Genomic DNA, 72089 nt, shown 5'->3' with positions numbered 1-72089 from the left:
CTCACTGGCCTAACTAAATTGTCTTTATGTATTTTTTCAATCTTACACGACTCAAATATACCCATTAAATAATAACAAAATCACAAAGTTAATTATTGTGCCAATACATAACAATAATCAAAGAATCACAAGACATCTCTCACACGGATATCCCAAGCCGATGGCCAGAATTCGACATCATAGTCATCCAGCCTCAAACTCTTGCAATGCAAGGCTTCTAATGAAATGGAGACTTTCCTCTTCCACGAATGCCGTGTAAAGCCAAAAGATTTAACCTCTTGAGAAACAACAACATAGGACAACATATAGAGATGAAAAAAAATCAAGGTTCTAAAATTCACTAGGCGCTAGTCGGGTGGTAGACCAGTGCCTAGCGCCTAGGTCACCTAGGCAGGGACTAGGCACCGCTAGGCGGATTCTTCGATATCCCTTGTTTCATGTGGACTGTGGACAATGTCATATGCAAATCTAAATGTTGTCTTAAACAATTTCATAGTAATGGAGATCTAACTATGTATGCTGAAATAAATGTATATTTTCCAATACCAAAAAAATGGAAAACTAAAAGAAAACTAATAGTTTTGTGCAAAGAAAATATACTAGACTCAGTAAATATGAGTAAAAGAAACATTTCAACAATAGAACATGCAGTAAGTTATCATAATCATGTAGTAAACAGTAGAACATTAGAAAATAGTAGCAATAGTTCAATTCAAGATTACAATGCATTATGAACCAGTAACCACTAAGCAAAATATAATTGTTAAATAACATAAATCATGTCTTAACAAAATGAGTTCAAAATTAGATAACTAATAATATCTCATAGACTCAAATTTATTCTGCTTCTTCTTCTCCATAATTTTCAATAACTTGTTCTTCATCGGACACAAACTTAATATCATTATTGTGATCCTCGTCTTCTTCTTCGAATTTAAAATCATCTTCATGAAGTTCTCTCACTCTAGAGCTTCTTCAGGGTTGTAGATTTTCATCTGCTCCACTTGCTGCATCAACCATTTGTCAAGTGAGCCCGGAACCTAGTTCAACTTCATCATCTTCCCCACCATCCACAATCCAACCTTGTGCATTTGAAGCATCTTTTGCAAAAAGGACATCAACATTTCTTTCCTTTTCTCTTTTTTGTTTGTTCAACAATCTAGCATTAAATTGGACAAATACTAGATTGTTCAACCTGTTGGCATCCAACGTATTTCTTTTCTTTGTGTAAATCTAAAAAAAACAGAGAAAGTAAATATTATAGTTAGTACCTGAATATATAGACGTTAAAAATTATAGCTGGTTTAATTAAAAACTGAAAGTTTAAAACTTACTCCTTCAAATGTATTCCAATTTCTTTCACACTTAGATGAACTTGTAGTTAATGAAAGTATCCTCAATGCCACCCTTAGCAAGTTAGGTGTGTGAGCACCGTATGTACTCCAACATGCACATGGATCAAATGTATCATCATTTTTTTCACATGCTTTTGCTGCCAATGTTTTTCCAAATAACCCTGTCTTATCTCTATATTTTGAAAATTCTTTGTTAATAATTGTATCTTGTAGATCTAACTCATTGGCATGTAAAGTTTCCATGCATTCAAAAATCCCCGTCGCGACCTCTTCATAAAGACCAATAGAATTATCTTTATAGTAAAAATAATGATTCAATAAAAAAAGCAGTGGTATGCAATGATGTATCAAGTCTATCCTTCATTTTTGACTCAATAATGGCTATGATAGGCTGATAATTTGATTTCATGTTGTTCAGAGCCACCTTGATATCTTCTTTAGCTTGAAGAAGCTCCCCATATAAAAACCCCATCGATGGCTTTCTATCTCCATCTACCAATCGAAGAACTCTTACCAAAGGAGCAAATATTTTCAAACAAAGTGTCACACCATTCCAAAAACTCATGCTCATCACTGTAAGCCAATTTTCCTTTGTTTGTTTTTGACCATTTACATTTCTCCCACATATCACTTGTAAACATGACCCTTAAACTAGTTTTTTTTTCAATCAAACTTTGCAATGTGAGGAAATTTGATGCAAATTTGGTAACTCCTGGTCGGAATATGTCTCTCTTCTTCGTGAAACTTCTCATCAATGACAAAGTCTTATGGTGAGCATAGATAAAAATGGTAAAAGACTTGGATTGCTCAATAACCTTTTTATATCGTGGAAGTTTGCCAATACTTTCGAGCATGAGATTAACCGTGTGAGTTGCACATGAACTCCAAAAAATCCCAGGTCGCTTTTCTCTCATCAATTTAGCTGTAGCCATATTGTTGGTGGCATTGTCTGTTACAATCTGAACAATGTTCTGAGCTCCTACTTGTTCAACACACTTGTCAACATACTCAAAAATAAGTTCAGTTGTATGCGCTTCGTCTGAAGACTCCTTAGACTCTAAAAATGTAGTACCCTCCTTGCAATTAACACACAAATTTAAGATGCTTCTTCTTTTTCTATCACTCCATGCATCTGTCATGATTGAGCATCCATTCTTTGCCCATTCTTCTTCATGTTTCTTCAGTAATTGTTTTGTTCTTTTAACTTCGGCTTTCAATAGTGGCTCCCTAAGTTGATATTGAGTTGGAGGCTTGAATCCTGGTCCAAATTGACCCATTGCCTCCATTAGTTGCTTGAAGCTATCATTATCAACATCATTGAATGAGATTCCATTTTCATAAACCCATCTCCCAACATATTGTTGAATTTGTTGAGTTTTCTCTTTGAAAAGAGCCTCATTTATATTTTTTTGGTGAAGCACTTTACTTCCACTGGAGCCTGCATTTTCTGGAGCAATTGCCGATGTATATCTATCCATGGGGCCAAGTGGAAGAGGTTTTTTAACTCCATCCATCTCTTCAATTTCAAGACCTTCTTCTTCATCTAGGGAAATAGCCACCTCTGCTCTACAACTTTGTTTTTCCATTATTTTGTTCTTCTTTCTGTTCCTCCCTTCTAAAATAGCATGTTTGCACTTATTTTTGTCTTCTTGAGATGCTTTTCGACAACCAAATACATTTCCAGGTATATTTCCAATGTGCTCATTTATCCTATACACTCCTCCTGACATTGTTTTTCCACATAACTTACATTTAATTTTTTCGAGGTTTTTAGATCAATCAATATCCCAAACTCCCATTCGATGTCATTTGACTTTCTTCTAAGAATTCCGGATTCGGGTTGAGTGACAGATGCTGTCGAAGATGGATTACTTGCCATTAATAACACTGTTAATATGATAATATGAAGGAAAAAATTATATTTAACAAGACATAATACCATACAAATATACAATACAAAATAATGAAAATATGAAATATAATATTAAGTCATTAACAAGTCTGAGAATATTTTTTTATATATCTTAATCTAATTAATAAAATTTATTAGATATTTGTTTAAATAAATTTAATTTTAAATATATTTTTTATATTATTAAATCGGTTATATACTTATATATAAATTAATAATATTTATTAGAATTTTTAAAATTTTGATTTAATTTCCATATTTTTAAAACTGATTTATATAAATTAATAATATTTATTAGAATTTTTAAAATTTTAATATAATTTTAATAATTAATATTTATAAATCCGATTAATATACATTTATAATATATAAAATTTATAAATATGATTTATATAAATTAATAACACTTATTAAAATTTTTAAAATTTTAATATAATTTTAATATGTATAAATCCGATTAATATAAATTTATAATATATAAAATTTATAATTTATAAATAATTAAATATGATTTATTAATTTATTAATATGTATTATATGTTTTTAATTTTAAATATTTTTATATTTTTAAATCTGATAAATGATAATATTTATTATAATTTTTTAAATCTGTTAATATATAAATTAATATTTAATATTATTTATTTTAAAAAATTAAATATATTATTTATATATTTAAATATGATTATATAAATTAATAATGGTTATTAGAATTTTATATATTTAAATTTGTTTTATATAAATTAATAATATTTATTATAAAAAAGATAAATTTTACATATATTTAATTGGGATCTTAATTTTATTAGGCTATATGAACTCAACCCTATTATTAAAATTATCTATGTTAGGAACTAGGAATTATTTTAATTTATTAAATCTAAAAAAAAATTAAAAAAGGAAAAAAGAAAAACGCTAAAAACGCCGTCTCTGTTGCGACTCGCGTGACGGCCGGACGAGTCCGATGCGTCACGGCGAAGTCCGGCGTTGCTTCCAGCGGCGCTGGTAGCATCGCGCGGAAAGCTTTTGGCACAACCAGAAGCATCGCGACTCTACCGGCGTTGCTCAAAGCAACGTCGGACTTCGCCGGACGTGTACGGCGCGTCCGACGATGCTTCAGGCAGCGTCTGACACCTGCGATGCGTCCGGTGTTGTCGCGACGAAGATTTGAGAAACAAAAAAACACATAAATGAACAGAAAAAAAACTTACCGGAAGCAACGCGATGAGGGAAGACGAAGAGTCGGTGAAGAGTCGGGGCGATGAAACAAACGAACGCCTGGCAAATATCTAAAAAATGGATTTAACATGCCTTAAAAAGCTAGGCCCGCCGAGCCCGCCGAGGACCGCCTAGGGCTTCCGCCTCGCTGGTTTCCGACGCGGCATCCTACCGCACAACACCTAGGCGGCGCCTAGGCGACCGCCTAGGGTGCAATTTCGAACACTAAAAAAAACAAAACCATCTCTAAGATTTAGCCTCTCCATCAAATTTCAGCTTATAAAAAACTTCAATGAAAATCATGATAGGAATTATATCGTCGTGAAAACTGTAAATAACTCTCTTGATAATTTCCAAGAGGCATGAAAAAGCTCACTTGTTATATTCCATGAGAAATGAATTCCTTTAGCACTAAAGAAGAATACTTACTTTATTCCACTGCTTGCCGACTCAAAGAATTTTGACTTGATTTATGAAAGAAACATTATTCTATTTTGCTACCTAGATTCTACCGAAATTGTTGGAATATGGATTTTCGAATAAAAAAATGAGGTACTATCAGTCGATGAAAGTCAGAATTGACTTCAAATTCGAAATCTACGTTTCGCGTAGATAAATCTAGACTATTGATTTGCTCAAAATCGATTACGGATGAATGAAAAATTAATTGTTTAAAATGAAGTTCAAAATTAGTAGATGAGAATAATCCCACATCTAAACGAACAAGGAGAGATTGTCTCCTTATATATGTTAATATGTTATTGGAGTTAACACAAAAAGCACAAAGTGCTTTCTTCCCATGGGCGAGCAGGTGCTGCATGAGTGTTAGGGTACGTGCAAGGAGAGGATCAAATTGGCAGACAAGAGTGGAAGGCATCTGGATCGAAGATAGTGATAACTCTTTGATCCAACGGTTGAGATCAGAGGCTATATGAAAGGGTTACAACCCTTTTCAAATCTAAAGACCCAAATCAAGTGCAATCTGAATGGATGCATTCCTCTGGAATAAACAACCCAGATGAGTCCTCACCAAAGGGTACCTCACCTCTTCACTTGGTATAAGAAGAACCCCCCAAATATTAGAAAAACTCACTCATTCAATCAACCCATCCAAGCATCTAAGAGTAGCTTCATTCCTTCTGCATTCAGAGTCCAAAAAGCCTACGAGAAGGTTCGTCGGTCTCAAAATTTGTAGTGTTGCTACTCCGAGACAACGTTGTTGTATCTTGGAAACGAAGATTTCAGTTTGCATCCTTTCCAGCAACAATCCTCGACAGCTCCAACAGTCGTAAAGCGACTATGACCACATCGGAGCCAACAGATAGACAAGCGTAAAACGATATTGTGCAAATTAAGATGGCTACGATCAACGATGTTCCTGTTGGTTCAACCTTAGGTCAAGGTTGACCTGGGTGACCCGACTCGAGTTGACCTGACTCGAGGTATATTTTGATGTTTGACAAGAATAGAGAAGTTATATTTTGATCTTTGACAAGAATAGGAACATGGGATTGTGGGTGCAGCCTTTGGTCAAGGTTGACCTGGTTGACCCGACTTGTGTTGACCTGATTCGAGAAAAGTCCAAGCAGGGAGCTTGGCCTGCTTGGCACGGGAAAAGTCCAAGCAGGGAGCTTGGCACGAGGAAAAGTCCAAGTATAGAAGCTTGGCATGGGAGGTCAGAGAGGGCTCGGTAGCTCGTTCTCTGGACCGGACGTGGAAGTCGGAGAGGGCTCGGTAGCTCGTTCTCCGGACTAGGTCAGAGAGGGCTCGGTAGCTCGTTCTCTGGACCGGACGTGGAAGTCGGAGAGGGCTCGGTAGCTCGTTCTCTGGACTAGGTCAGAGAGGGCTCGGTAGCTCGTTCTCTGGACCGGACGTGGAAGTCGGAGAGGGCTCGGTAGCTCATTCTCCGGACTAGGTCAGAGAAGGCTCGGTAGCTCGTTCTCTAGATCAGGAAGGCTTTAGGTTTAAGGCTGGGAAATTGGATCGGTCTGTTGACCGATCCAGTGATACACTGGGTCATCTGATCGATCTGGTGACTGATCAGAAACTAAACAGATTGGGAGAAGGAATGGCCTGATCGATCCACAGACCGATCAGGGCTCTGGCAACCAACTCTCTGTGAGAGTTGGGATCGGTCTGGGGACCGATCAGTCTAGGGCCTGATCGGTCCACAGACCGATCAGGGATCGCAACAGAGAGTTGGGATCGGTCTAGGACCGATCAGCCTAGGGCCTGATCGGTCCCCTGACCGATCAGATCCATCCTGGACCGATCAGGGTGGAGCCTGATCGGTCTAGGTATAGCCGTTGAGACACAACGGCTAGATTTCTTCTTTCTTCTTCTTCGCAGGTTCATATAAATCAAGGGCCTCTACAGTAGAGTGGTGTTCTTCTTCTTGCTCCTTATTGTTCCTTGCGATCAGAGCTTTGCTGAGCTCTCCATTACTGAAGCTTCGTGTGAGCTTCCCTCGGTTGGACTCCAACTGATCAGTTGCTGCTGTTGTTGGCGTGAAGTTGCTGCTTCATCAACAGTCGACAAGAAGGCAAGCAAACTAGTGTTTTTATATTCATATTGTTCTTGGCTTCTTGCTGTATTTCTTGTACGCTAATCTTGCTGTTGCAAGAGAGATTGTGGCGAGGTTTCTCCACCAAGAAGGAGTTTTTATTAGCTAGTTTTCTGGGGTCTCATCCACCGACGGATTGATAGGATTCATCCACCTTACGGACACGCCGAGGAGTAGGAGTATCATCTCCGAACCTCGTTATATCGTCGCGTTTGAGGTTTGATCTTCTCCATTTTCATTTCTACTTTCTATTTCCGCTGCACTAACTCAAATTGTAGGAAGAAACGAGAATTTGGGGTCTGCTATTCACACCCCTCCTCTCTAGCCGCGTCCGAAGGTCCTAACAAGTGGTATCAGAGTGAGGTCGCTCTTCGTCGGATTAACACCCGGGGGAGCACGAGCTAGAGAATGGATCAACTTGGAGAAGACATCACGATTCCACCCTTCTACGATCGCGACGACTTCGCGTATTGGAAGGTAAGAATGAAGTATTTTCTTATGACTAACCTAGTAAATTGGAATTGTGTACAAGTAGGTTTTATTCCTCCGGTGGATAAAGAAGGAGAACCTCTCGAGAAGAAGAAGTGGACGAAGGAACAAATCCACAAATCCATAATCAACGACGAGGTAACAAAAATCTTTGAATTTTCATTACCTAATGATATCTTGTGTAAGATAGGTAGATACAACAATGCCAAGAAGTTGTTGAATAACTTGGCTAAGTTCCATGAGGAGAGAGCCAATTCAAGTTATGAAGAGGAGTCAAGTGAGCCAAGTAGCTCACATCATGGAGATATGGAATTAGAAGTTGAGGGCTACTCAACATCTAAGGAAGAAGAGGAGGAGAGTTCTTCTTCAAGATTGGAGCAAGAAGAAGAAGCCTCTACCTCCGGAAGGGATGAAGGAGAGAGCTTATATCCATCCTCAACCCTAGGTAACTCAAGCAACTTAATTTCAAGTAAATTACATTTAATATGCTTTGAGTGTAGGGAATATTGGCATTACAAAAGTAAATGTCCAAAGAGGATTAGGAAGACTCCACCGGCACCAAAAGTCAAGGAAGCCGGAGTCCCGATATGCAAGGGCAAGGAGCACGTGATGTGCTTCCAATGCAAGCAAAGGGGACATTATAGGAGTCAATGTCCAAGGGGGAGGCAACCTCACAAGGACAAAAAACCAAGCACATCTATGGGGGGAGCTAAGGCAAACCCTAAGGTATCCTTTAAGGCACATTCTTGCAATTCTAATAAGACACATGCTAGTAGTTTTATTGTAATTGTCAATAATGATAAGCATGATAACCATAGAAATCGATACATGTGCTTAGGTGCCAAACATGTTAGCCTAGATAAGGACAATATTAGAAATGCAACCCTAGAATTAACTCATCTAAGGTTAAGGAAAACCTAGATAGGAATCCCAAAACAACTAGACATATGCCTAGGAATACCTCAAAGAAAAATGACAAATTAAAGCTTGAGGTATTAAAGAAGGAAAATCAAGTCTTGAGGTCAAGACTTGACACTTTAGAAAAGGCTCTTAAGAATTTGGAGAAGTCAACTCTAGTGTCTAAGGGTCAAAAATCAAAACCCAAGGACATGAGAGGTTTGGGTGACAAACCTAAATCTCAAGTGGTCAAGCCCGCTTATCATAATGTTCCATTCGATTATGGAACAAGACCTAGGGCTAAGAAGACCATCACCAAGGTCACAAGGGGAGTCACCCCTAGAGTTGATCTTGATGAGTCCCAAATGACCAAGGCTTTAAAGCCTAGGAGGGTCATTAGGAGGGTTGCTAGGGAAGTCATCCCTAGTGAATATTTAGTGAACCCAATGAGCTCAAATAGGTATTGGGTTCCTAGGAGCGTGATTCCTTCACGCTAGATGGTTTAGGGTGTGCCAATCTTAATTGGATAGGTAGTTAACCTACTCATGGCAAAAGGTGGCATTTTAGGAATTTTCAAGGTGTAATCAAGCCTTGAAAATGAAATTAAAAATTATTCCTAAGGTGATTAGGATGTGCCAACCACATTTGAGGAGTTTTCTAGGGTCAATCTAATTGGCACATAGTGATCTAAAAATCTTTAGTATATGATTTTAGGTTTATTACACTTAGGAATATAGAATTTATGGCAAAATGATCAAAATTATCAAAAATGGCAACAAAGGCTAGAATTAGGTATTTTCTATACCTTTATATGTTATTTGTCATACATTGTTTGTCATATGCCATGTCATGACATCATATTTATTTTATTATCATTTGAAATGTCATGATAATGCTTAGGTTAGTTATATGTCATGCCTTATTTAAGTTTCATACTTTATGCCATGACATCATGACATTGGCACATAATTCCACTTATGATATTATTTTATGCCATGTCATCATCTCTTGTATTTATGATCACAAATTAAGGATAGAAACACAATTTGATATGGAGATCAAATTGTTGTTTAGAAAATGCATGAGAACTTAGCTTAAGATGACCTAAACCCATATCTCACATCAAAATTGACTTGGATGTGTTTGATACACCTTAGATGTGTGTGAGATATTAGGATTATGAGTTAGGATCAAGGTGCATAGTTCTTGTACCTAGATGAGCCTAATTCGAATTTGATGATCATAGGGAAAACTTGTGTACAAGTCATGTACATTTAGCCCTAAGATTGTGGTCCTAAATTGAATGGTTTAAGATCATTTCAAAATTGATTTGAAAAACCTTGATGAAGCTTTTCTAGTGATAGCATTCATCATTGAGCAAGTTGATACAAAGATGGATTAACCTTGAGCTATTTCAAAGTCTTTCTAACTTTGTATCAAGATTTAAAAATGGAAGTTATTTTCATAGAAAACTATTTTTCCATGATAATATATGTTATGAGGACTGTATCCTCAAAATTTTACAATTTTTAGAATTTTTTGTAATTTTTTAGGGATTTCTGAATTTCGGGAGAAAAAAATCAGAAATCTTATCAGAGAGCCGTGGACCGATCAGAGGAGATCCTGATCGGTCCAGGGATGTCTGGATCGGTCACTGGACCAATCCAGGGCAGTGTGGATCAGTCTGGTGACCGATCCAGTGGAGGCCTGATCGGTCTGGTGACCGATCAGAGCGTGCCAAAATGCTGATTTTGTCTGAAATTTCAGCTGTGGAAGTTGATATTTTAGATTTCTAAAGGGTTGAAACTCTCCAAGACATTGTTGGTGTAATGGTCAAGGAGGAGTTGACCTTTAGGGGGAGTTTTACCTATTGGTCAAGGGGGAGTTGACTTTTAGGGGGAGCTTTTACTCGTCAAGATTTCTGAGGATGAGTGATATGAGATTATCACTAAGTTGATTGTTGACTTTAGTATCAAGGGGGAAATTAAGGGTTTCAATGAAAGGTATGGGACTTTCATTAGGAAGAAGCTCTTGACCTTGATTCACTCTTTTTGATGTGTGTCAAAAAGGGGGAGAATGTCCAGAGAATGTTCAAGGAAGAACATTGGAGTTTGGGGAGAATGTTCAGAGAATGTTCAAGGAAGAACATTGGAGAACTATTGGAAAACCTAAGTTAGGTTATCGGGTTAACCTAACTTGATTATGGTTTTTGTCAAACATCAAAAAGGGAGAGATTGTTGGTGCAACCTTAGGTCAAGGTTGACCTGGGTGACCCGACTCGAGTTGACCTGACTCGAGGTATATTTTGATGTTTGACAAGAATAGAGAAGTTATATTTTGATGTTTGACAAGAATAGGAACATGAGATTGTGGGTGCAACCTTTGGTCAAGGTTGACCTGGTTGACCCGACTTGTGTTGACCTGATTCGGGAAAAGTCCAAGCAGGGAGCTTGGCACGGGAATAGTCCAAGGATGGAGACTTGGCACAGAAAGGTCCAAGGATGGAGACTTGGCACGGAGAAGTCCAAGCAGGGAGCTTGGAATGGGAAAAGTCCAAGCAGGGAGCTTGGAACGGGAAAAGTCCAAGCAGGGAGCTTGGCACGGGGAAAAGTCCAAGTATGGAAGCTTGGCATGGGAGGTCAGAGAGGGCTCGGTAGCTCGTTCTCTGGACCGGACGTGGAAGTCGGAGAGGGCTCGGTAGCTCGTTCTCCGGACTAGGTCAGAGAGGGCTCGGTAGCTCATTCTCTGGACCGGACGTGGAAGTCGGAGAGGGCTCGGTAGCTCGTTCTCTGGACTAGGTCAGAGAGGGCTCGGTAGCTCGTTCTCTGGACCAGACGTGGAAGTCGGAGAGGGCTCGGTAGCTCGTTCTCCGGACTAGGTCAGAGAGGGCTCGGTAGCTCGTTCTCTAGATCAGGAAGGCTTTAGGTTTAAGGCTGGGAAATTGGATCGGTCTGCTGACCGATCCAGTGATACACTGGGTCATTTGATCGATCTGGTGACCGATCAAAAACTAAACAGATTGGGAGAAGGAATGGCCTGATCGATCCACAGACCGATCAGGGCTCTGGCAACCAACTCTCTGTGAGAGTTGGGATCGGTCTGGGGACCGATCAGTCTAGGGCCTGATCGGTCCACAGACCGATCAGGGATCGCAACAGAGAGTTGGGATCGGTCTGGGACCGATCAGCCTAGGGCCTGATCGGTCCCTTGACCGATCAGGGTGGAGCCTGATCGGTCCAGGTATAGCCGTTGAGACACAACGGCTAGATTTCTTCTTTCTTCTTCTTCGCAGGTTCATATAAATCAAGGGCCTCTACAGTAGAGTGGTGTTCTTCTTCTTGCTCCTTATTGTTCCTTGCGATCAGAGCTTTGCTGAGCTCTCCATTACTGAAGCTTCGTTAGAGCTTCCCTCGGCTAGACTCCAACTGATCAGTTGCTGTTGTTGTTGGCGTGAAGTTGCTGCTTCATCAACAGTCGACAAGAAGGCAAGCAAACTAGTGTTTTTACATTCATATTGTTCTTGGTTTCTTGCTGTATTTCTTGTACGCTAATCTTGCTGTTGCAAGAGAGATTGTGGCGAGGTTTCTCCACCCAGAAGGAGTTTTTATTAGTCGGTTTTCCGGGGTCTCATCCACCGATGGATTGATAGTATTCGTCCACCTTACGGACACGCCGAGGAGTAGGAGTATCATCTCCGAACCTCGTTATATCGTCGCGTTTGAGGTTTGATCTTCTCCATTTTCGTTTCTACTTTCTATTTCCGCTGCGCTAACTCAAATTGTAGGAAGAAACGAGAATTTGGGGTCGGCTATTCACACCCCCCTCTCTATCCGCGTCCGAAGGTCCTAACAGTTCCAACCGTCGTTCCATATGGAGAAAAGCCGGTTCCGGCCATCGTTCCACCCGGAGAGAAGCCGGAAAAGTTCAACGGAGCTGATTTCAAAAGATGGCAGCAGAAGATGCTGTTCTATCTAACAACGTTAAACCTCGTACAATTTTAACATGAAGACCGCCAACTGCTACGGAAGGTAATTTCGATAGCAAGGTTACATGCGATGCATGGTCGCACGGAGATTTCCTTTGCCGCAACTACGTTCTCAACACATTGGACAACATGTTGTATAACGTGTATTGTTCAATAGAGACGATAAAATCTCTATGGGAGTCACTTGAAAAGAAATACAAAACCGAAAGCGCCGGGTTGAAGAAATTCATCGTTGGCCGATTTCTGGATTTCAAGATGGTGGATTCCAAGAGCGTGACGTCTCAAGTCCAAGACTTGTAACTGATACTACATGGTCTGGATGCCAAAGGCATGAAGCTGAACGAGTCGTTCAAAGTAGCCGCGATAATCGAGAAACTTCCTCCATCATGGAAGGATTTCAAAAATTACCTGAAGTACAAGAAAAAGGAGATGAGACTTGAAGACCTGATCCTGAGGCTATGAACATAGGAAGATAATCGAAAGTTATCCGACTCTAGGAACGAATCGGACAGTCGATGAGATGTCCAACCTGGCTGAGCCGAACACTAAGAAGCCAAAGCAATTCAAAATGAAGAACCAAGGCAAGAAGTTCAAAGGCACTTGCTACAACTGCGAAAAACTAGGGCACATGTCTAAAGACTGCAGACGCCCAAAGAAACCAACCAAGAGCCAGAAAGATGCTGCGAACCAGGTCGCAACTTTTGACGACATGGAACTGGATCTCACTGCGGTCGTGTTTGAAGCCAACATGGTGGTGGACAACTCGAAGTAGTGGTAGATTAATATTGGAGCGACATGTCATATCTGTTCTGATGAAGCTATGTTCTCCAAGTATACTCCGATAAGTGGAAGAAAGCTCTATATGGCCAATTCCATGACATCCCCGATCATCAGACTCGGGAAAGTAGTTCTGAAAATGACATTTAGGAAGGAGCTAACATTCATTGATGTGCTCCATGTTCTTGACATCAGGAAGAACCTAGTTTCTGGATCAACACTTGTTAAAGCCGATTTCAGACTAGTGTTCCAGTCTAACAACTTTGTACTTACGAAGAATGATGTCTTCATAGGCAAGGGGTACTTAGAACAGAGTCTGTTCAAAATCGTTGTAATGACTGCACACCGTGAATTTGATGGTAATAAAATAAAAGCTTCCAGCTATGTTGTTGAGTGTTTTAATTTATGGCACGATCGACTTGGGCATGTCAATAATAAAACTCTGAAACATCTCGTCAGGTTAAATTTATTGCCAAACGTTAATGTTGACAAAACACACAAATGTGAAATGTGCGTGGAAGCAAAAATGACGAGACTACCTTTTCATTTAGTGGAAAGGTCAACAACTCCTCTAGAGTTAATATATAGTGATCTATGTGACTTAAAATTTCTACAAACTAGAGGAGGTAAAAAGTATTTTGTTACTTTTATCGATGACTACACAAGATTTTGTTATGTCTTTCTTTTAAGAAATAAAGATGAAGCCTTAGAAACATTCAGAACCTATAAAAAAGAAGTTGAAAATCAACTTGATAAATGAATTAAAATAATTTATAGCGATAGAGGTGGAGAATATAGTGCACCGTTTGATGAGTTTTGTTCAGAATCTGGTGTTATCCATCAAACAACAGCTCCTTACTCGCCTCAATCAAATGATGTTGCCGAACGTAAAAATCGAACACTAAAGAAAATGATGAATGCCTTGTTGATAAATTCAGGCTTACCCCATAACTTGTGGGGGGAAGCTATATTATCGACAAACCATATTCTCAATGAAATCCCTCACAAGAAAAATGATAAAATACCATATAAACTATGGAAAGGCCGCGAGCCATCTTACAAATACCTGAAAGTGCGGGGGTGCTTAACAAAGGTCCAAGTACCCAAGCCAAAGTAAGTAAAGATCGGACCTAAAACGTTCGATGCAATATTTATCGAATATACCCATAACAGTAGCGGATATCGATTTTTAGTTCACAAATCAACCATTCCTGATATTCATGTGGGAACAACCATAGAATCTCGGAATGAGATATTCTTTGAAAATGTATTCCCAAATAAGAGGGAAAACATTCCAAGTAATGACAATGAGAGTTCTAACGAAAATGATATTTCTGAACTTAGTTGTCGTAAAAGGACTATTGACAATCAAAGCGAAGAGCCACATTGGAGCAAACGAGCTAGAGTTGAGAAATTGTTCGAGCCAAACTTCATGACCTTTATGTCAGAAATGGACCCAAGAACATTAAGCGAAGCTTTCTCTAGTCCCGACGCCCCAATATGGAAAGAAGCCGTTAATAGTGAAATCGAGTCAATCATGAATAATCATACTTGGGAACTAGTAGACCTTCTTTCTGATACCAAACCATTAGGTTGTAAGTGTATACTAAACGCAAGTATAGAGCTGATGGATCAATTGACAAGTATAAAGCCAGACTTGTTGCCAAAGGGTACAAGCAAAAGGAAGACCTTGACTACTTTGATATCTACTCACTGGTGACAAGGATTACATCGATACGAGTACTGATAGTCATCACAACACTGTATGACCTTGAAATACACCAAATGGATATTAAGACTACGTTCTTAAATGGTGAGTTGGAAGAAGAAATCTATATGGAGCAACCCGAGAGGTTCGTAGCTCTAGAAAAAGAGGAAAAGGTGTGTCGACTTATTAAGTCGTTGTATGGACTTAAACAAGCGCCTAAACAATGACACGAAAAATTTGACAAAATAATGTTATCAAACGAATTCAAAATAAATGAATGCGACAAATGTATTTATGTCAAAAACACACCTGAAAGTCATGTAATGGTCCGTCTATACGTAGACGACATGCTTATAATAGGCAGTAATCATGAGGTAATCATGAGTACAAAGAAAATGTTAACCAAGAATTTCGATATGAAAGATATGAGTCTAGCAGATGTTATATTGGGAATTAAAATTCTCAGGACATCCGATGAGATAGTTTTGATACAATCACATTATGTAGAGTCAATGTTGAAAAGGTTCAACGCGTATGATCTCTTTGTAGTGAAAACACCTATGGATCTAAGTCAACACTTAGCGAAAAACCATGGTGAGCCCATATCGCAATTGGAATATTCTCGGATAATAGGCAGCTTGATGTATATCACAAACTGCACACGCCCGGATATTGGCTGTACGGTTAACAAGTTGAGTCATTTTATGAGCAATCCAAATGACACCCATTGGAAAGCACTGATTTGAGTTCTTAGATATTTGAAATATACTATGAACTACGGATTATATTACGGAAAGTATCCTGCTGTCTTAGAGGGATATTGTGATGCTAATTGGATATCAGATACAAAAGATTCCAAATCCACTAGTGGGTATGTATTCATAATCGGTGGAGGAGCGGTATCTTGGAAATCTACTAAGTAGATGTGCATTGCTCGGTCAACTATGGAATCCAAGTTTATAGCACTAGATAAAGTAGCTGAAGAAGTTGAATGACTGTGGAATTTCTTGGAAGATATTCCAAGTTGGACAAAACCTATGTCTGCCGTACTTATACACTGTGATAGTCAAACGACAATTGGAAAGGCAATGAGTAGTATGTATAATGGTAAGTCACGACATATACGTCGTAGACATAATACCATTAGGCAGTTGATCTCGAACGGAGTGATTATAATCAACTATGTCAAGTCCAAAGATAATTTGGCAGATCCTCTTATGAAGGGGCTAAGTCGAGATCAAGTATACTGCTCATCGAGAGGAATGAGATTAAAAATCTACAACTAAAATGACTGTAACGGTAACCCAACCTTGTTGACCGGAGACCCCAAGATCTTGGTTCAATGGGACAACGAAGTTACAGAAGTTGTGTTACAGCACACGAGATATATTATCTCTATCCCAATCCTAGGATGAACTTGTGCTGTCCTACCACATGTAGTGAAGTTAAGCTTATACTTTTAATGACTTCTATACCTTTATAAGGTAAAGTATGGTAGGATACTCTTGATAGAAGTGTCACCTATGTGAGTGTGAAGACATGCCGCTTCAATGAAACACTCATGAATCCAAGATGGTGTCCATGGCCAAAATGGAACCAACCATGAGAACCAAAAAGTAGGTGAGATAAGTCTCTGTGTGGGTGTTATTGTCTTAGTATACACAAATAGCTGAGCAGTTCAAGACATCACGTTCACTACGCAGCCTAGTATTGTCAGGATATATACTAAAAGTCTAGATTTTTATATGAGCATTTATATTTTGAAATGAGAATCACTCTGGTCAAATGTTACATGTTAATGCAGTTGTCCATTTAATTTATATTATAGATAACATGGTGTGTGGTGCCACATAGAAGATCATATTATCAGTTCCTTATAAATTATAAATAGTAGCTCACGACTGAGATGGATAGGGACAAACCATTGGAACGGTTGTAGTGCAATTTGAAATTAGTTTGTCTTGACTACATAATTACACTATTACACTATGTGTATATTAAGCAGGACCATTTGAGGTTGTTCTTTTTATACTGACTGCATCAAAGAGCAAAACCTCTATTATTATGGATGTGCGTACTCTTAATCCTGATATAATAACAAACACATATACTTAGTATTTATCTTTTTAATTTATCAAAGGGTGAGATTTATTCAGTTAAATCAATAGGCCCGATAAGTTGGGAAATAATACCATTTATATGGTTTCTTGTTGATTATAAAAGGAAATCGTGTCTTAATAATCTAGGTTGATGATGTCCCCTTGAGGAGCTCATAAAGATTATCATGTAAACCTTGTAGGTGGACTTAGTCCGACATGACAATAAGGTTGAGTGGTACTATTCTTGGAGCTAGATGTTAATTAAGCGACTTGTCAGTAACTCATTTAATTAACGGACATGCAATATCTTAAACACAGGGAGACTAACACACTCATGATAAGAAGGAGCCCATATTGTAATATGAGATTGGTATGGTAGTTCAATAATAACTTTTTAGTGGTATGAGTTATTATTGATGAACTTGAGTTGGGTGTTCGGGTCAAACACAGGAAGCTCAAGTCCATCAGGAGGCCAAAACCAATTCCTCCTCTCGGTCCTTGTTGTAGCCTCTATAAAGCCTCGCCTTCACCCGTTTTGTTTTTCTTCCTACCCAAGAAAGGGGCCGACCACATCATTACTTGGTGCCCAAGCAAGGGGCCGACCAAGCCTTACTTCCTATCCAAGAAAGGGATCGGCTAAGCCTTGCTTGGTGCCCAAGCAAGGGGCCGGCCAAACCAAAAGAAAAAAAAAAGGAAAAAAGGGGAGATTTTTTCTCAACAGAATTAGAAATTTTTCTAAAAAGAATTGCGTTGATTCTTTCTTAGAAATTTTCTAAAAAAATTATATTAATTCTTTCCTAAGATTTTTTTTAAAAATAATTATGTTAATTCTTTTTTAGAGATTTTTCTAAAAAGAATTATGTTGATTCTTTCTTAGAAATTTTTTAAAAAGAATTATACTAATTCTTTCTTAAGAAATTTTTCTAAAAAGAATTATGTTAATTCTTTTCTAGAGATTTTTTTTAAACAAAAATCTATTACTTTTTCTTTTTTTTTTTTTATCTGGGGCAAAGGGTTATAAAAGGAGAGGAGGTTGTGCCACAAAAATCAACAATTCAATTAAGAATTGATAAGTTGTTCTCCACAACTAAAAACCCTTTCCTTTCCCTTAAGGCCGACGCCCCATCCTTTTCTTCTTCCCTTTCTTCCCTCTAGGGTCGGCGCCCTATCTTCTCTTGATGGCCGGAGTTTGGAGGAAAAGAAAATGAAGAGACGAAGCACCTTGGTGACCGATGGTTTGGAGGAGGAGAAGAAGAAGGAGGCGCCCCTTTTCTTTACATCTTTTGGTGGTAGGCGGCTTGGAAACAAAAAGGGTTCGGGTGTTTTTGTCTTGGTAGATCATCACCCACACGACGTCCAAGAAGAGGAGAGGAATACGGTAGAAGATCAATCCAAGTTTATAGCACTAGATAAAGTAGCTGAAGAAGTTGAATGACTGTGGAATTTCTTGGAAGATATTCCAAGTTGGACAAAACCTATGTCTGCCGTACTTATACACTGTGATAGTCAAACGACAATTGGAAAGGCAATGAGTAGTATGTATAATGGTAAGTCACGACATATACGTCGTAGACATAATACCATTAGGTAGTTGATCTCGAACGGAGTGATTATAATCAACTATGTCAAGTCCAAAGATAATTTGGCAGATCCTCTTATGAAGGGGCTAAGTCGAGATCAAGTATACTGCTCATCGAGAGGAATGAGATTAAAAATCTACAACTAAAATGACTGTAACGGTAACCCAACCTTGTTGACTGGAGACCCCAAGATCTTGGTTCAATGGGACAACGAAGTTACAGAAGTTGTGTTACAGCACACGAGATATATTATCTCTATCCCAATCCTAGGATGAACTTGTGCTGTCCTACCACATGTAGTGAAGTTAAGCTTATACTTTTAATGACTTCTATACCTTTATAAGGTAAAGTATAGTAGGATACTCTTGATAGAAGTGTCACCTATGTGAGTGTGAAGACATGCCGCTTCAATGAAACACTCATGAATCCAAGATGGTGTCCATGGCCAAAATGGAACCAACCATGAGAACCAAAAAGTAGGTGAGATAAGTCTCTGTGTGGGTGTTATTGTCTTAGTATACACAAATAGTTGAGCAGTTCAAGACATCACGTTCACTACGCAGCCTAGTATTGTCAGGATATATACTAAAAGTCTAGATTTTTATATGAGCATTTATATTTTGAAATGAGAATCACTCTGGTCAAATGTTACATGTTAATGCAGTTGTCCATTTAATTTATATTATAGATAACATGGTGTGTGGTGCCACATAGAAGATCATATTATCAGTTCCTTATAAATTATAAATAGTAGCTCACGAGATGGATAGGGACAAACCATTGGAACGGTTGTAGTGCAATTTGAAATTAGTTTGTCTTGACTACATAATTACACTATTACACTATGTGTATATTAAGCAGGACCATTTGAGGTTGTTCTTTTTATACTGACTGCATCAAAGAGCAAAACCTCTATTATTATGGATGTGCGTACTCTTAATCCTGATATAATAACAAACACATATACTTAGTATTTATCTTTTTAATTTATCAAAGGGTGAGATTTATTCAGTTAAATCAATAGGCCCGATAAGTTGGGAAATAATACCATTTATATGGTTTCTTGTTGATTATAAAAGGAAATCGTGTCTTAATAATCTAGGTTGATGATGTCCCCTTGAGGAGCTCATAAAGATTATCATGTAAACCTTGTAGGTGGACTTAGTCCGACATGACAATAAGGTTGAGTGGTACTATTCTTGGAGCTAGATGTTAATTAAGCGACTTGTCAGTAACTCATTTAATTAACGGACATGCAATATCTTAAACACAGGGAGACTAACACACTCATGATAAGAAGGAGCCCATATTGTAATATGAGATTGGTATGGTAGTTCAATAATAACTTTTTAGTGGTATGAGTTATTATTGATGAACTTGTGTTGGGTGTTCGGGTCAAACACAGGAAGCTTAAGTCCATCAGGAGGCCAAAACCAATTCCTCCTCTCGGTCCTTGTTGTAGCCTCTATAAAGCCTCGCCTTCACCCGTTTTGTTTTTCTTCCTACCCAAGAAAGGGGCCGACCACATCATTACTTGGTGCCCAAGCAAGGGGCCGGCCAAGCCTTACTTCCTATCCAAGAAAGGGATCGGCTAAGCCTTGCTTGGTTCCCAAGCAAGGGGCCGGCCAAACCAAAAGAAAAAAAAAAGGAAAAAAGGGGAGATTTTTTCTCAACAGAATTAGAAATTTTTCTAAAAAGAATTACGTTGATTCTTTCTTAGAAATTTTCTAAAAAGAATTATATTAATTCTTTCCTAAGATTTTTTTTAAAAATAATTATGTTAATTCTTTTTTAGAGATTTTTCTAAAAAGAATTATGTTGATTCTTTCTTAGAAATTTTTTAAAAAGAATTATACTAATTCTTTCTTAAGAAATTTTTCTAAAAAGAATTATGTTAATTCTTTTCTAGAGATTTTTTTTAAACAAAAATCTATTACTTTTTCTTTTTTTTTTTTATCTGGGGCAAAGGGTTATAAAAGGAGAGGAGGTTGTGCCACAAAAATCAACAATTCAATTAAGAATTGATAAGTTGTTCTCCACAACTAAAAACCCTTTCCTTTCCCTTAAGGCCGACGCCCCATCCTTTTCTTCTTCCCTTTCTTCCCTCTAGGGTCGGCGCCCTATCTTCTCTTGATGGCCGGAGCTTGGAGGAAAAGAAAATGAAGAGACGAAGCACCTTGGTGACCGATGGTTTGGAGGAGGAGAAGAAGAAGGAGGCGCCCCTTTTCTTTACATCTTTTGGTGGTAGGCGGCTTGGAAACAAAAAGGGTTCGGGTGTTTTTGTCTTGGTAGATCATCACCCACACGACGTCCAAGAAGAGGAGAGGAATACGGTAGAAGATCAAGAGGTCTTTGTCTACGAAGAAAGGTACAACTAGTTATTTATTCCGCAGCACAACTAGTTTTGTTTTCTTTGTATGGATCTTGAAATACCAACACAAGAGGCTAGCGATTTTGTGTTTTCATTTTTGTGCTTTGATTTTGTGTTTCGATCTTGTGCTTTGATTGAGGTCTCTGTAGTTAAACCTAAGATTACCGTGAGGAATTTAAATATTCAATTTCTTTAAAAGGCTTTGTCTAGGAAGTGGTGGATGATCCCATAACCAAGAAGGCCTAGTGCCTCGCCAATGACCTGAAAGTCAATCCTTGGAATAAATATTTAATCAACTTCTGTAATATGTTTTAACTTCTGAAGAACACAAGGGTTAAACTTGGAGTAAAAATGTTAAGTTTTTAAATCTTTTCTTTTATAGATATCCATAAAAAGGATTTAAAAGAGAGAGAGATTTTAATTTATAAAATATTCCTTTTATAACTATCCACAAAAGGGATTTTAAAAGAGAGATTTTAATTTTGTTTAAAATATTTCCTTGCTTGGAGCACAAGCTTATGGCTGGCCATGTGTAATGAACGATAAGCCTATGAGTGAAATTGTTCTAGAAGAAATGAGAGAGGACATGCCTACTTTAGTACCAACAGTGCAAGATGAAATATCACAAGAAACTGCAATACGTATCACAAATGATACACAACAACAGACAGTACCTCGTCGTAGTGGGAGGGTTGTTAGACAACCTGAAAGATTCATGTTTTTGGGAGAGTCGTCGGACTTGATCCCAGGTAAACATGAACCTGATCCTCGAACATATGACGAAGCACTCTAAGATAAAGATGCAGCATCTTGGCAAAGAGCAATGAATTTAGAAATAGAATCTATGTATTCTAACAAAGTCTGGGAGCTAGTAGAACCATCAAATAGTGTAAAAGCTATTGGATGTAAATGGATCTACAAAAGGAAAAGAAGGACAAATGGGAAGGTGGAAATCTTCAAAACAAGACTTGTAGCGAAGGGGTATCTTCAGAAAGAGGGAATCGATTATGAGGAGATCTTTTCGCCAGTAGCTATGCTTAAGTCTATCCAGATACTTTTATCTATTGCTGCTCATATGGATTATTAGGTTTGGCAAATGGATGTCAAGACAACTTTCCTTAACGGAAGTCTTGAAGAAAACATCAATATGAAGCAACCAGAAGGGTTTATTGCAAAGGGCAAAGAGCATCTAGTATGTAAGCTCAATCGGTCTATTTATGGACTGAAGCAAACTTCAAGGTCTTGGAACATCCGATTTAATGAAGTAATCCAGTTATATGGATTTATTCAGTATCCGGATGAGTCTTGTGTTGATACAGTCTGACCTGGATGTTGTTTTGCTGTTGACACTGATTTAAGTTTGTATCAGATATTTAACTCAGATTAATTACTAATCTAGGTTGACTAGGTTGACCTGATTGAGAAAGTCCTAACTGGGATGTTAGGCAGTTGGAAAGTCCTGGTGAGTGAAGCCAGGTGAAAACCCTAGTGAGTGAAGCTAGGTGCAAGTCCTGGTGAGTGAAGCCAGGCAAGGGAAAATCCAGATGGATCAAGGGTGATTGGACATCTGGTGTTGAAAAGTCCAAGAAGGAAGCTTGGCATGCGAAGTCAGAGAGGGCTCGGTAGCTCGTTCTCTAGGACCAGATGAAGTCAGAGAGAGCTAGGGAGCTCGTTTCTCCGGACTAGGTCAGAGAGGGCTCGACTGAGTCAGTCTGGATCGGTCGACGGACCGATCCGGTGAAACTGGACACCGATCGGTGCCGGGATCCGGTGAAACCTTGGACACTGATCGGTCGCCGATCGAGAATCGATCGATGGCTCGGCGATTGCGTCGATCGCACCGATCAATCGATCGATAGCCTCATCAGGTTTTCGATCGGTGCGAGACCGATCGGAAGCGTTGGGAAGAACGCTATCGATCGGTCTGGGACCGATCAGATTAGTGCTCGATCGGTCCGCAGGAAGCTGCGCGCATTTTAAACAGCGCTATCTGATCGATCCGGGACCGATCAGATTAGTTCTTGATCGGTCCGCAGACCGATCAGATGATCGAACAGCGGACCGATCCACAGTGTTGTTTGTTTTGCATGTACTTTTTCTGATTGCCGTATTTGTCTTCACCATCTGTTTTTAACCATCTGCTGTGAGTCTTTTGAGCTTGCAAGTTGCAGGTCACATTCTCATGGTTAATTTCAAATTGAGCTTCATTAAGAGAAGAAGACAAGTGCTCTTTACACTGTGATTTGCTGCAACAGATGAATTTGAGGCATCAACGTTCACTGGGTTTCGATTGCGATTGGACGCCAGTGATGACTGTGATATCATTGGTGTGAGTTCAGAGAACCAGGTAAGGAGGAAGAGGGATTGGCTGCAGCGCTGATTTGCGCAGTTTTGACCAGATCTGTGACAGCAGAGATCAGATTTGAGAAGCAGTAAAAACAGCGAGAGGGAAACAAGAACAATACAACGAAGAAAGCTTGAAAGAAAAGTCTGTGCTGTTGTGCGAAGTTCTTGAGCTCTCGGGTGAACTGCGATCTCTGTTTTCTGCTACTGATACTCGCGTGGTTGTAAGCATTTCTATTCTCCTTTGCCACCGAGTTTCTGTAAGTCTCGTGCTTTAATTTAGATCTTTCTTGAGACTCTGTTGAGAGGTTGCTCCACCGAGAAGGAGACATCTTTAGCCGGAATTTATCCGGGGTGCGATCTACCGAAGATCAAGGAGTCGTCCACCTTACGGACACGCCGAGGAGTAGGGGCAAGTTATCCCCGAACCTCGTATATCTTTGTGTCTGCTGTGTGTGTGTTTTTCTTCCTTCGTTTTAGTTTTCCACTTCCGCTGTGCTAACTAGTTTTTGTGTAGAACTCTCTGTCTAAGTTTTTTTTTAAGAGGCTATTCACCCCCCCTCTAGCCATCTAAGATCCCAACATCTTGTGTATACAAGAAGTGTGATGGAAATGTGGTGGTATTTCTTGTACTATACGTAGATGATATTTTGTTAGTTGGAAATAATATCAAAGTGTTGTTGGAAGTAAGGGTATGGTTGTCCAAGCAATTCGATATGAAGGACTTGGAAGAATGTGCACATATTCTCGGGATCAAAGTAATAAGGGATCGTAAGAAAAGAATGTTGTGCCTATCCCAAACTTCATATATCGATATAATCCTAGCTCGTTTTAACATACAAGACTCCAAGAAAGGTTTTCTACCCTTTATGCATGAAGTATTTTATCTAAAGAGATGTCTCCGAAGACATCAAAAGAGCTGTAGGAAGCCTAATGTATGTTATGTTGTGCACGAGACCGGATATCTGTTTTACCGTGGGCATGGTTAGCAAATATCAAAGTAATCCAGGACAGAGATATTGGACTGCTATAAAGCATATATTAAAGTACCTGAGAAGGACTAAAGATTATATGCTGGTATACCAAGTGGATGATCTGCTCCCCGTAGGTTACACAGATTCTGACTTCCAATCAGATAGGGACAATAGTAAGTCTACATCAGGCTATGTGTTTACTTTAGGAGGTGGAGCCATAGCATGGAGGAGTGTTAAGTAGAATTGCGTTTCAGCTCAACCATGGAAGCTGAGTATGTGGCAGCCTTCGAGGCAGCCAAAGAAGTTGTATGGCTTAGGAACTTCCTAATGGACTTAGATGTGATTCCTGGTTTGTCCAAAATCATCACAATTTATTGTGATAATAGTGGTGCAATAGCAAACTCGAAGGAACCATGAGCCCAGAAGGCGAGTAAACACACAGAGCGTAAGTACCACCTGATACGAGACATCGTAAAGCGAAGAGAAGTTGTTGTCACCAAAATTGCATCAGCAGATAACCTGGCAAATCCTTTCACTAAGGCCCTTACGGCAAAAGCTTTTGATCGACATGTTGAAGGAATGAGAATTAGATGTATGCAGCGTTTATGACAGCATAGTCTTTTAGTATAAGTGGGAGATTGTTAGAGTGTATACTAAAAGTCTAGATTTTTGTAAACATTTATTTTAGTTTAGATATTGGGTGTATGGCGACGCTGTTAGCTTGATGATGCTGCCCCATCTCCCGATTGCTACCCGTTGCCTCCCGATCTATCATCACCAACGGCCGAGCGATATCCTCTGTATTCCTTGATGCATATCCGCTATCCTCTCTTCGCGATAGATCAACCCACCTTCGCCGATCCGTTATCACAGTCACCACTTCATGAGATACCAGAGCTAGACTGCCCTTTTTTGATGTCATCGCTGCTCGGTCTCCGATCGCCAGCCTTGGCCGCTACTAACATCACGAGGGTTGAGCTACCGACATTTCTGTAGCACGCCGCCAGTGCCATCTTTCAGCCACCACTGTTTCGACAGATTCCCCGTTGAACAACCACCAGTAGGCATCGATTCTTAAAGCTTTGGTAAACCCTAGCTAAACTTGATTTCCTTGTTTATATGAAATGCATGTTTAATAGTTGATTTTGATTACGGTTGATGGCTAAATCTAATCTAATAATTGAGATGGTTTAGATTAGAGCTAATGGCGGATTGGAGGCAATCTATCCTTATCCAGGCATCAGTGTAAATTTCCATTAGTATATTTTTCCCTTTGATTCATATTGTAGTTGATCTATGTTGTTAGAGGATCCTATGGGTCATTGATTCATATCTTGGATTAAAAAGAAGAAATGTGAAGGAATAATATAGTTTTAATTGCGGTCGATCTAATGGATTGTAGATTATGATTGGAAAGATTAAAGGAAGTAGACATATCTATTTGGGATTGGGATTTAGTTTAGCTAGTTAATGTCATATGCATTTAGCTAAATTGTACATTATGTGATTTATAGGACTTCGATTAGAGATGAGCATCTCGACATGAGATTATTTAGCATGATCGACTGATAAAGGCGGATATTTCTTGCTTTATCTCTTTAGAATATTGATCTTGGTGTATGAGCTAAATGTTCAGATAGTTACTATGTTCATCTTGACTCTACTCTTACTTTTCCTGCGTTTGATACTTCCACTCAATCTTTGAGCTACTCGTTTCTGTATCTATACAGTCTCTTGTTGCTATTTATGATATTTAACAGATACCAGACACCAGATACTAGATACTGGATATACAGATACAGTATACCAGATACCAAATACTAGATAGTAGATATTGGATATATGGATATTGGATACCATGTTTACTTGCTTTGAATGTTGTATGTTTACATACCTTATTGAGCATGTTGGATTCATGTAGCATACCTGTTTTCTGTTTATATATATATGATGACTACTGCACTTTACACGTCATGACATTGCATGCATGCTGGCGACCATGTCTCCCTTGTGGTTGAGAGGGTCGTTGGCCAGGGGACGCACGCTCGACCACTCATGGGTAGTGGTAGCTGGAGTGTGCCTCTTGTCCTGTCGTATCACACTCGACCACTCATGGGTAGTGGCGGCTGGAGTTGCGAGCAGTAGAGACCCTATTGTTACGTAGCTAGATAGCTACTATGCAAATTGTCCACTCGGTCATTCGAGAGTAGTGGCGGCTGGAGTGTCGTACAATTATCATCGATATGGCATCTCGACCATACAGGGGTCGTGGTGCAGAGGGGTGGGCGAGGTGACCATCTATGCATACGCTGTTGTTATTATACTTATACTGCTGTTGCTTAATTACTTATGCTGTTGTTGCATACTTATTCTGCTGTTGCTTACTTATGCTATGACATTAGTATATCTATATGTTAGATATGCTTACTTATGTTGAGTTATATACCTGTGGTATGTGTTTAGACACGGCTTACTTATTGTTAATAAGTATATACCTCACATGTTACCCATGTAGTTATGAGTAGTATTGTAGCAGGTCTTTGCTACACCTGACCTTCTATTACTAGCTTAGGATGTGGTTTCAGGTATGGACACTTATTATGATATCACTATAGTATTTACTATTTATGCCTACGAGACTGTATACCTTTGCATCTCTAGTTCTTTATTATACTCATACACTATCTGTCTATTACCTGCTGAGTCTTAGTACTCACCACTCCGTAAACTGGTTTATTTCGCTAGGTAGCATGTAAAGGATTTATGGAGTCGCTTGGAGGTCCTGTCCATCAGTCCGACGTCACATCTGAGGATGATCTTCTGGTTTTGGTTTCCTTTGCTATTTGTGTTTTGGTTTTGTGATCTTTATTTTGTAATAATTTGATGTCAACTTAGAGTTTTATCTTGTGGTATCTTGTATTGGTTTGATAATGTTGTGTCAAGCCTAGCCGGTTCGCAGTTAGTTGTTTTGTTCATTTCATGTTCGTTACTTTGTGATTTCCACTGTGCTATGCTTCAACCGAGTGAGATGCATTATTAACTGTGTGGTTATGCTATGTTTCAGCCATGTGGGTTGCATTATTAACTACGTGGTCATTTGTATATTCCAGCCGCATGTGGCTAATGTATTTTGTATGTATGCCTCATATTGTCATCGGTACAGGGGAGATGCTGTCGAAATTTTTCGGTAGGGACTCCTTTGGGGGCATGACAACTGTTCAGGTTATCCAAGCTCAAGTAGCTCAGTCTCTATGTATGGCCCTGGCATATATGTTAGACAATCCCCGATCGGCTCTACCCCGGTCGGGTCATGCAGGCTCAGATCTCGATCATAGTCTCAAGTGATTCCCGGTCTATTCTGCACAACTCATTCTCTTCATCTTGATCAGGCGTAGTCCCTTGATAACCACTACAAGAAATTTGGAATTCAACAACACCTAATAGATAACAGTTTTTTAAAAAACTGTTGTCTTTTTTCTTTTTAACAACAATTTTACTGAAAATTGTTGTTGTTGACTATTTTTTCTTGAAAAAAGACAACAGTTTTTATAAACTGTTGTGTTATATATGTCAAAGACAACAGTTTTTTTAAAACTGTTGTCTATGAGCTTATTTTTTTTTATCTACAACAACAATTTTAATTAACTGTTGTTTATTCACTACAAAAAATTTGAGATACAATCACACCCAATAGACAATAATTTTTTAAAAAATTATTATTTTTTTTCCATTTAACAACGGTTTTATTGAAAATCATTGTTGTTGGATATTTTTGTTTTGTAAAATACAACGGATTTTAATAAACTGTTGTCTTATGTAGGTCAAAAATAATAATTTTTTAAAATCATTATTTTTGAGATTATTTTTTTGGTACAACGATGGTTGATAACTATTAATATTGTTTGTATAGTAATAGACAACAATTTTATTAAATTGTTGTGTATGTATGTGTTTTGGTGTCTAAGACGACGAAAATTATTTTATAACCCTAAATTTTTTTCCCACCTCCTCTCTCAGTCACGTGTGACTGTTTTCACCGACGCCTATCGAAGCCACAGATGCCTTTGTCGACCTCTTCTCCTCCGTCTCCTCTGCTACTCACTTTGCGACCGCACGGGGCTCTTCGCTTCCACTGCTCTTCCTTATCCCTTAGCCTTCCCAACCATCTCACATGGCCTCACTGCCGCTAGAGCCCCATCATCCGACGGAGCATGACGCCTTCCTTGTTGCAGCCGCTCCTTCCCAGAACTCTCAGGTGGGTGAGGGTAAGGTATTATCCTCTCGATCCTCCTTGCTTTTCTTCGTCCTCCTTGGTAATTCTTCACCATGTCTGTCGTTGGTTTTCCTACTTCTAGTTGTTGGTATTCTAGGTGATTCAAACAGTGTGTCTTGATGTGAATGATTTTTTTGCTCATTGATTTTATTTTTCCGATCCTCCTTGGTCCATTATTTTGTAAGGTTGAAGGCATCAATTTTTTTGTTCTCTTAAACAAACCCTAGTTTTTTGATAAATTTTTAGATAGTGTAACTTTCATTGTCCTGCTCGATCTCTTCATCTCTTATATGTAGTGTTATTTATAGTTACCCTTTTTCATTTTCATGATTTTCATCTGTTCATTAGCTTTTCCTTTAAGATCTCACAGTTTTATGCATTCTAGTGATAGCATTTTATTTCAATTGTATGCAGATCTCTCTATAGTTGGTTTTGTTGTGGAAGCCAGTCCCAGCCATGGTCATTGTTGCCAAGATATTCTTTGTAGGTTTGCTTGATACTGTATTTTTAACTCCCCATTTTACGAGTGTTAATGTATCATGGAAACATTTTCCACTTTCATAGTTGTGAACATATGTGTACCAGAGATATTCAATTTTTTGTTTTCATCATTCTTTTCCTATAACATGTTTTGGAGATTAAGTCTCATCAACACGCTTTGTCTTATGTGAACTAGAGATATTAAAAAATATATATCATTATTTTTTCAGTAACATGTTTTGGCATAGATGCACTATTTGTTTTCTGGCCTCTAGTTATTTAGTTTGCATGTGTTACTCCTATATCCAGTTTAGCCAAGGCAAGGCTTGGGTCTTAGCTTTTCGAGTCTTTTGTGTTTACATGTTTGTTGGTTTTGACCCACATCCAATTCCTAGTTTATGGGCAACCTAAAATTAGTAGCCAAACATGCAAAGTGTCAAAATGTTTCCAGCCATCTCGAGGGAAAAAAACCCATGTATGATGCTACAGTACTTTCTTATGAATGCACAATGCTTCATTATTATAGCTCCTTTTGATTTGGTCAAATTTATGGTGGCTTTTAACTATAAGAATGCCTTTTCTGATTGTCATGATTTGTAAATGCTATAGAGACTTGGCATGGAATCCTAATTATTGATTTTGTAGATGTTCATCAATGCTTTTGATAAAGCTGCCGACTTGGATGTTCTAGACCACCCAATTCCAAACTTCATCTACTACATGGTATTATATTGTTTTGTATTGATAAACTGTTTTGTCTCAGTTTTTCTGGCTTTGAACTATGTCATCAGGGATTTTTTTCTCTCAGTTACTGAGCTTCTATGTTAGTTGCTAACTCTTGCTTGATTGCAAGAATTCATGTTCCTTGAGTAACTCTTAGTATTGACCTTCATATTTATTGTTTTACAATTTTTAGTTGTTTTGTTTTTGCATACATGTTACTATCAATTATGTAAATCAAACTTCTCGTTCATAATGAATCTCAGCAAGATTCTGTTGTTGAGGAAAATGATGCAGTGTTCATAATAGTTCATTATGTCTATGGAACATGTATACTTTGAATAATTTAACTCTTTTATATAGTGTTCATAATAGTTCTAAATAGTTTGGTTGTTTTCATTATTAATTGTGTAAAAAGTTCAGATTCCTTATAGATAAATGTTTAATATTGTGTGATCAATCACTTCTTAATGCAAATTGTGTCCCTCTTTTTCACTTTTTTCTTGCAGATTTTTGAATTATGATGTTTTATTCCCGTCACAACTGCATATGCTCATGATTCACATGATTCATTCTTAAAGGTTGAATCTTGATGTGAAATCTATCTCTTATTATCACCTATGCCCTTCAAATTTGCTGAGAGTTGCAAGAGGTCTATTTTTTTCATACAATTATTCTTCTATTGAGATCTATTTTTTCTTAGAAGCTTATCTTGAGATGCATGAAATGTAATAATATTACATTTCAATTATTTGATGGTTATGTGACATTTAGGCCGTGTAATTAGAATCTAGTGTACAATTTTGATTTCTAATTTGTAATATATATCTTTATTCGAGCAGGTGTCCTCAAGAGTATTGGGAAGAATGCTAAAAAGTCGAAAAAATAGAAAGACTTTAGCAGGTCAAGGAACACTGGGAGCTACAGTGCCACCTCTTCACTAGCATCTAAGCAGAAAAATCTCATGTGTTGTAAATATTATTTTTGAATGTTAGAAAATTGTATATTAAATTTTATTTTCAAATTTAGTATTTTGAATGATTTATAATACTAGAAAATTATATATTAATTTTTTTTTATTTTTATCTAAAAAAAGACAACGATTTTTCACCGTTGTCATATGCAGTATAAAACTGTTGTTAAAAGTATACACTCAAAGAAAAGACAACGGTTTTTCACTGTTGTCTTTGAGCGTGTGCTTTTAATAACAGGGCCTTTAACAACAGTTTTAAATTGCCTACCACAACGGTAAAAAACTATTGTCTTTAACCTTTTTTCTTGTAGTGAACCCATGGCCGACGACACACGGGCCAAGGCATCCAGGATCAGTTCTTGCACCGTATTTGAGCAATCATGTCAATCTGTCTACGGGTTAACTTGGGCAGGACGGATAACGCTAAGCGACAACAACATTAGAGAATTTAACCTCCTGTCAGAGAATAACTACCGTGAGTTAGAGAATATTCTAATGTTCTGCCACATACTAAGAGTAGAACATTCCTCCTACCAATGGGAGGCCGCCAGATATCCTCCCTCACTTGACATGCCCTGACACTCGACATTCTCTGACAGTGTGCAGGCTCAAAGGGTAGGCAGACTCGTATAAAAAGAGAGGTTCTCTTCAGTGTCTAGGTACGTGCACATCCACACACATCTTCAACAGATTTTTTTCCTTCCTTCATACACTGTTTTACCAGAAAAAGGACCTGACTTGAGTGTCAGAGGGCCTACGCCAGGGACCTTTTCCTTGGTTTTTGATCTCTAACGCTCCATGTACTTGTCTGAGTATGTGTAAGACCCAAGTACCACCATTTCCATTACCACAGACCTTTGGTTCCACGTGGGAATCTAAGTTTCCAATGCACACATATAGGGTGTGTTAAAGTCACTGTTCCATCAACACTGATGCCATATTTGTCAGCCTTCATCTGACTCAGCTTCCGAATGGATATATATATATATATATATATATATATATATATATATATATATATATACCAAAAATTGTCACGCCCCCAAAGGAGTCCCTGCCAGACAAAAATCCGGCAGCATCTCCCCTGTACCGGTGACAATATGAAGCATAACTACAAACAAAATATACATCAGCCACATGCGGTTGGAATATTTATATACACAACCACGTAGTTATAATAACAGCCCACTCGGCTGGAATGAAACAATCACAACCACGCAGTTATATATAAAACAGCCCACACGGCTGTACTAAAACACAACGGAAAAAACGAAGGAAAGCCCACACAACACAAATAAATACAATGCATGCCGGCACGGCTTAAACACAAATACAACACCAAAACCATAAGATAGCCACATGGCTATACACAAATACAATGCCAAAAATAAGAAAATAATATACAAAAGAAAACAAACACGATCTTCGGATGTGACGTAGGACTCGGCAGACAGGATACTCCGAGCGACACCAACCATCTACAAGCTACCTGAAAACATAAATGTATACATGCGGTGGTGAGTATAGGTAACTCAGCGGGTAATAGACAAGATAGTGCACGGTCTATAAATAAAACATGGAGATCAAAAGTATACAGTCTCAGTAGGAAATAAAGAACATGATCATACTATCATAATCAATGCATCTGAACATACCTGACGTAATAACCCGACATAATCATAACTGACATGCAAATTGCACAAACCACTACTGACATAATGGTAAATACATACCCAATCTGAAATCGACGCAAGGTACAAATATCAGTAAACTCACTGGATCTGCAACAGATATACCCGTGACACCTGTGCAATATAAATACGACTGCATATACATGTAAAATAAATGACATGTATACAGCATGACAACCAAATGCAACAACCATATCGCAAACAAATGCAACAACGACAATCACATGTAACTAGTATTTACTAGGCATGTATGCAAATATAACCCCCAGATACACCGCGTATCATATGCAAAAGTGCATGCATGCTCCATGGTCACCCCGCCACCTCTCCAGATACCACGACCCCTGTATGGCCGAGAGGCTTGGGTCTGTGACGACTGTACTACCCTCCAGCCCACTATATAGTGGTCGAGGCGGACAGTCCGCTAATAGCTATCTAGCTACATAGCATCAGGGTCCCTGACTGCTCACAACGCCAGATCTCACAAAAACCTCGTGACCGGGTGGCACGACAGGACTAGCAGCAACTGCTCCAGCTACCACTACCCATGAGTGGCCGAGTGTGCGGTGCTATTCCCAAATCAACTGATGACTCTCTCAACCACAAGGGAGATAATGGTTATCAGATGCAATAAATGATGAACATGATATATATATATATAATCATCATCCATGCAACAACCCCAAACCTCATAAATACCTCCAACAAGAATATAATCATCATGATACCTCCACGTATCCCACCAAACATATGTACACACTACACATGTATAATCAACCAAAAATCTCCAATAATCCCACCAGACATATGTACACAAAATATAAGTACAATCAACATGTATCCTCCAGTAAAAACACAACAGACATGTGTATATACCCCAAACATACAATCAACACAACTCCTTCAAAAGTACATGACAAATACGTAAGTACACACTACATGTAAATACACGGTCAACAAGATGACTCCTATAACACATACCCACCTATGTACAATCCACATCATATACCCAATCAGCATGGTAATACCAACAACCCGACAATCCCTACAAGACATACTCTACACGTGTAATCACAACAGAGTAGATATCAAGAGTGGAGAAAAACTACATAGAGGCCAAGGAAGAAATACCTGCCTTTATTTGTCGATCGTGTCAGATAGACCAATCCCACATCGAGACACTCGCCTCGAATCAAAGTCCTGCGATCACATAATATATTTAGCTAATTACATAAGTAGCAAATAGCTAAATAAAACTCCCCAATCTAATTAGGGAAACCCTTCTAAATTCATCCCTTAATTACCAATCCACTACATAATGACACATTCTAAAACCTATATCAATATATCTATGGATCGGATCTGTGCTTACCATGAAAACCAACTTTAACAACCCCCTTCTTTCAATCCTCAGCTAAAGAAAGATCACACAGCAAATCAAGAGCCCTAAATCCGAGTTGGATGATTTCTCCATCACTCTCAACTGAAGAGGTTCACCGTCGAAGTCATTTGGCCACTGCCATCCAAACAATCACCCTAAATCATATATAAATTTATATCAACCTCAACAGCATTTAATTACTTAGATTTAAACGAAAAGATCCAATTAGATAATGTTACCTAATCGGAATGCATCACCTACTCAGCAACACACAGCAACCCCAATAGCTTCACCAAAACTGCCTTCTGATCACCAGGAAAGGACCAGCACTGAATCTTGAGCAGCAATGCAGTATCTCACAGCCCACAAGAACCTCTTGCCGACAGCTACCTAAAGAAACCCTACACCAATTCCTTCCAAAAATCAATTCCAAACCTAGCTGTAGAGAAATTGATTTGCTGAAACTCTAATGAACAGAGACATTGCTCACCTCAATCGATCCCTAATCCAAATTTAACACTTCCACAACAGAGCACAAGATCAAGAACTAACCCTCACCTTTAGGTCACATTGCTGGATTAATATTGCTTGGTCAGAAACTTCATGTCGGACCAGGGATCAGGCATCGGTTTTAGTCGTTGGCGATGACCAAGAGGAGAGGGCTACGACGATGGCAGCTAGGGCACTGATCATGAACAGAGGAGGGACAACGACAGCTGGCTAGAGGCTGAAGAGCAACGTCGCTGGTGCTCGCGGTGATCCGGTGCCGCCGTGTGGTTGGAGAAAAGGTCGACGGCTAGGGTTCTTCCTTCCCTCCAACTAGGGATTGCCCGGGCGGATGCATCGACTCGGGAGGAAGAATGACCTCTAAGCGAGCTCGATCAATGAAAGAGATGGGGTGCTACCGAGGGTCGATCGTTGCCGGGGGATGCTCCATTGGGTCGGCAATCGTCCGAGAGGAAAACGCAAGAACTCGGGAGGAAGGAAGCCGCGTGCGAAGGGGAAAAAGAATTGGATCGGGAAAAAGAAATGAAAAGCAATTAGGGATTTAAGGTTAATTTAATACTTAGAGTTAACTTAATCAAACTCTAAGTTCACTCCTCAATCAACTCCCACTTAATTTGAGTATTCCAAACAGGCTTCCACTGTATCCCGAATTCATCCCCTCAAAACGGGTCATACGGACTCCGTTTAAATCCCGAAAAATTTCTAAAAATTGCTAAAAAAGCCAATAAGATTTTTCTTCCAATAATATTTATTATTTAATTTTTTTTTGCGGTATCTTACATTCTCCCCCACTAATAAAAATTTGGTCCCCAAATTTACTGGTCAACTCAGGGATCCTCATCCAAGGGTAACATCCAAATAGTTTCCTCATCCACTACTCCGTCATAACATCATAAGCATATCTCCAACCATGACAATCCAACTCCAAGTGAATAATGATGACTCTGTGAGCTATGAGCTCACTCTGCTCCTGCTACTCCCACTCTGCAATCTAGCCAACTGTGGATAAATCAAACACCTGTAAAATCCAAAATCCACTATCAATAAATCCTCCAACACCTGTATAGAGCGCTCAAACTATCCATCAGTTTGAGATGAAAATCTATACTAAAGTGAAACTCCTAATCCAAAATCTGCTGTAACCACAGTCAAAACCATGAGATGAAATCGCTGATCTCCATCTAATATAACCCTCAGAGATATACCATAAGGTCCGATAATCTCTCCACAGTATAATCCTAATACTCAATCCAAAAAAATCCGTCCCACAAATCGATGGCTAGGGAGCAAAGTCGTCACCCAATAATGATTACCCAAACCATAATATCCTCTCCATGTTTTGGATAATCCCACAACAAAATCCGTCATAACATGCTCCCAACTCCACTCTAGTATCCAAATCATTGGAGGTAATCCTACTAACCTCTGATGTTCAGCCTCCACTTGTTGACATAATAGACATCAAGCTACAAAATCCGCGATGTCTTTCTTCATATCGTTCCACCAATAAGAGTGCTCCAATGTCTCCACACATCAGATGTCACCCGAATGTATCGTAAATCCAGATCAATGTGTTTCCTGCAGTAACTCCTCCCGGATAAGAAGTGACTCAGAAACACACATAATCTCCCACGAAGAAAGAGAATCTAATTCTCATTACCTGAGAATTCTACCTACTAGCACAAGACTACTCTGCTCATGTTACATCGGAACTGCACTAAATCCTAGGTACAATATATCTGTGTAGAGTGCAAATCCGTCTACGCTAGAAAATACCGCTTAGACAGGTGCAGCTATCTAAACTGATCTTGCAGGCATCTATCCAGGAAAATTTCCTACCCTTCCTAGACAGTCCGATCAACTGTCTAATGCTGGAGAAATCCTCAATCAATCTCCAGTAATATCCAACTAGACCAAGGAAGCTGCGAGTTTCCGGTATAGACTACGACTACTTCCAACTGATAACAACTTCTAAGTCCCATGGATCCACTAATATCTCTCTACTAAAGACAACGCGTCCAGAAATCTCGCAGAAGACAATCACAATACGTACTACTAACTTCACATATAGATGTTCCCGTCGAAATATCTCTAGAACTATACGAAGCTAGTGTACGTGATCCACCTCGGATCGGGAATAGATAACAACATCGCCAATAAAGACAATGAAAACTGATCCAACCCTAAGAATACCAAGTACATTGAGTTCATGTAAACATCTAGGCACGGTATGCCTAAATGGTAACGCCAAGGACTCATAATGTACGTACCACAGGCTTACTCCACCATAAGATCATCAACAACAAATCTGTAATCTAATCACCAACTACAAATCACTAAATCCATAAATATCACACAAGTGCTACTCCTCATGTCTCTATACATTAGGAGTGTTGATATCCTACACACCATACAGTATGTGACTGTGCACGTGCAGGACATCAATGTCATTTTTTTTATTTTTTTAAAAAATTTTGAATGAAAAAATCAACATTTCCTTATATAAATCTCAAATACATTAATATATCTCATAAACACATTATAATACTCCATAAATATTTAAATTTATTTCATTTTTAATTTTTCTTTTAACTAAATACTGTAATCTAATTGGGAAGTCTGAACTATAAAGGTAAAATCTTTAAAAAAAATTAGCTTGAATATTATAACCCAATTGAAAAGTCTGAACGTAGAAATAAAATCTTAAAAAAATATTTTAATTAATTTTTCTAATTTAAAATTAAAAACAAGAAAAGAACGAAGATGATGTTTTTTTAGATTTTAAATTTAAAAAAAATCAACATTTCCTTATATAAATTCCTAATACATTAATATATCCCCTAAACCTATTACAATATTCGATAAATACTTAAATTTGTTTCATTTTTAAGTTTTTTCTTTTAACTAAACACTATAACCCAATTTTTTTTAAAAAAGGTAGATCCGCTACATTAACGGTTCTCTAGCACCGGTCTCACGGATATAGAGGGAGGTACATGCAGGTTCACAGACGTCAGATGCATGGTTGGTTAAACCCCAGGTCGTTAGTTCCTGAGAATCGACTCCTGAATATTATGCCAGAGATATCATGTGCCCATCGTCTATGCTACATCCTGAGAGTACTATAATCCAATTTAAAAGCATGAACTTAGAGATAAAATCATAAAAAAAAAATAGTTTAAAAATTATAACTCAATTAAGAAATCTTAACTATTTAATTAAAAAATAAAAAAAATAAAACTGATTTGTTGGGCGACGTGCACAGTTACTACTGTAGCATCGCGCAGCACGTGTGTATCTATGTATATCGAGAGAGATATCGTTTCAGGGCAACCTATCCTATTTGCAATCAATACTCAAGAAGATACAATAATAAGCGAGAGAGACACAACAAATCTATGATTTCTATCGTTTTATTCTTCTTAGACGATGCCCCCGTAAAACTCATCGCATGGAACACTCTGCAAATGGTTTCAGCTTCAGAAGAAGCTGAATCCATTTCTGAGCTCGTCAATGGCTTTAAACATATACATAATGTTAATTATCACGCCGGAAATGAATGCCCATTCAAGTCAGGGGATCTAAAGCATCTGAACAAGTCTACGGCACACCGAATAGCATCGATCGAGCTGGAGATTTTCAACGCGTAGAAGAGAGCTTCAGGGCGAGATCGAGGTTGCACCTACCTTCGCCGGCCGAAGAACCAGCAGTAGCAGCAGCACTAGCAGCGTCCAAGCTGAGAAGGACGGGCTCCCGTCGTGGATTCAGGAGGTCAGCCGTCTCTCTGCTCGCCAAGAACCAGCTGTCGAAACAAGGTGCGGCGCTTCTGGTGGCCGGAAGGCCTGCCGAGCAGGGGGCAGGCTTGCACGAGTGCGATGCGATGGGGAAGGGAGCGGAGGACGAGGGGTGAAGGTGGTGGCGATCGGAGTTCCAGCCGACGCTCCTCTCCTTCTTGTGCGCATTCTGGTGGCCGCCGAGGGCCTGAGACTTGAAGAACTTCTTGTTGCAGAAGAGGCAGGGGAAGAGCCTGCGGCAGCTGCTTTCGCGGCTGCTGGCCGTGAGGGCCGAGGACAGTCCCAACGTGAGGGATAGATCCACACTTTGTGACGGCGACAGTAGCCATGAATGATCTGTTGGCTCTGAGGCAGAAGATTCCATCGCAGGCTTACCGTCTCCTGTTCCTCCTCCACCTCCTTCTTCTCTCTTCTTAAGGGAGAAGAGATTTGTGGGAAGACAACGGCAGAACGTCAATCCTGTCAATAAAAATAATGGTGGAGCCAACTGCTAACAAACACATGGAAATGGCGATTGACGTGAAAGGATTGAATTGGAGTGTTCCCCTGAGAAGTGAGTTCAAGGAAAAGTGATCATGGAGATTTTGTTTTTAAGGAAAAAAAATACCGAGCAAGAAAGCTGCCCTCTTGAGGAAGACGTTAGAATCCTCAGGCGACAGCAAAATCCAGAGCTGTTTGCAAGAGCTGCAGTGACACAAGAAAGAGAGAGGACCGCGAGACAAACTCATAGTGAACAAAGTAGCAGACTCTTCAGAAATTTAAACTAGGAATTGGAATTGGAATTGGAATTGGAATTGGACAGATTGGTTTGGTCATATAACACTTCTAACTCACAACAAAAGTAGTCTGATAGGACAAAATAGCAAAAAGGCTGTAGGAAAATCATTTTCTACTGAAAAGTGAGGTACTACTTGGACAATAATGAGGTGGGATCTTGATCTTTTTTGAGTTGCTAGATAGACATTGAAAGGCAGTCTGATCTGGAAAGATAAACTCAAACTATCCACCTTTCAGGTGAGTACCGTGCCTAAACATACTGCATCAGGGAAGAGACAAGGAACAGAGTACAGTAAATCTTGGTTCCAACTTTGGGAATGATAATCCTTGACGTCTTTGCTAGGAAAACGAACGAAAACCAGTTTGAGAAGAACTGTGTTGTCAATTCAGGAGCATTCTGCACAGAGATGAGCAGGCAGTTGCCTTTGACTAGCTTAGCTTGTTTGCACGCGCAGTGCACCAGACAACAGTGCTGGTATCTTCTTTGGCAGCAGACTTGCTAGAACAAAGAAACCTTGCTATTCATTGTTGCATTCAGGAATGGCTAGAACTTTTCCATTCACAGCATAATTGAAAAGGACTGCTAGCATCTTTGCTGAAACTGCTTGGGCTTGAACTTGTTTATGATCCTCTTTGTTTACAGTTATCAGATTTGATTGATCCAATCTCTTATTTGCGTTCTATTTTTTGGAAATTATCAGAATCATTCTGAATATGATTCTTCTCTCCATTGTTCTCAAAGGCTTAACTGGTATGCAATGAAATGCTTCTTTCTCAGTGTAATTTATATCAGTTAGAACTTGGTTCACCTTCCTTGTATAAGTTCATCTTGCTTGTTTGGCTTGCTGGTGAACCTTCTTGTCACGTCCACCAAGTTCGGTAGCTCATTGTTATATTATTATAATTAATCTCATTTTCGCCAATGACAATGCTAACTAGTCTCAAGCGAACAAAATTCTCTGGAGTGAACAATTTTGCAGGTTACATAAGCATGTAATGAACTGGAGATCATCCATCCTTTATATTATTTTTTCTTTTCCCACAGCTTAATGCTAAAAAGGACAACAAAATTTGAACATAAACGCTAAAAATGACGTTACCGGACATCTAACAAATCTTTCAAGGATTATGTTCCATATTAGTGGTGCATGATACAACAACCTGTTCAGATGTTGCCTTTTCAGGGTACAACATACGTTATTGGAAGCAGCTAGACTACTAAACTCTAGCTGTCACTAAATAAGTTCATACTAAAGAGGAAAAAATAGTTCATTGTTCATCATAGGCTAAGGAATAATGAGGGCAGTGCCACAGTATAGCTGAACATCTACCGTTTTAACAATTAACTGGAGAAGCTTTCGGCAGATGCTGTGCATCGCCACAACTAGCTGAAGGGAGTTCCTTCAGGACTGCATCCTCGTGTTTGCTATTATCTGTTGAAATATCTCCATCATGTTTCTCCTTTCCTGTAAAAGCCTCCTCAGAGTCGTGTTTGCTGTTTTTGTCATCCGCTGGCAAAGATACAATAGGTTCAGCTCTAGGTGTTGCTTCTTCTTTATTCTCTGAACTTGACTCAGTTTTATTTTCATCGCTTCTGTTGCTTTCCAGGACAGGATCTTTCTTTTCATTAAGTGATTCCCCAACTGCAACACCCTCCTCTATGGCTTTATTTGCATCATCATCAACTTTAGTTGCAACATCAGCAACTTCCTGCATCGAAACATCCTCTTTAACTTCTGTGGTGATGTCCTCTTTCACTGGAGAAGCTTCATCTCCTTCAGTAGCCTTCTCCTTGGTTTCTTTCTTTTCATTAAGTGATTCCCCAACTGCATCACCCTCCTCTATGGCTTTATTTGCATCATCATCAACTTTAGTTTCAACATCAGCAACTTCTTGCATCGAAACATCCTCTTTAGCTTCTGTGGTGATGTCCTCTTTCACTGGAGAAGCTTCATCTCCTTCAGTAGCCTTCTCCTTGGTTTCTTTCTTTGAGCTTGCTTTTCTTTCTCGCTTCTTAGGCTTTTCATCTTCTGGGACCTCCACAGCCTTGGCTTTTTCCCTGATTCTTGCTGAGCGTCTTGGGGTGTCACCTGACGATTAATTAAAATAAGCGGATGCTGATTCATGCAGGCCTTGTATGGATGAAATATGAAACTGTGTATGTGCTCTTGGCACAATGCGTGAGGGTATGAGAGTACCAGTTCTCCAGTCAAATTCAGCTGAAGATGGGCTGCTAGGGTGTGCCTTCAAGTATTGTTGTAATTGTCTCCTGCTTTTAATCTCCTCACCAGTTGGTGATATGAAGAGGATCTCATTCCTTCTTGGTGTACCATCCTCATTCAGCACAAACTATTAGCATACACAACAAACATATTACTAACGTATCCAAAATGGAATGAGCTTGGAAGTGTTGAATGATCCAGCTACATTGATGATATTGCACGCTGTAGAAATTAAGGCGAACTAAATGAAAAATATTACCCAACATTAGGATAATAAATCCATGCAGCACTATCACCCATCAAAGAAAAAAAACACTCATATTTTACAAAGCAGTGCACATGGTTTATGAGCCAAAAAAAAACCATATGATAGCAAATTCAGTGTGAATGCTATGGGAAAAGAAATCTTGACGGGTGTCAAAGGATATTCTTGAAGTGTTAGAGCTTCTAATCTCCAAAGTGCAGCAAAGCAAAGTAAGCTATTAGTAGATCCAAAGGCTATATAAATCACAAAGCACTAGCAGCCCTCTACTAGGAAGAGTTCGAACAAAAACAAGCTGCTATTCCCTCTTCAAGGTAAAAAAAAAAACACTCATTACATATTTTCCTTACAAGAAAAAATAGATAAACTATGTGCAGATTCACGAAGTTGATTTTAACATTTTTTTCTATTAAATGTTAGGTGACTTCAACCACAAAGAAAATTAGGACAAGCTCAGTTCTTGGAGAGTTCAAAAGTAGAGTTTTAAAAGGCAAACCCAACTGGTGGAGAAGGATGTATATAAAAAAATCTGAACAAGTATAAAGGACTAAACTTGGGACCAAGAAGCTTTAAGAATACAAGTTTAAATAATAAGATAATGTTACAACAGGCTAATGCAATGAGCTAAAATTCATCTTAAAAATAAAGGTAGACAAGGGTATAGTTCCTCATGGCCTAGGACTGGCATCCAATACTGTTTTAATTATTAAGAGATTATTAAGAGATAAGTTAACTGAGACAATGAAATTATGGAAGATGATGACAGAAAGAAGAATAAGAGGTAAAATTTCTGAAAATCAATTTCCCTAGGAGGTCAACTGTAAATGCTAATTATTTAATAAGATGATTAATATAGAAATATCAAGAACGGAAGAAAAATTTGTGCATGGTTTTTATACATTTCAGAAACTAACTTCTAGAATCTTATGATTGTCATGTGCCTCTTAGGCTAAAGAAAAAAATTATAATAGGGTACAAATAAACCAACCTTTTGGTGAAGGATGGAGGGGAATTCAAGAAATGCCCAAGATAATGCAGAAGAGATGAAAATACTTAAAATACATGAGTAACAAGAAATTTTTTCAGGAAGTTGGTAGGTGTGACTCCAATAGAATAGAAATAAGAAAATTGATTAATAACATATGAATTCATTCAAAAAATGATCAATTGTATAATTAGTTAGTTGAATCATTTAAAGTCGAAAGAATAAAGGGTCGAGAGACCGAAGAAAACAACATTTGACACAATTAAGAGTAGCTTAAAGATCCAGATTAATAAGTAGTGATATGGGTTTGCAGGAAATTCAATGGGATGTTCAATGGCAGATTATCTTCAGGACTTTATGGCAAGAACCAAACAATGAACTCACAATTAGTTGGGTTGTTGATTTTATTTTCTTTCTTCCTTTCTATTAAGGAACTCAACTTGCACCTGTCTTTTTGCCTTACACACAAACAGGTCCAGCAAAAGGCATATATGGGTACCAACAACTTACATGATAGAGAGCTCACTCTGTTCAACATTGATAAATAATATATATAACATTCAACTGTGTGGAGAAAACAAACAGTAAAGATGAAATTAACTTTCAGCCTACTGAATGAAAGCAGAAGGTTAAACTAACAGGCAGGAACTGGGTTGTATATCATTACATTTTAAAATAGGTTAGAACAACAGACAACCATCTTCAATTTGTTTTAAAATAGATCTTTAAACATCAAATTCATGGCGCTTCAAGTCTTCAACAAAAGGGTACAAGCCAACTATTTTAAAACTTCCATAAATAAAGAGTCAGCAGATACTCAGTTCAGTAACGAAGAACCAAAAAGCCACAATTGATTGCTATGCTTTCTAGGGAATCAGAAACCAGAGATAATGCAAATCTACCGTCCATAATGACATTCAGTAACCTATGTCTTAAATGCATATAGTAGGAACATGGAAAGTGAAATTTAAAAAGAAAAAGAAAATTAGTTTATTACTATGCAAGAAAACATAATTCAATTAGTTATTATCCCTAATCAACGAGAGCTGGTATACAGTAGGAACTCTAGACAATATTTTGTTTAGTGGATTTATACAAACAAAATATTACAAAAGACAAGAAAATATTTGAAGGTAAAGAAAAGAGATGATAGTGTTTAGAGATCAAATATAATTGGACAATTAAAAGGAATAACAGAAAAAAAAATATTTAGAAGCATCACCACAAGACTAGAAAACTAATATTTCACAAATAAATGCCTCAAACTATAGATATAAATTGACTCTAATTATAAACATATTTATTTAAAATGATGCACCAAAGTTATTTATCTATTCGAAGACCTATCTATTCATGAAGCCCAATGAAGGGGAAAAAAAAAGTTATGACCTATTCTATTTAGGATCAGACAATGTTGCAAGTTATATCCAGATCTTTTATATTGCTTTCAATTATGTTTAGAATTTTATTTGATCACAGTCTATCTGTCACATCTTCAATTCCAATCTATTCAACTTGTCTAGCTAATAAATATATCTTTGAACAGTAATAAATGGGATAAAATCAAAGAAATATAACGACAGATTTGCATCTGCCAACAGCAAATAGAACTCCAGCACAGAAGTGTTTTCTTTTAATTGCATTTCACATCAACAATCTTAGACAGAAAACATAAAAGAAATAAATGGCATGATCGAAAAGGCATGGAAGGTAGGAAACTATGCGTTTGAGAAAAGATATGAAACACATACTTATTTATCTTGAATATTCAGTCTAGAATTTTCCTTTAGAGAATAACTACAAATATAAAGATGAATTTTTATACAAATCATCATAGGGGCCAGCTCTATCTTATTGGCTATAGGATAACGCCTATCCTCACAGAAATAGAATACATCTTAATTAATCAAAAAGTCCAGTACACATTCAAAAATAGAATATGTATGTCAGTCCTCAATTGACAAGTGCTATATACTTTGCATGGCAATCTCATTGTTCATATTAAAGGGTGGCAAATTTTTACAATAGTATATATAGAATACCATTGTAAATTGAATAAAACATCTGCCATGCATGTACATATTAGATCCATATGCAAAAGATAAAGATGCTATCAATAATCACAAATTAGAAAGCATTTATTTTCTGAATACAATGCATTAAATGCTTTATAAAATTAAAGTATGCCTAAGAAGAAGTTATGTCGAACCACACGTTTCATCATGCATCTGTGATTAATGCTACAATAAAACCAAAGGGTAGGTTAGAAAGAGATCTCACTGCTTAGCAAAGAAACTGCAGTACCTAATTGAGTTTGGCAGGAAAAGAACCTCTTTTTTAACGATAAACCTAAAGTCATCATTCTCTTGACAATGCTCCTTCCAATAAGTCATATGAACTTTCATAAATAAGAAAAAAATTTCAGAGCTGATTGCAGTATATTCACCCTGCTTAAACACCAGTACACAACCCTAATGGAGTGCCATGCTCCCTTCGCTGTTACTACAAATAAGCAAGCAACCATGAAGCCAACAAACCCTAGAATGCACACACCACAAAAACAACCAAGTACCTAAACTCAGAATTGCAATTAGCTACCAGAAACAGAACAAATTAAGGACACGAAAAATCAAAAAATTGTAAATAAGAACACAAACGCTGAGAAGAGAATGGGGAATCCTTAAAAAAAGAACCTTCTTGGTCCAACCCGCGGGCGCCGTGAGCTCGACGGCGTTGGGCTCCGCCTCGCCCGCAGCCTTCTCCGGCGTGACCTGTACGCCCTTTATCTCCACCTGCTCCGCCATCACTATCCTTCTTCCAGCCCTCAGATTCGCCGACGAATTGGCGACGACGAGCAGAAAGCAAGAAATAAACAGGAAAAGGGGGCGAATTAATAGAGAGCGAACGTGCACCGCCTCTCGAGCCTCGACTCTCGCTTACCCAAAAGTCCAAACGGCGTCGAGTGAACGGCGGAACTTGGACGGATGCGCCCAGTTGAATTGGAACTTGAGCCCTGGCGTCCGATGTTACGACTCCTGTCCTTCCACTGGGACGTTCCTTGTAAATTAGACATACCATTGGTTAACAAATACCGGGACCACAGGGGATGCCAATAAAGTGGAGGAGATACACGATCCGCAAAGAGATTCGAGCAGGGGATCGGGAGGACGGCATTGGGTGTGCACGTGGAAGGAAGTGATTGGGTGAGGATGACGGATGAGGTGGGATGTCGGCACGAGCGGGTTGGTGGTCAGTTTGACGGCGTTAGTTGTGGTGGCTGATGCCACGTTGCGGGATATGCCAAGTACGAAGGGCTTCGATGTCTAACATTATCCGCTCAATAAAATCGGAAAATTAAACGATACGATACCAAACTAGTCACACCTTCCCACTTTGTGGAATTAGAGTATCCCACGTGGAAATAAATTATATAAGACTCGAGCATACCTGCTAGTAATTCTATAATAGTACCATAATAGGGATATTTAGTAGAAATATTTTTCTAAATATTTTTAATCTCAAATATTTCCTATTAAAAAAATATTAGAAAAAAGATTTTGAAATCACTAGACATGAAATTATAGTCGATGATTTCTTTCTCTCTTTATTTTGTTAAAAAAAATAAAAAATATATATTTAATGACGGAATTAAAATATTTGAAAGTTGGGTATTTAATAGGTGGGCTCATCAATATTTAATTTATGAAATATTTGATCCTAAAATTTAGAATATTTAAAAAATAAGATATTTAATTGATGATATAGATATGGAGGTCATTAATAAATAAGGATAACTCAATTGGTGTGAAATTTTCTCATTAAGACTCGAGGGTCTCTTGGACACTCAAAACTAATATCCGGAGTTGGCACAACTGTGTTAACCATAGTAAAGATGATTACATTTATTTTAAATATTTTTTTACTATCCATTTTTAGATTATACGAAGAAAGATAAATTATAGGTTCATCTTATAATAGATCGTCAAATGACTAAGAGTGGGAGGAGATTTTCCGAGGACATGTGCCTACTAAAATTTAATCTCTATCTATTATAATAAATTTGTCACTCTTTAACTTACTAGGAGCTATATGTTGACATACTTTACCTTGGAAGTTTAATATTTATGTTATATAAATTAAATAATTAATTTACATTGTAAGTATGAATGTATCATCACTTTCTAATGCGAGCACTTTCTAATTTACCCTGATGGTCGGTGAAAAACTTTTGTAGGATCGGATCGGTCATCCCCAGGATTAGTCGGTGTAAGCTAGATACCTTTGTGCTTTTAGGATTATTTGTACACGAGAAAGGGTCAATCACGTGCAATTTTAAAACTTCTCTTTTTTTTTTTTAATTTTAAAAGACTCGTTGAAAATCAAGTTCACAGTGGAAAAACAAAATAAAATAAGAATAATGTTGGAACCCCAAGATTATTTTGATGTGATAAAAAAAGTTAAGTTAGATCCCGTTTGATTTAATCTCTGTGTCTAAGTGTGCAGGAGCTTAGGAGCACAGGAAGTCGAGCGGAAGACGTGACTAGTGAGAAGGACGGCACGGGAGAGAGCCGACGGGCTTGGTGCGTCCGAGGGACGAGGTGCCGCGGAAGAGTACACCGATAGACAAGAAGAACGTACGCGACGTTTGAGGGACGAAAAGTCAGGGAGGAAGGCTACTCGAGGAGAAGGCTGAAAATTGGGTTCGTGTGAGCCCTATTCCGGATGGTCGAGATCATCCAAGCGAGCAGAACTAGAGTGGAAGACCCGGACTGAGGCGAGCAGAACTGGAGCAGAGGGCCCAGACTGAAAAAGTCAACTATGTTGACTTTTATAGGTCCGAGCGCCCGGAGCCATTTCGGGTGGCCGGAGTCCTGGTGCTTGGAACCCTTCCGGGCGCTCGGAACCTCAATCTTATCAAATTCGACGTGTCTGTTGACTGACGCGTCGGGGATAGAATTTTATCCTACTCCAAGTGCCCAGAACCCTTCTAGGTGCCTAGAACAGTGCTATAAATATAGCTCTGCTTTCAGTAGTGCATATAACAACTTGTAATTTTCTTCTTTCTATTCTACTATTGTGTGCAAGCTATTAACGTTGTAAGAGGCAACTCCACCCGAAGGAGATCTTTAGAAAAGTGCGTTTCATTTTCCTTGGATTAGCAATCTCTTGATTGCAAACCAGGTAATTCTCCTTGTGTTTTTGTCCTTTTAATTAGTCTCTTTTTTTTATTATTACAAGTGTTCTTAATTAAGCTATAAAGTCGAGAAATGGTTGAGTTTATTTTTGCAGGGCAATTCACCCCTCCCCTCTTGTCCGCTACCAAAGGACCAACAAGTGGTATCAGAGTAAGGACGCTTTAGAAGGACTAACCGCTGACCGAAGCAAAGGAACCAATGGCCAAACCAAGCATCATTCCACCAAAATTTGAGGGAGACTTGGCGCACTGGAAATGCCGAATGGAGGTATTTCTAAAAACTGATTTTGAGATTCGTTTAATAATCAAATATGGATTTCTAGCTCCTACAAATCAAAACAGAGAGAAGGAAGAGAGTCTTTGGACGAAGAAAGAACAAAATGATTCCGTAACAAATAACCAAGTGGAATATCACTTGCTGAGCATGCCGCCGCCTCAAGAAGTCAATCGCATCGGGAGCTACTTGTCGGATGAAGAACTCCAGGAAAAATTCTTGGAACTCCACGAAGGCACATCCGAAGCCAGACTCACAAGATGAGACATACTTCGGAACAAGCTGAAGAATATCCGTATGGAAAACGGTGAGAAGGTAGCTGATCTACACGCGAAGGTCAAAGAACTAATCACCGGACTTAAAAACCTCGGTGAAACGGTAACCAACCGGGACTCGATATGCTATGCACTCAATGCCTTTCCCAGGACTCTAGAATGGTCCTCAATAATCGACGCCTACTACATCTTAAAGGACCTGGAGGTAAGTACCTTAGAGGAACTCTTTTCTACTCTAGAATTACATGAAACCAGATGTGCAGGTACAACAAAAGAAACATGCTAGATTATAGCACTATAAGCAACCAAGAAGGATGAACCAGAATCAGACTCAGAAGAAGATCAATAAGCTTACATGGTAAGGAATTTCAGAAAATTCTTTAGATCTAACAAATTTAAAGAAATGCAGAATAGGAAAAATCTAAGAAATAGAAGAAGGATTCAATGCTACTAGTGTCAAAAGGAAGGACACTTAAAAGAGAACTGCCCAGAACTCAAAAAGGAAAAAAGGCAAGATGCCCAAGAAAAACAAGCACAAGACTCTAACTGCTACTTGGGACGACACCTCATCATCAGAATCAGAAATAAAAGAATATGTCGGACTAGCACTGATGGCAAGCCATGAAGAGCAAAGCACCTCAGAAGCCAACATCGATGAAGGGGGAGCGACTTCAGATGAATGTAACGAAGCAGGGGGAGAGTCGGGCTTCAAGTCTGATATGGTAAGTGAGGTATGTCTCTTACCTCTTGATCAACTCTATTTTGGTATTAAGTCTATGGGAAAATCTATGTACAAGTTAAAAAATAAAAATGATAAATTGAAAATTGAAAACTTAGAAATAAAAAGAATTTTAGTCAAATCATGCCTGATAGAAGATTTTGAAAAAGTAAAACTTGAAAATATTAAATTAAAAGAAGAAATAGAAAACTTGAAAAATACTGCATCTTCAAATATTTCTATTTTTAGAAACTATAGAGGATTAAACTGGTACTATAGATTTCACAAAGGTCGAATCAGAAAAGTAACAAAATCTTATATTCCTAGAAAATACCTGATTAACCCTGTAAGAAGGAACCTATATTGGGTTCCAAAAGCTTGTTTAAATTAAAAAGTGAAATTAGACTTAGGACTTTCAGGTAGAAAATTAAATATTTGAATTCATTAAAAGGATTTATCTAGAAGTGGTTGATGATTCAATAACCAAGAAGGCCTAGTGTCTCACCATAGCATGGAAGCCAATTTCTAAATTGAATATTTAATTGACAAACTGATAAGCATAAAATAGTTAATTAAATTAAATTCTTTCAATATTTGTCAAATGTTTAACATTTGTTAAAAGTCTTTAAAATTGCAAAATTCATTTAAATTGTTTTTGTTAAATTTTTTTAATGTGTTTAACTTATTTTTTTTTAAGTTATTAAACCTAAAAATTTTTTAGGAATTTTTTTTACTTAGAATTTTTTTTCAGATTTACTTTACTAAAATTTCTATAAAAAATTAATTCTTGAAAATTTTTTAGGAGATTTTTTACTTAGAAAATATTTTTAAAATTATAACATTGTTAGCGCTATCAAAATTATTTTCAATATTTCCAAAATTAGAGTTTACTTAGATATTTTTTTTACTTAAAAATATTTTTGGAAATTCATAATTTTTAAAAAAGTTGCCCTTAGATTTTTATTGTACTCCATTTTTTATGTGATTAAAGAGGGAGAAGAAAAAGATTAAGTCTAGAAGGAGGTAGCTTAAAATTAAATTTTCCTACTTTTGTGCTTTATTGTAAAATTTATTTTTGCTTTAACTTTGTTTGTTTACCCTAGCTTAACTTGGGTTGCTCACATCAAAAAGAGGGAGATTGTTGAAACCCTAATGTTGTTTTGATGTGATTAAACAAGTTAAGTTAGGTCCTGTTTGGTTTAATCCCTGTGTTTAAGTGTGCAGGAGCTTAGAAGCACAGGAAGTCGAGCAGAAGATGTGGCTAGCGAGAAGGATGGCATGGGAAAGAGCTGACGGGCTCGGTGCATCCGAGGGACGAGGTGCCGCGGAAGAGTACACCAGTGGACGAGAAGAACGTACGTAGTGTTCGAGGGACGAGAAGCTGGGGAGGAAGGCTGCTCGAGGAGAAGGCCGGAAATTGGGTTCGGGTGAGCCCTATTCCGGATGACCAAGATCACCCAAGCGAGCGGAACTAGAGTGGAAGACCTGGACCAAGGCGAGCAGAACCGGAGCAGAGGGCCCGGATCAAAAATGTTAATTGTGTTGACTTTTATGGGTCCGGGTGCCTAGAGCCATTTCGGGTGCCCGGAACCTCAATCTTATCAGATTCGATGTGTCCATTGACTGACGCATCGGGGATAGAATTCTATCCCACTCCAGGCACCCAGAACCCTTCCAAGCACCCGGAACAGTGCTACAAATATAGCTATACTTTCAGTAGTTCATATAATAACTTGTAATTCTTTTCTTTCTGTTCTACTATTGTGTGCAAGCTATTAACGTTGTAAGATGCTACTCCGCCTGAAGGAGATTTTCAGAAAAGTGCGCTTCATTTTCCTTGGATTAACAATCTCTTGATTGCAAACCAAGTAATTCTCCTTGTGTTTCTATCCTTTTAATTAGTCTCTTTTTTTTATTATTACAAGTGTTCTTAATTAAGATATAAAGTCGAGAAAGGGTTGAGTTTACTTTTGCAGGGCAATTCACCCCTCTCCTCTTGCCGGCCACCAAGGGACCAACAAATAATACATAATCAATTACTTGGTTCACAGTCCAATAACTGCTACTTCAAGGTCCACACCCCCTTGGGATGTTTCTGACGGGCAAGTCGCTAAAACTCTCATTTGATAAAACTTTGGACAAAGATATCGAATACTCAGATGAAGAAAGTAAAACAACCTACACTTTCTTATGCAAGAATAATAGTAAATAACATTAAAATTTATACTGACACTTGTAGCTTGATGTAGTTATCATTCTCGCTATAGAAGCTTGCTTGAGCATCAATTTGTTGTAGCAGGGTCGTAGTACAGTAGTTGCAAGTGTTGGTGCAATTGACATTAATGATCAAACTTGAGTTTTGATGAATGACAAATAAATTAAAGTTAGATATGTTGTGATCTAACCCTTTCTATCAAGTATGTAGGACTTAACTGGTCTGACATCAGGCTAAAATTCAGCTAGGTTTGGAGGACCTGATAGCTAGTGTAGAAGTCTAAATAGGTCAAGGAGTGACTTGATATCTGACGAAAAGTCCAGCTAGGTCCGCGAGACTTGACAGCTGGCCAAAGTCCAGTTGGGTCTGCAAACCTGACAACTATCGAGAAGACCTGGTGGACCATAAAGAATCAAGCGATTCTATATGGTAAGTATAATAAGTTACTGGAGGAGAGTGTTCTGGTGAGGAAATGAGTCTCATTTGAGGACTTTAGGTGTAGGTTCAATTTAGGTCTATTTCAAAAACTTAAATTGAGACCCTGATTAGATCATAGTCTCAGAGAGACAGGATCCAATTACTAAATTGCTTATTTTTTATTGTACTAATTTTGTCTTGTAGGGTATACTATGTTTTGTTGGACTAACGCATTTTGTAGGATGAAAAGAGCACAAAAAACCTTGGGAGAACAATATCTGAGGCACCTTCCATGCGAGGGAGGGCGCCTTGAGTAGGGCTATGGAAGGCGCCTTTGAGAGCTTGGAAGGCACCTTCAGTCAGATAATGCAGAAGACCTCGACAATGATAAAAGTTGGTTTTTGGGGGATAAGAGTTGGTATTGAAGGCACCTTTAGTGGTGTTGAAGGCGCCTTCCATCCCCTTTAAAAGGGCTATTTGACTAAGGCTTTACACACAACTCTTCTACAAGCTTCTATGTGTTTATTAAACTTTCTTATTGTTCCAACCTTGTGTTGCTGCTCTGCTATGACACTACTGTGCCCGATTGCCGCTGAGAAGTCATCCAACACTGAGCTTGATCCGTTAAAATTACAAGTGTCGGGTAACGAAGTTTCCTTGTATACTTAATTACTGCTTAAATGAAAGTGTAGCTTGTTACATTTTTCCTATTCTTTTTATTGTACTTGATCCCATCTTCCAGCGATATTGGAAGAAGTCTTTAGTAGATTACCCGTCGATAGATCTGCGGGACCTGGGTCTTAGAGTAGGAGTCACTGAAGACTCCAAACTAAGTAAAATCGGCCGAGTTCATATACTTGTGTTTTTTCTTTCTATTTATGTGTTTAATTCCACTACACACTTTTGATTTAAAAAAAAAAGAAAAGTTTTTAAAATCAGGTAATTCACCCTCCTCTCACGTATGTAACGATCCTACAGCAAGGAGACGTTGCAGATTGTAGAAATGAGAGAGAATTGATGTACTTGAGCTGTGATCAATGAGTTCTTTTATAGGGCATTAGGGCGTCTCTGTTCATCCGAGGCCCCCCTATACATGCTTATCTGATTCTAGAATTTTAGCACTTATCCGTTGAGGGTTCCCTCACTGATCTAGGGTGTCTCTAGTGATTCATGATGAGGTTGAAGGCGCTGGAATTTCGTTCTGTTTAAATTTTACTGTACAAAATTGTACAAGTACAGAACTTGTAACGACTCGCCTCCTACTGTCTAGACTGTGAGGTCGGGGGTTACATTATGCTAAACTATTTTGTGCGGAAAGCTGAACTAATTAAAAATTCTACTATTTGTTATAAAATCTGGAATTCAATGTTCAGAGTACACTTCTAAAGTTGTACATATGCTAAGAAGGGAACCTACACTCCCTACTTGATCAAAAACTGAAATCAGACACTTCTAGTTGAAATCAGACTTTTCAATCGATCAGCGGATCGATTGGAGTTATTTGATTGATCCACTGATTGATTCAACGTGCTACTGTGCACGGAGGTCCCGTCTAGATCGATCGACTGATCGATCCAGTCTGGCCAATCGATTCGATGATCGATTCCGCAGCTCTCTATTCGCGGAAATTAAATTCCCGATCGATTGGTTGATCGATCCATGGTCGATCGATCAGCTTATCGATTCATCAGCTTTCTGTACGCGACAGATCGCTTCCCAATCGATCGGCTGATCGATTCAATAGCGTTCTGTATGCGAGGGTTTCTTTCAATCGATCGGCTGATCGATTCAATAGCGTTCTGTATGCGAGGGTTTCTTTCAATCGATCGGCTGATCGATTGGGGTTTCTGATTTCTACAGAAATCCCACCCGAACTAGTACAAGACCTTCAGAAATCATCTAAAAGCATAATATCACTACTAGGCATGTTATTACTCATGGTTAGCTATCTAATATTAGGACAACTAATAATCTAAGCATAACTTAGTGCATACTTTCATAGTTCAAGACACTTAACATCTAAAAGTGCGGAAAAGTAACACTATAAGAAGTACTAAGTCTTTAGACTTGCTAGTCTCCAAGAATCTTTATTCCAAGTTCATTCTCACACACATCTGATCGCATTGCCCTCTAGCCTCCGCTAGTCCATCTTCCCTTTACCTTTATCTGCAGTATTAGGAAAAAGGAAACTATAAGCTTGGGAGCTTAGTAAGAAACCATCTACCTCACAAAAACATGCATTCGAAGAGATCATGCTTTCAAGGATGCTATTGGAAATAATGTTGATGATCATGCTGAAAATGCTAAAACATGACATATCAATAATTAAGTCATGCTAATCAAATACTAAACGAAAAGCTATTCATTGTACCAACAAGCAAACTAAATCGATACATAAGCTAAGCTATTTGTTATATCAATAAGAAAACTAAACTGAAGCTAAGCTATATTCACATATCTGGTTTGTGAAGTTTGAAAATTATTTTCATAAATAGATAAAAAATAATAAACATGCTGCTGGTGGGCTCGACAACTGTACTTGCTATGCGCGCATCCCTAACTAGACCCGAGGTAGCAAGTCTCGAATCTAGTAGGGTTACTAGGTTATCTAAACCTAGGGACGACTATGGGAGCCCAACCCAAGGACAACTGAGAGTCCAGTACAGTGCCACTGATAAAGTAAAATACTGATTCATAGCTAGCATATCTTATCTTGCTCTTACTAGGTTATCTAAACCTGGAGCTAGGTTATCTGAACCTAGAGGCGACTATGAGAGCCCACCCATTGGACTGTAGTCCCATATAAATTGAGGTAAGGCTATGTATGCTATTTAAAATGCTTCTATGACATTTAACTAAGCTATTACAATATCTACTGTAGCATATAACTGTACTAGTCATTTTATCGAGCACCTGGTGTGCTCTAACTCTGCATATGGCTGCTCTAAGAATATAAAAGCGAACTAAGAGCATAAAAGCATACGACTAGCTACTTATACTGCAGGTGAGGGGTTACTTACATTCTGTGCTAAGTTTTCTTACAATCTGATCGCTAGGTTTCCGGAGAAGAAGATCTTTTCGGCGATCCTCTTCCGTCTACGCTTTCTTCTCGCGGAGGGGAGCGTCCTCATATCGTAGTTGTCGCAGGAAGGTGCTCCTACGACCCTAGGGTGGAACCCTAGGTTTTCCTTAGGCTTGGCGTGCCGAGAAGGTGCGGGAGAAGAGAGAGGCGGCGTGTGAGGGTGAGGGAGAAAGTTGTCGATCCAATAATAAATTCCCCACTTAATTTTCCTATTTATATTAAGTGGTTAATACGCCCCAACTCAATCATAAATATATTTTCTCTCCTTTTCTTTCAGCACACCCCTGCTGGGCCCCCTGGTTACTACATCACCCTATATGTCATAGAGTCCATAGGTCGCGGGTTCAATCCCCACTTAGGCTATTTTACATTTTTGTTTAATTTTGCTACTTCGGCTAGTCTAAAAATTCCATAAAAATATCCTAAAATTCTAGAAAATTAATAGAATATTTCTAAAAATTAATTTGAGAATTTTTGGGCGTTACAATCCCCCATATCTTATAAAAAATTTATCCTCGAACTTAGAATAACTCTGGGTACTTCTGTCTCATACTAGCTTCTGTCTCCCAAGTTGCCTCTTCTGTTGTGTGATTTTGCTAAATGACTTTTACTAATGGTACCTCCTTGTTCCGCAATTTCTTAACTGCTCGGTCTATTATCTGAATAGGCCGACTATCATAGCTGAGGTCTTCGCGGACTTGTACCGACTGGTGCTCAATCACCTGGGTGGCATCTGGGATATGCTTCTTCAGCATAGAGACATGAAATACGTTATGGATAGCTGACATCTCCTGGGGTAGCTCTACCTCATATGCTACCTTGCCAACTCTTCTAATGATAAGGTATGGTCCCACATATCTGGGACTTAATTTGCCCTTCTTCCCAAAAGAAAACTCTAAGGGTCGACGCCGTGTATCAGCATAGCTTTTCTGGCGGCTCTGAGCTGTCTCTATCCTCTGGCGGATCTGCTGTATAGCTGCTGTGGTATCTGCTACTAGATCTGTCTGAAGTTCTAGTTCTTTCTGTTCACCACTTTCATACCAGCAGATTGGAGATATACACCTCTGCCCATAGAGAGCCTCGTAGGGTGCCATGCCATAGTGGCCTGATAGCTATTGTTGTATGCAAATTCTGCTAAACTCAGATATTTGCACCAACTTCCCTTGAAGTCTAAGGCACATGCTCGGAGCATATCTTCGAGTACCTGATTTACTCACTCCGTCTGACCATCTGTCCGAGGAAGGAAAGCTGTGCTAAACTTTAACCTAATGCCCAACGCTGACTGTACACACTCCCAGAAGTGTAACGTGAATCTACTGTCTCTGTCTGAAATAATGGTCCGTGGGACTCCATGCAGTCTGACAATCTCCTTGAGATACAACTGAGCTAGTTGCTCCATGAAGTAGGATATCCTGATAGCTAAGAAGTGGGCTGATTTAGTCAACCTGTCGACTATTACCCAGATGACATCAAAACCATTCGTGGTTCTGAGTAGTCCCACTATGAAATCCATGGAGATATCCTCCCACTTCCATTCTGGAATCTGAATAAGCTGCAGAACTCCTCCTGGTCTCTGGTGTTCTGTCTTGACCCTTTGACAGGTCAGACAGGTACTAACATATCTAGTGATGTCTCTTTTCATCCCAGGCTACCAAAAACGTTTCTTTAGGTCTTGGTACATCTTGGTGGAACCAGGATGCATCGCATAAGGAGTCCTATGAGCCTCGTCTAGGATTTTGTTCTGTAGTTCCTCCTGATCTGGAACACATAGTCTGTCACCAAAATATAATACCCCACTATCAGATATTCTGAACTCTCCACCTTCTGATTCTGCTAACCCTTGCTTGATTTTTTGAATTTCAGGGTCCTGTCCCTGAGCTGTCTGGATGTCACCAAGCAGGGTAGATGCTAATATCATAGTAGAGAGCTGTCCAACTATAAGTTCGAGACCGAAATCTATAATTTCCTTTTGTAGGGGCGGTGACATGGCTGCTAGGGATAGTAAGGTGGCACTGGACTTCCTGCTAAGTGTGTCTGCCACCTCATTGGCTTTTCCTGGGTGGTAGAGGATATCTATGTCATAGTCTTTGACCAGCTCGAGCCATCTGCGCTGTCGTATATTCAGATCCTTCTGAGTGAAGAAGTACTTCAGACTCTGATGATCTGTATACACTCTGCACTGAACTCCATACAGGTAATGTCTCCAAATTTTGAGGGCGAAGAAAACTGCTGCAAGCTCAAGGTCATGAGTAGGGTAGTTCTTCTCATAGTCTTTGAGTTGTCTGGAGGCATAGGCGATCACCTTGCCATTTTACATCAGTACTGCTCCTAGTCCCAATTTAGAGGCATCACTGTAAATGTCAAAGCTGTCTGTGTTTTTTGGCAGAGTTAGAATGGGTGCATTGGTCAATCTTCTTTTGAGCTCGATGAAGCTGTTCTCACAGTCCTTTGTCCACTGAAAATTTTTATTCTTCCTAGTAAGAGCTGTCAGTAGGGAGGCTATCCTGGAGAAATCCTCTACAAATTTTCTGTAATAGCTTGCTAGTCCCAAAAAGCTTCTGATTTCACTGGCGTTCTTAGGTCTTTTCCAGTTACTCACAGCCTCTATCTTACTGGAGTCTACCATGGTACCATCCTTGGAGATGATGTGACTTAGAAAGGATACCTGATCGAGCCAGAATTCACATTTCGTGAACTTGGCGTACAGCTGGTTCTGCTGAAGGGTCTGCAGTACTATCTTCAGGTGCTCTGCGTGTTCTTCCTGAGTTCTGGAATAAATAAGAATGTCATCGATGAACATGATAACAAACTTATCTAAGTATTCTCTGAATACTCTGTTCATGAGTTCCATGAAGGTAGCTGGAGCATTCATCACGCCAAAAGGCATGACTACGAACTCATAATGTCCGTATCTGGTCCTGAAAGCCGTCTTGGGTATATCACCTTCTTTAACTTTCACTTGGTGATATCCCGATCTGAGGTCTATTTTAGAGAACACTGCCGCTCCCTTTAGTTGATCAAACAGGTCATCTATCCTGGGAAGAGGATACCTATTCTTAATCGTGACTTGGTTTAGTGCCCGGTAATATATACACAAGCGCATGCTCCCGTCCTTCTTCTTCACGAACAATACAGGCGCTCCCCATGATGAGTGACTAGAGCATATGAAGCCCTTGTCAAGCAGCTCCTGTAGTTGCTCCTGAAGTTCCTTCAGTTCTGCTGGAGCCATGTGATAGGGTGCTTTGGAGATGAGATTCGTATCGGGGATAAGTTCTATCTCAAATTCAATCTCCCTGTCTGGTGCTAGGCCTGGTAACTCCTCAGGGAAGACTGCTGGGTAGTCACATACAACTCGAACCTCCTTTAGCTTTCGGTCCTTGTCCCGACTGGTACTGACTGCATGTGTTAGGAATCCCGTACATCCTGAATCAAGTAGTTTCTGTGCTTTCAGAGCTGAGAGAAACTTCTTGGCCTTCCTCTTTGGTTCTCCGATGTACCCAAACTGCACTCCTGCTTCGGGTTGGAATATAACTCTCTGTTTACGGCACTCTATGGAGGCACCGTACTTAATCAGAAAGTCCATTCCCAAGATGACATCGTAATCAGCCATATCTAACACTATCAGATCGCCAAAAAGCTCTCTGTTTGCTATAATGACTGACACTGCTCGGAGCCAGTGTGTGGATGCCATGATTTCTCCTGAAGGTAGTGTTGTCAAAAACTGACCACTGAGTACCTCCAGAGATATTACTAGCTTTTTGGCGAATGTCCTGGATATATAAGAATGGGTTGCCCCAGTATCGAATAAGACAGTTGCACTTTGCTGTAAATACTAATCTGACCTGTAACAACTGTTGAGGCATTCGCTACGTCTTCTCTGGTGAGTGAGTAGATTCTCGCGTTCATCGTGGCTGAGGGGGCTTCTAGCCTACCCTGACTGATGTGTGGACCATCTATAGCAGCCTGCATCTGATGTAACTGTGTTGGGTTACCTCCGTATCGAATCGGCTGTGGTGGAGGGAAACTGGTCTTGTTCGGGCATTGTTTGGCCATATGCCCTTCCTGGCTACATTCGAAGCATCCTCGTGTGCCCTTGCGACAAATTCCTGGGTGGAACTTCCCACAAGTAGAACACTTGGGATAGCTAGGTTGTTTACTAGCTGGTCCTCCTTTTGGGTAACTCCCTGGTTTACGTTTGTTACTGGAGTTCCCTTTCCAGTTAGAGCTGTGGCCCTGGTGTTTCTGAGTACCTGAGCCTCCTTGGCCCTTAGACTCTGAAAAGGCTTACTTCTGCTGCTTGATGCTGTTCTGGTAATGCTCGGCGGTCAGAGCACTGCTTACTAGTTCTTCTGTTGTTTGCGGCCTATGAACGCCGCTGGCTACGTTCAGTGCTATTTCCGGCCTTAGCATTTTGAGCATCAACCGGACTCGTTCTCTTTCAGTGCTGACTAATTCGGGGCATAAACGAGCCAGTCTGTTGAATTTCTTCACGACCTCCTCAACTGAAAGGTTGCCCTGGCGAAATTCAGTGAACTCGTCATAGTGGCGGTTTGTGACCCGCATGTGAAAGAACTCCTCGAGGAATTCTCTTTCGAAGTCGGCCCATGTCATCTGGTTCACTGGGCACTTCGCTTTAATTTTCTCCCATCACATACGTGCGTCTCCTGCCAGGCAGAAAGAGACGCATTTCACCTTTTCATGTTCTGGCCAGTCCAGAAGCTCCATCGTACTCTCCAGTGTTTTAAACCAGGCTTGGGCATCCAATGGTTCACTGGTGCCTGAGAAATTCTCGGGCTTGATTTTCTGCCACTGGATCAGATAGGCTTCTCTTCTTGCCCCTGCTGCTGGGGCTACTGGTGCTGCAGGTTGGACTGGTGGAACCTCTATCACTACTGGGGTTGCTACGTTAGGTTCTGGAGTGACAGTGGGAGTGTTCTGCTGATTAGCCCTTAGGGTGGCTATCTCCTGTTGCTGTTCAGCTAGTTGCTTTTGTAACTAAGCCACTACCTCTGTAAGGTCTGGGGGAGGCACTGAGCTGCCTACCTCATGCTGGGGCTCAGTAGCGGGTGTCTTTCAAGCTGGCCGTCCTCATACCATTTTCTAGAGAATAAAGGACATACATAACTAATACAATCATAGGTACATAACTACTATTATCATGTTAAATGTTATCATTTATAAACAAGCTTTAGTCATCTATAAACATGAAAGCAAAAACATGAATAAAGTGAGAGGTATTCTTACTTGGAAGCTGCAGGTTCAATGTTGATGTGTGTGTGGCGGAAGTATGAAACTTGCTCTGATACTACTCTATAACGACCCGCCTCCTACTGTCTAGGCTGTAAGGCCGGGGGTTACATTATGCTAAACTATTTTGTGCGGAAAGCTGAACTAATTAAAAATTCTACTATTTGTTATAAAATCTGGAATTCAATGTTCAGAGTACACTTCTAAAGTTGTACATATGCTAAGAAGGGAACCTACACTCCCTACTTGATCAAAAACTGAAATTAGACACTTCTAGTTGAAATCAGACTTTCCAATCGATCAACGGATCGATTGGAGTTATTTGATCGATCCACTGATCGATTCAACGTGCTACTGTGCACGGAGGTCCTGTCTGGATCGATCGGCTGATCGATCCAGTCTGGCCAATCGATTCGATGATTAATTCCGCAGCTCTCTGTTCGCGGAAATTAAATTCCCCATCGATCGGCTGATCGATCCATGGCCGATCGATCAACTTATCGATTCATCAGCTTTCTGTATGCGGCAGATCGCTTCCCAATCGATCGGCTGATCGATTCAATAGCGTTCTGTACGCGGAGATTTCTTCCAATCGATCGGCTAATCGATTGAGAACTCCTCAATCGATCGGCTGATCGATTGGGGTTTCTGATTTCTGCAGAAATCCCACCCGAACTCGTAAAGGACCTTCAGAAATCAACTAAAAGCATAATATCACTACTAGGCATGTCATTACTCATGGTTAGCTATCTAATATCAGGACAACTAATAATCTAAGCATAACTTAGTGCATACTTTCATAGTTCAAGACACTTAACATCTAAGAGTGCGAAAAAGTAACACTATAAGAAGTACTAAGTCTTTAGACTTGCTAGTCTCCAAGAATCTTTATTCCAAGTTCATTCTCACACACATCTGATCGCATTGCCCTCCAGCCTCCGCTAGTCCATCTTCCCTTTACCTTTATCTGCAGTATAAGGAAAAAGGAAACTATAAGCTTGGGAGCTTAGTAAGAAACCATTTACCTCACAAAAACATGCATTCGAAGAGATCATGCTTTCAAGGATGCTATTGGAAATAATGCTGATGATCATGCTAAAAATGCTAAAACATGGCATATCGACAATTAAGTCATGCTAATCAAATACTGAACGAAAAGCTATTCATTGTACCAACAAGCAAACTAAACTGATACATAAGCTAAGCTATTTGTTATATCAATAAGAAAACTAAACTGAAGTTAAACTATATTCACATATCTGGTTTGTGAAGTTTGAAAACTATTTTCATAAATAGATAAAAAATAATAAACATGCTGCTGGTGGGCCCGATAATTTTACTTGCTATGCGCGCATCCCTAACTAGGCCCGAGGTAGCAAGTCCCGAATCTAGTAGGGTTACTAGGTTATCTAAACCTAGGAATGACTATGGGAGTCCAACCCAAGGACAACTGAGAGTCCAGTACAGTGCCACTGATAAAGTAAAATACTGATTCATAGCTAATATATCTTATCTTGCTCTTACTAGGTTATCTGAACCTAGAGCTAGGTTATCTGAACCTAGAGGCGACTATGGGAGCCCACCCATTGGACCGTAGTCCCATATAAACTGAGGTAAGGCTATGTATGCTATTTAAAATGCTTCTATGACATTTAACTGAGCTATTACAATGTCTACTGTAGCATATAACTGTACTAGTCATTTTATCGAGCACCTGGTGTGCTCTAACTCTGCATATGGCTGCTTTAAGAATATAAAAGTGAACTAAGAGCATAAAAGCATACGACTAGCTACTTATACTGCAGTTGAGGGGTTACTTACATCCTGCGCTAAGTTTTCTTACAATCCGATCGCTAGGTTTCCAGAGAAGAAGATCTTTTCGACGATCCTCTTCCGTCTACGCTTTCTTCTCGCGGAGGGGAGCACCCTCATATCGGAGTTGTCGCCGGAAGGTGCTCCTACGACCCTAGGGTGGAACCCTAGGTTTTCCTTGGGCTTGGCGTGCCGAGAAGGTGCGGGAGAAGAGAGAGGCGGCGTGTGAGGGTGAGGGAGAAAGTTGTCGATCCAATAATAAATTCCCCACTTAATTTTCCTATTTATATTAAGTGGTTAATACGCCCCAACTCAATCATAAATATAATTTCTTTCCTTTTCTTTCAGCACACCCCTGCTGGGGCCCCCTGGTTACTACATCACCCTATATGTCATAGAGTCCATAGGTCGCGGGTTCAATCCCCGCTTAGGGTATTTTACGTTTTTGTTTAATTTTGCTACTTTGGCTAGTCTAAAAATTCCATAAAAATATCTTAAAATTCTAGAAAATTAATAGAATATTTCTAAAAATTAATTTGAGAAATTTTAGGCATTAGAATCTTTCCTAGCAACCTACATGTTCGATCAGATATGTGTTTGTTCAATCAAGCAAGTTCTTAACGGATCAAAGCACACCTTGATCGAAGTATAAGATCGTTGGACTCTTGTGTTGGTATTCAAAATCGATACAAAGAAAACTAAACTAATTACGCAATAGAATTAAAGAACTAGTTGTACCTTTCCTTTGTAGCTAAAGACCTCTTGATCTTTTGCTATATTCCTCTCATCTTCTTTAACGTCGTGTGGGTGATGATCTACCAAGATAACAAACACCCTTCCACTTGTTGTTTCCAAATCTCTGACCACCAAGAGATGCTCTAGGATGAGGCACCTTCTACTCTTCTTCTTCTTTTCCAAGCCGTTGACCACTAAGGAGAAGAAGAGGTGCCAGCCACCAAGGAGAAGAAGAGGCGCTAGACACCAAGGAGAAGAAGAGGTGGTGTTAGCCCTAGGGGAAGAAGAAGGTGGCGCCGGCCCTGGGAAGAGGAGATGGCGCCGCTGGCTCTAGGAGGAGGAGATGATGCCGCCGACCCTAGGAGAGGAGGTGGTGTCGAAAACCAAACAACAACTACTCATGGATGGGTGGATGCGAGGCTTTATATAGAGGCTACAACAGGGACCTAGAGGAGGAATTGGTTTAGGCCTCCTGATGGGGTTGGACTTCCTGTGTTTGGTCTGAACACTCAACTCAAGTCCATCAATTATAACCCATACCACTAAAGGGTTATTATTGAACTACCGCATCAGTCCCATATTACAATATGAGCTCTTTCTTATCATGAGTGCGTTAATATCCCTGTGTTTAAGATATCGTATATCCGTTAATTAAATGAGTTACCGACAACTCAATTAATTAACATCTGATTCCAAGAGTAGTACCACTCAACTTTATTATCATGCCGGACTAAGTCCACCTGTAGGGTTTACATGATAATCCTTATGAGCTCCTCAAGAGGGCATCATCAGCCTACATAATTAGGATATAGATTCCTTCTATAATCAACAGCACACCATATAACCAGTACTATTTCCCAACTCATCGGGCCTATTGATTTAACGAATAAATCTCACCCATTGATAAGTTAAAGAAATAAATACTAAGTATACGTGTTTGTTATTATATAGGGATTAAGAGGACGCACATCCATAATAGCAGAGGTTTTGTTCTTTTATGTAGTTAGTACAAATCGAACAACCTCAAAAGTGTACTAGTGTAATTTTATAGTCAAGACAAACTAATACTAAATTACACTACAACCATTCTAATGATTTGTCCCTATCCATCTTGGTTGTGAGCTACTATTTATAATTTATAAGGAACCGATAACATGATCTTCTATGTGGCACCACACACCAAGTTATCTACAATATAAATTAAATGGACAACTGCATTGACATATATATAAATATAAAATGTAAATATTTGACCAAAGTGATTCTCATTTCAAAATATTTCAAAACAGATGTTCATACAAAAGCTAGGCTTATAGTGTACATCCCAACAATCTCCCTCTTATACTAAAAGACTATGCTACCATAAATACTGCCATACATCTGATTCCCATCCCCTCAACATGCCTATCAAAAGCTCTCGCCGGAAGGGCCCTAGTGAAAGGATCTGCCAGGTTATCTGTTGATATAATCTTAGCGATAACAACCTCTCCTCGTTTACGATGTCTCGTAATAGGTGGTACTTGCGCTCAATGTGTTTACTTGCCTTATGGGATCATGGTTCCTTCGAGTTTGATACTGCACCACTGTTGTCACAAAAAATTGTGATAACTTTGGGCAAACCAGGAATCACATCTAAGTCCATCAAGAAGTTTCTGATCCATACAGCTTCTTTGGCTGCCTCAAAGGCTGCCACATACTCAGTTTCCATGGTGGAGTCTGAAACGCATTTCTACTTAACACTCCTCCATGCTATGACTCCACCTCCCAAAGTAAACACATACCCTGAGGTTGACTTACTATTAGGGTTGTAAGGTTGCAAACATAGTATCACATTGAAAACACATGGGAAAGATCATGAGTTTATAAGAGAAAAAATATTTCCATTGGCAAGAGGCCTTTTGGGGAGAGCCCAAGAGCAAAGCCATGAGGGCCTAGACCCAAAGTGGACAATATCATGCCATTGTGGAGGTATCTAAATTCTTTTTGATCCTACAATTGGTATCAGAACCCGGACTGCCAGAAGGTTTAACCACCGACTATGCTCAAGAGTTATGGTCTGATTGAGGCATGTGAGTACAATATTGACCTCAAACAAAGAAAGTGGGGGCTCCTATGTTCGGATCAAGAGGACTATACACCAGGCAGGAAGTCCTAGTTGCGGCTAAGCAAGGAAGTCCTAGTAGGTCGGGTGATCGAGGGGCAGGAAGACTTGGTGGGTCAAGGATCAGACATGGGAAGCATGTGTCCTTTGTTTGAGTGGGGGGGGGGGGGTTGTTAGGGTTGCAAGGTTGTAAACATAGTCCCACATTGAAAACACATGAGAAAGATCATGGGTTTATAAGAGAAAAAATATCTCCATTGGCAAGAGGCCTTTTGGGGAGAGCCTAAGAGCAAAGCCTTGAGGGCCTAAGCCCAAAGTGGATAATATCATGCCATTATGGAGATATCTAAATTCTTTTCGATCCTACACTTACTACTGTCCCTATCTGATTGGAAGTCCGAATTCGTGTAACCCACAAGGAGCAAATTATCTGCTTGGTAAACCAGCATATAATCTCTAGTCCTTTTCAGGTACTTTAATATATGCTTTATGACAGTCCAATGTCCTGGGTTACTTTGATATCTGCTAACCATGCCCATGACAAAATAGATATTCGGTCTCGTACATAGCATCGCATACATTAGGCTTCCTACAGCCGAAGCATAAGGAACTGCATTCATCTCCTCTATCTCCTTTGATGTCTTTGGACATATGTCTTTAGATAAAGGTACTCTATGCCAAAAAGATAGAAAACCTTTCTTAGAGTTTTGCATGCTAAAACGAGATAGGATAGCATCGATGTATAAAGCTTGGGATAAGCACAACATCCTCTTCTTGCGATCCCTTATTACTTTGATCCTAAGAATATGTCCACATTCTCCCAAGTCCTTCATATCAAACTTCTTGGACAACCATACCCTTACGTCTGATAATACTTTGACATTGTTACCAATGAGCAAAATGTTATCTACGTATAGTACAAGAAATACCACCACGATTCCGTCACTTTTCTTATATACATAAGACTCATCTGGACACTGAATGAATCCATAAGACTGGATCACTTTATCAAACCGGATGTTCCAAGATCTTGAAGCTTGCTTCAGTCCATAAATGGACCGATTCAGCTTACATAAAAGATGCTCTTTGCCTTTCGCAATGAATCCCTCTGGTTGCTTCATATAAATGTTTTCTTCAAGACTTCCGTTAAGGAAAGTTGTCTTGACATCCATTTGCTAAACCTCATAATCCATATGAGCAGTAATAGATAAAAGAATCTGGATAGACTTAAGCATGGCTACCGGCGAAAAGATTTCCTCATAATCGATTCTCTCTTTCTGAGTATACCCCTTTGCAACAAGCCTCACTTTAAAGGTTTTCACCTTCTCGTCTGTTCCTCTTTCCTTTTGTAGACTCATTTACATCCAATGGCTTTTACACCATTTGGTGGTTCTATAAGCTCCCAGACCTGATTAGAATGCATAGATTCTATTTTAGAGTTCATTGCACTTTGCCAAGATACTACATCTTTATCTTGGAGTGCTTCATCATATGTCCAGGGATCAACTTCATGTTCACCAGGGATCAAGTCCAAAGACTCTCCCCAAAACATAAATCTATCAAGTTGCCTAACAATCCTCTCACTACGACGAGACACTACCTGTAATTGTGTTTCATTTGTGACATGTGTTGCAGTTACTTGTGGTATCTCATCTTATACCGTTGGTACTAAAATAGAAGTGTCTTCTCTTATTTCCTCAAGAACAATTTTACTCATGGGCTTATGGTTCATCACATAGTCCTCTTCTAAAAATTGGGCATTGGTGCTAACAATGACCTTTTGATCTTTAGGACTATAAAACAAACCACCTTTTGTTACTCTAGGATATCCCATGAACAAGGGAACTTCTGTACGTGATTCCAACTTATTAGTGTCTCCCTTCAGCACATGTGCTGGACTACCCCAAATCCGAATGTGTTTCAAACTAGGCTTACGCCCATTCTACAATTTTGTGGGAGTAGAGGGTATTGACTTAGAAGATACCAAGTTCAGAATATACGCCGTCGTTTCCAGAGCATATCCCCAAAATGAATTTGGTAATTATAAATAACTCATCATTGATCTAATAATTTTCATAAGAGTCCTATTCCTTCATTCTGCCACACCATTCTGTTGGGGTGTACCAGGTGCAAACAATTGGGATTGAATTCCGACCTCTGATAAATAACTCCTAAACTCTCCTAAGAGGTACTCTCCACCACGATCAACTCGTAGTGTCTTGATACTTGTACCATGACGTTTCTCCACATTAGCCTTGTACTCTTTGAACTTATCAAAGCACTCAGACTTGCGATGCATCAAGTAAATGTACCCATATCTCGAATAGTCGTCTATAAAAGAGACAAAATATTTGAAATCACATCTTGCCTGGATAGTCAAAGGCCCACACAAATTAGAATGAACCAATTCCAATCCTTCTTTTTCTCTATACCCCTTTATCTTAAAAGACCTCTTGGTTATTTTTTCTTCCAAGCAAGACTCGTAGGTTAGAAAGTTTTCCACTACCAATGATCCCAAAGGTCCATCGGCTATTAACCTTTGAATCCTACTCAAGTTAATATGACCCAACCTTAGATGCCAAAGATATGTTTGGTTCATTTCCGAAGGTTGCTTTCTCTTATTAGAATTAGAAGATATGTTATTAATTTCCATTTGTTGCATCATGGGTATTATTGGATTAAGAGTATACAAATTTCTAACTAACGCACTAGAACAGATAACCACCCTATTTTTCTTGACAACCGCTTTGTCATCAAAAGAAACAGAATATCCATCCATAAATAATTTAGAAACTGAAATCAAGTTCTTTCTAAAACATAGTACGTAAAGACAATTTTTTAAAATCAAAATTTTATTCCTATCAAAAGATAAATAAACATTTCGCACTGCAATAGCCGCCACTCTCGTAGCATTGCCTATGTAGACGGTGATCTCCCCTTCATGTAGTCGTCTGGTTTCCTGGAACCCCTGCAATGAATTACAGACATGATCAGTGGCTCTCGTATCTACACACTAGGTACCAGTAGATAACACCGCTAAACATGTTTCAACAACTAATGAATCAACTATACCTTTATTGTTCTCCTTTCTGCGAGGACAGTTCACCTTCCAATGTTCAGACTGCTTGCATGTGAAGCACTTGCCTTTCGGCTTCTTCACACCTGCCTGTGGCCCAGTCCCTTGAGGTCAAATCACTTTCTTTGCCAAACCAACTTGTTTCTTCTTCTTCTTTCCGCCTTTTGGCTTAGAGGCAGAAATGTTTTCAGCAATGTGAACTTGAGAACTTTGACGAAATAGCCCTTCTGCCGCTTGGAGTTCTGTTAGAAGTTCCGCTAACGAATAAACCCTTTTGTGTTGGTTGGTCCTAGGAAGATCGTACTGGTTCCACTGTATAAAAATTTTGTACAAGTGTCGAACCTTTCCTAAACAACCTATTGTATTCTTTGGAAGTTAAATTAGGAATCGCAAACGAAACTTAACATTATTGATTCCAAATTTAACTTATCTGTTCTTAATGGTTTAGACTCGGATCACAAGCGGAACTTAACACTATTGATCCAAATCAACCTATGCTATAAATTCAATTAAATATTAATTTTCAAAATTTACTTTCAGGACTGCATGGCGAGGCACATGGTCTTCTTGGGTATGGGAGCATCCACCACCGCCTAGACAAATCCTTTTAAGGAAAGCTAATATTTAATTTCCTTATATAACTCTAGGTTTAACCAAAAAGAACAATCGAATCACAAATTCAAAAAATAAAACAAAAGAAACACAAATTCAAAACAAATCCGAAAACTCTAGAATCGTATGCCTCTTGTGTTTGGTATTTCCAAAAATAACTATACAAAGAAAACTAGTATGATGCGAAAAATAATTACTAGTTATATCTTTCTTTGTAAGCAAATAACCTCTTGATCTTCTATCGTATTCCTCTTCTAATCTCGGACGTTGTGTGGGCAACGATCTTCCGAGATGAGAACCACCAAGCTCCTTCTTCTCCAAGCTAGATTCGGCCACCATCAATTCTCCAAGAGAAGTAGAGGTCCGACCACCACCACCAAGCTCCAAGGGATGCAAAAAACAAAGCCTCCTTTCTCTCCTTCTTCTCCTAGCTAGAACCGACCACCATCACCAACTCCAAAAGAAAGATGAAACCGACCACTAAAGAAGAAGAGAAGAGGAGAGGGAGAACCTCTAGGGCTAGCCACACCAAGGAGGAAAAGAGAGGAAGAAAGGAATAGAGTTCTCTAGCCATGAAGGCACCTCTACCCCCTTTTTTATAATCCTTGGTCTTGGCAAATAAGGAAATTTAAATAAAAACTTCCTTAATTCTTTTGCCATGAAAAGGAAAATTTATTTTAATTAAAAAATAATTTTCTTCTCATTATGAACATGGCTGACCACCTTCTAATCCCAAACAAGGAGAGTTTTAATCAATATAAGAATTAAAACTTCCTAATTTATTTTCGAAAATTTATAAAAAATTTCTCCAATAATTTTTCCCTTCATGGTGGTTTGTAAAAAGAAAATTTTATAAATTAAAATCTTTCTTTTAAATATGTGGATGATTTCCAAAAAGGAAAGTTATCTCTAAAAATTAAAATCTCCTTTCAATCTACAAATAAGGAAAAATATCAAATCTTTTCTTAATCTTTTATAGAAACTTATAAAAGAAATATTTAATTTTTAAACTTTCTTTTAAATCATGAACATGGTTAAAAAAGGAAAGTTTTCTCAAAATTAAAATCTACCTTTCAATCTACAAATAAGGAAAGATTTCAAATCTTTTCTTAATCTTTTGTAGAAAGCTATAAAAGGAAAGATTTAAATTTTAAACTCTCTTTTAAAACCATGGAATCCACATAAGAAAAATTTATAAATAAAATCCCTTTTATTGTGATGTGGCCAGCCACATCATGCTTGGATTCCAAGCATTGGCCGGCCACCAACTTGACTCAACCACTTGGTCTTGGCCGACCCTAGCTTGGGTTCCAAGCTAGCTTGGCCGGCCCCCTTGGGTTGGGTAAGAAAAGGATATGTGGTGGGTATAAATCTCTATATACAAGAGGCTACGATAGGGGCCGAGAGGAGGAATTGGTTTTGGTCTCCCGATGAAAATAAGCTTCTCGTGTTCACCCCGAACATACAACTTAATTTTATCAATAATAATTCATACTACTAAAGAATTATTATTGAACTACCGCACCAATCCCAAATTACATTTTGGGCTCCTTCTTATTATGAGTTTATTAGTCTCCCTATGTTTAAGATGTCGAATGCTCACTAATTAAATGAGTTACTAACAACTCACTTAAATTAATCTTAGTCCAAGAGTAGTACCACTCAACCTTATCATCATGTCGGACTAAGTCCACCTGCAGGGTTTAACATGACAATCCTTATGAGCTCCTCTTGGGGTCATTCTCAACCTAGATTACTAGGACACAATTTCCTTCTATAATCAACACCACACACTATAAGTAATATCATTTCCCAACTTATCGGGCTTATTGATTTATCGAGCTAAATCTCACCCATTGATAAGTCAAAGAAATAAATACTAAATATATGTGTTTGTTATTATATTAGGATTAAGAGCACACACTTCCATAATAACTAAGGTCTAGTTCTTTTATCAAGTCAGTATAAAAAGAACTTACCTAAAATGGTCCTACTCAATACACTTAGAGTGTACTAGTGTAATTTATTAGTCAAGATAAACTAATACCTAATTACACTACGACTATTCCAATGGTTTGTTCCTTTCCATCTTAGTCGTGAGCAACTGTTTATAATTTATAAAGAACTGATAACATGATCTTCTGTGTGTGACACCACACACTATGTTATCTACGATATAAATTAATTGAACAACTACACTTAACATAAATGTAGATATTTTTGACCAATGTGATTCTTTATTTCAAAATAAATGTTTACAAAAGCTAGGCTTTTAATATACATTCCAACATTTTGTTCATGTTGTAGTTCAAGTGGAACTGCTCAAAACTCTTGGGCAGCATTTGGAGAATGATATCGACCTAGGTTTCCAAATCGATTTAAGCTCCAAGGACTTCTATCTCATTCAAATGAGCGATCATCTTGAGGATATGATCCCTCACGGGTGCCCCCTTAGTCATGGTGGTCGTCATTAAGTTTCTCATGGCTTCCTGCATGGCAGCCCGATTCTGGTGTCCGAAGAGTTCCTTGAGATTGAGCATCATGTCATAGGCAGTGGGTAGGGCCTGATCCTGTTGTTACAACACATTTGACATAGAAGCCAAAATGTAACACCGTGCCATCTCATCTTCCTTGACCCATTTCCTATGTCTCTCTATCTCCTCTTCACTAGAATCCTTATCAGGCACGCTAGGACATACCTCAAAAAGTACGAACTTGTATTTTTCAGCAGTTAAGACAATGTCCAAGTTTTATTTTCAATTAATATAATTTGGACCAGTAAGTTTGTTTTCTTTTAAAATAATAGTAAGAGGATTGAAAGCCATTTTGAAATCCTGAGAATCACAAAATAAAATATTTGGTCAAAACTTTAGAATTTAAAATAATATTGATTCCTCTAACAATATAATTTAAATTCACCAACACTTCAAAACACCGCGAATTTCGTATGCCACGATAGTGTGGACGTATACTAATTCAAACATTTGTAAGAGGGGGTTTTACCTATTAATTTTATTATCTTGTTAACCTAACTTTATGACAAATAAAATTAATAGTTGGTTTATCTTCGGTCACACAAATAATAACAGTGACTCTGATAGAGAGGATACTATTAAATGCACATAAGTATATGCCATTACTTGATACTTAGTCCATTAATTAGGATTGTGCCCCTTCAGATGGAGAAGATCACACATACCTAAATAATTTACTATAATCATCCATAGAGGAAGTTTGATCTAGTGATTCACAAACAAACTCATCCGATATGGAGGAAGGAACTTAAAGCCAACGCGCAAGTTTGAATGCATCACTTACAAACTAGTAATGGAGACCGTGGAATTTATTTAAATAATCACTCTCCTACTTAGTTATTTAAATTGAGGAATTTTAACATGCACACATCACAACACACAGTATCACAGCACATAACATCACAACACATAAAAATAGCATATAAAGGCAATAAATATGAAAATAAAATTTCCAACTATTATGGCCTCATCTAATGCTGTCCTCCAATATGCCACCAATGGATCAAGCCATCGCGTCTATCTCGCTTCCTTCTTCGCCGCACCTCCGGGCCTCAAAATAGCACCACGCATAGCTAGGATACAAGTCGCAACAAAAAAAAAATAAAAAAAATAATATTTATTGATCCTATATTCCACAAAGGAATTTATAAATAATTTAGATCAAATAGAATGTAAAAAAAATAATAATACAACAATCGACCGTATTTAATTATTACAATCATGCACACAAAACAACCTTAACATGCCCGAGGGTTCAAATCACACACAAACACAAAAAGCTATAATAGTTGGACCTAGGATGCCTGCAACCACAAAGTTAATCTTTCTAGCACATTCCACTATTATCCTGCCTAAACTTGTATATGAGAAGTGCATAATTTAACTGAAAACCAATCACATAGAACCAGAAAACTTGCTCTGATACCACTTGAAGGCGCTAGAATTATGTTCTGTTTAAAT

The 72089-nt window shown here is 38.9% G+C and overlaps 2 protein-coding genes across 2 annotated transcripts; both read right to left on the bottom strand.

Moving 5' to 3' along the window:
• Nucleotides 1-37658: 37658 nt before the first annotated feature.
• On the bottom strand, nucleotides 37659-38895 carry LOC122003390 (zinc finger protein KNUCKLES-like). The gene is made up of 2 exons (XM_042558545.1): nucleotides 38698-38895; nucleotides 37659-38549 (listed from the first exon to the last, which is right to left on the bottom strand). Exons 1-2 carry the CDS (start codon nucleotides 38816-38818, stop codon nucleotides 37936-37938), a joined length of 735 nt encoding a protein of 244 aa, XP_042414479.1. The 5' UTR covers nucleotides 38819-38895; the 3' UTR covers nucleotides 37659-37935.
• Nucleotides 38896-39958: 1063 nt separating this feature from the next.
• LOC122024786 (methyl-CpG-binding domain-containing protein 11-like) lies at nucleotides 39959-45183 on the bottom strand. The gene is made up of 3 exons (XM_042583491.1): nucleotides 45030-45183; nucleotides 41066-41216; nucleotides 39959-40957 (listed from the first exon to the last, which is right to left on the bottom strand). The coding sequence occupies exons 1-3, from the start codon at nucleotides 45138-45140 to the stop codon at nucleotides 40203-40205; spliced, it is 1017 nt and encodes a 338-aa protein (XP_042439425.1). The 5' UTR covers nucleotides 45141-45183; the 3' UTR covers nucleotides 39959-40202.
• Between the last annotated feature and the right edge of the window lie 26906 nt (nucleotides 45184-72089).

Source organism: Zingiber officinale, chromosome 1A (assembly GCF_018446385.1).
Source record: "Zingiber officinale cultivar Zhangliang chromosome 1A, Zo_v1.1, whole genome shotgun sequence".
Lineage (NCBI taxonomy): Eukaryota > Viridiplantae > Streptophyta > Magnoliopsida > Zingiberales > Zingiberaceae > Zingiber > Zingiber officinale.
The sequence above is the reverse complement of the archived record's forward strand: the minus strand, read 5'-3'. Positions and strand labels throughout refer to the sequence as shown.

Bases quoted from the DNA above. Each gene is read 5' to 3' on its own strand.
- LOC122024786 (XM_042583491.1), bottom strand. From the start codon at position 45,140: ATGGCGGAGCAGGTGGAGATAAAGGGCGTACAGGTCACGCCGGAGAAG. The intron at 41,217-45,029 runs GTTCTTTTTTTA...GTATGCTAATAG, and splicing joins CCGCGGGTTGGACCAAGAAG to TTTGTGCTGAATGAGGATGG. The intron at 40,958-41,065 runs GTACTCTCATAC...ATTAATCGTCAG, and splicing joins TGAATTTGACTGGAGAACTG to GTGACACCCCAAGACGCTCA.
- LOC122003390 (XM_042558545.1), bottom strand. From the start codon at position 38,818: ATGAGTTTGTCTCGCGGTCCTCTCTCTTTCTTGTGTCACTGCAGCTCT. The intron at 38,550-38,697 runs GTATTTTTTTTC...TTTTATTGACAG, and splicing joins GAGGGCAGCTTTCTTGCTCG to GATTGACGTTCTGCCGTTGT.